General features: G+C 35.0%; 3 protein-coding genes across 3 annotated transcripts; 2 read left to right on the forward strand and 1 right to left on the reverse strand.

Moving 5' to 3' along the window:
• Positions 1-4212: 4212 nt before the first annotated feature.
• LOC100432300 (olfactory receptor 6C76-like) lies at positions 4213-5176 on the forward strand. Its single transcript, XM_002823367.2, is given in 2 exon segments — positions 4213-5136; positions 5138-5176. Coding segments are annotated over 2 exon segments (963 nt in total).
• A 28381-nt stretch (positions 5177-33557) lies between these two features.
• LOC100432670 (olfactory receptor 6C2) lies at positions 33558-34582 on the forward strand. The gene has a single exon (XM_002823368.4). It carries the CDS (start codon positions 33602-33604, stop codon positions 34580-34582), a length of 981 nt encoding a protein of 326 aa, XP_002823414.4. The 5' UTR covers positions 33558-33601.
• A 22718-nt stretch (positions 34583-57300) lies between these two features.
• On the reverse strand, positions 57301-58239 carry LOC100431931 (olfactory receptor 6C70). The gene has a single exon (XM_002823366.3). It carries the CDS (start codon positions 58237-58239, stop codon positions 57301-57303), a length of 939 nt encoding a protein of 312 aa, XP_002823412.3.
• Between the last annotated feature and the right edge of the window lie 13850 nt (positions 58240-72089).

Here is a 72089-nt window from a genome sequence, read left to right on the forward strand (position 1 = left end):
ACTTTTAAATCAGTGTTGAATTTCTCAAAAAATAGTGCCTTAATGTTTTATACTTATGTGTAAAATTTCTCTAGAATCAAGAAACAGGACATTCATTCTAAATCTTCTAGAAGATATTATGCTCTATCGTAAAATTAAAAACAGAATATATTTTGATCAAATATTTAAGATGGATAGCTTTTTTTTTTCTTTTTTGAGATGGAGTTTCACTCTTGTCACTGAGGCTGGAGTGCAATGGCACGATCTCGGCTCACTGCAACCTCTGCCTCCCGGGTTCAAGAAATTCTCCTGTCTCAGCCTCCCAAGCAGCTGGGACTACAAGCATCCACCACCATGCCCGGCTAATATTTGTAATTTTTAGTAGAGATGGGGTTTCACCATGTTGGCCAGGCTGGTCCTGAACTCCTGACCTCAGGTAATCCACCTGCCTCGGCCTCCCAAAGTACTGAGATTACAGGTGTGAGCTGCTGCGCCCGGCCCATCTTTTTTATATGTGTCTATTTGCATAACACAAATAAAAACCATCATACTTCCTTCTTAGAAACATATTTAACAATTTATAAAAAATGGAAAATTTACCAAGATATCAATAAATAATAGGGAAAAAGAGAAATAATTATACTACCAGGTATCAAATTGAAGGATAAACAACCACAATAAATATTCTGAAATCAGTAAGACATTATCAAAATAGAATCAATATCCCAGAAGCAGGCACATAATCCCTGTTTTATTCTCTATTACACTAGGAAGGATTAAAGGTTTTAATCTTTTATATGCTGAATTTATATTAAAATAATCATTTTTATAGAAATAGGTAAGGCAAACAAACAGTTCTCTAGGAAAACATGGAAATATTTATGAACATTTTAATTGTGCAAAGTTGTGGCTCAGTAACTCATTTGAGAAAACTTACAATCAAGAGATAATAGAACAATAATGCCAAGATGCATTTGTGTGTCTATGCATTCTAATATTATTTATAATAAGGGATATTTTCAAAGATTGGTACGTTCAGCAAAGAATAATTTTATTCATTATGACATATCCATACAATGAAACCATATTTAGTCATTAAAATGGATGTTGTAATTGTCTAAGCTAATATTAAATGGTTAACTATTGCTTAGAGACAAATGGAAGATTTTCTATTTAGGTATCAATGCTTAAAAATATATTACTAAGTGTCAAAGACAGGTGATATCATTTGGCTGTGTCCCCACCCAAATCTCATCTTGAATTGTAGTTCCCATAATCCCCATGGGTCATGGGAGGGACCTGGTGGGAGGTAACTGAATCATGGGGGCAGGTTTTTCCCATGCTGTTCTCATGATAGGGAATGAATCTCATCAGATCTGATGATTTTATAAAGGGCAGTTCTCCTGCACGCAATCTCTTGCCTGCCACCATGTAAGATATGCCTTTGCTCCTCCTTCGCCTTCTGCCATGATTGTGAGGCCTCCCCAGCCATGTGGAACTGTGAGTCTATTCAACCTCTTTTTCTTTATAAATTACCCAGTCTCAGGTATTTCTTCATAGCAGTATGAAAATGGACTGATAGAGCAGGTATCCACAATTAAAATGTATGTGAAGTAGTATACATCAAATTGGTAACAGTGGTTATCTCTGCACATAAACATTTGAATATATGTTAACATCACATGAAGGCATCTTCTTCAAATAAAAAGATTCATGTTGTGATTTTTTCTTAAATTATATTTGTCTCTACAGTTGTGATAAAGTCTATAATAAATCAATGACTGAGTTTTTATTACTGAAGTACCATTACTGTTTATGCAAATATAATTTAAATATCCTGGTTTCCACTTATATAACACGTTCAACAAGAAGATACTATTTTTTAAGCCAGGAACAATGGTGCACACCTGCAGCTCCAGCTACTCAGGAGCTTGATGCAGGAAGTTCATTTGAGGCCAGGAGTTCAAGGCTGCAATCCTGCCTATGAATAGCTACTGCACTTCAGCTTGGGCAACATAGTGAGACCTCCTCTCTTAAAAAACATGTAATTATTTTTTTTAAAAAAAAGAAGAAGATACCATTTTTAATCGTATTTTTCGCACTGTATTTAATCACTGCATTAAGAATGATCTCAATTTATTGTGCTCTTATGTAAAAATATATTTTGCATAAAGTATTAAAAGTATTTGTTGTTTTATATATATGTGGAAAATAATACAGAAATGTACAGATGAAATTTGAGTTGCTTCTAATTTTAGATAAATACTAGTCAGCTCAACTGATGAAGGGAGTTACACTCCCTATATAAGTTTCACCAGTGATAATGTGTGATAGTCTTCAGTGATTTCAACATTGTTTCAAATATTATAATACCAGATACTTTTTCTTTCATAGACCCGTGGCTTATTTTGCTTGTCATATTTTAAATTGCTTTTTCCCGTAGTCTTAAGGATGACACATGACAATGAACATTGCAGGTTGTTGGTTTATTCTTGCTAGACCTCACTCCTCCCCAGATACCTGGCTAACATCCTGCTGGATAATTTTCTCAGTCTTCTCCTGGGACACAGGTCCCAAAATCAATCAATTGAAATATGATTGCTGGAGTCAAACTTGTACATGTATTCACTAGTGCCCTATTATTGTTCATCCCAAATGTCATTAAGCATTTGTTTCCTTAAAGCATATTTCTGAAATTATGTAAAGGAAAACATATTAAATGTATTATTTACTTTTTTCCTAGGGAAAATTAATAGAAATGGCCCTCTGTGAAGTATCAGAATAGCCTATCATAAATAATTCTAGAATTTTTTTCATTTATGTCAGCAAAACTTTTAACTAAGGATTTATTGTTAAGATGGTTGGTAGAATATTTCAGGCTTCCAGATTTTGAGCAATGTTGGGTGGAAACATGAAGAGACTATTTCACTGGATGTTTTAAGATGAAACATCAAGATCTTTATAACAAAATCTGTAACTTTGTAGGAGGGGAGAAAAAAACAGTTATTTCTTCATGTAGAATTGACCCACTACATGACTTTTGATTTAAGAGAATTGAGCACATTATTTTCTGTTCAATATTTAACTCTAACCATCCAAATTTTCATAATAGGTACTTTAAATTTATTTTTTGTGATTTAGCTTCTATTCATTCTATTCTGTAGCATTGATTAATCTCATATGATATTTATTTCCCTCTCTGTCTCTTATGTATATGCATATTTAATAGTTCAGAAATTAATGGAGATTTAAAAATCTTTTAAATGGTAATTTCTAGCAATTAAATAGGTGGAACACAGCATATTTTTCTTAATATTTATACATTTACACTTAGAAAGAGCTGGTGCATATTACGGATGTGGGTGTCCAAGATAGTTAGTAGACAACATATATGAAGTATTTGTGCATTTTATATCTGATTTACATATATGCAGTAGTTGTGTACTTCATTAAAATATTTTCTGAACATGCTTTTGGGTGCCTGACTACATTTAAAACATTTTACTAGAAATTTTAAAATATTCAACTGAAAAACACTACATTAACTGGATTTTAATGAAAAGGCTCTCTTTAAAAAAAAATCAAGAATAAAGATAGGGGTTTTGGAGGCTCCTGTATTACCTGAAAATAGGATGTGTGATGGATTGAAAAAAATATTGGATACTATCTATTTAAAGCCATTGTTTAAATGTTCAAAACACATTAGAATGACTTACCCACTGAATTATTATTTTGTTTTACAAAGAAAGGGGTAAAAGATAAATTAACAGAGGTAGTAGTGTCTACATCCTAAAAAAGATATTTAGAATTTTCACCAAAAAATTGGGTTGATCACTAATTTACATCATCAGTCAGAATTTTTATTCCTATAAAAGATACAGTAAGCAAAGCATAATGCCCCCTACATTTTAGCTAAATAGTAAAGCGTTAGAAAATTTATGTTCTATTAATAAATTTCCCCAAAATAAATGTAAACTATGGAGACAGACTAAACATGTAGCAGAGACTGATATTAAATATAGAAGATATATCTTTAAAAGCAGAATTATGGAAAATGAGAAATATAAATGTATATACACACACTATTTTAAAAGTCCCAAGTTCTTCTTGTCACAATTCAATAGTATTTGAAAAAAAAATGTGCAAATATTTATACGTGTCTTTGGACTCATTGTTTTGTTGCTTTTGATGTTGATTTTATCAGTAATCTCTGACAGGAATCAATCATCAGAAATGAAAAATAGAACATCAGTGACAGATCTCATCCTTCTGGGTCTGACGGATAATCCGCAACTGCAGGTTGTGATTTTCTCCTTTCTATTTCTTACATATGTACTGAGTGTTACTGGAAATCTAACTATCATCTCCCTTACCCTGCTGGATTCCCACCTGAAGACCCCCATGTATTTCTTCCTCAGGAATTTCTCCTTCTTGGAAATTTCATTTACTTCTGTCTGTAATCCTAGATTTCTGATCAGCATTCTAACAAGGGACAAATCCATATCTTAAAATGCTTGTGCAGCTCAGCTATTTTTCTTTATCTTCCTTGGCTCAACGGAGTTTTTCCTCCTGGCCTCTATGTCCTATGATCACTATGTGGCTATATGTAAGCCTCTGCATTATACAACCATCGTGAGTGACAGTATCTGTTATCAGCTTATAATCAGCTCTTGGCTGGCTGGTTTCTTGGTAATTTTTCCACCACTGGCCATGGGCTTACAGCTGGATTTCTGTGACTCCAATGTCATTGACCACTTTACCTGTGACTCTGCTCCTTTACTGCAAATCTCTTGCACAGACACAAGTACTCTAGAGCTCATGAGCTTTATTTTAGCTCTGTTTACTCTTATATCCACTTTGACATTAGTAATTCTCTCCTATACTTACATCATCAGAACTATTCTGAGAATCCCCTCAGCACAGCAAAGAAAAAAAGCCTTTTCAACCTGCTCCTCACATATAATTGTTGTCTCTATCTCTTATGGAAGCTGCATCTTCATGTATGTGAAAACATCAGCAAAGAAAGGAGTTGCCTTGACAAAAAGAGTAGCTATATTCAATACCTCTGTCACTTCTATGCTGAATCCATTTATTTACACTCTAAGAAACCAGCAGGTGAAGCAAGCATTTAAGGATGTTCTGAGAAAGATTTTCCACAAAAAAAAAAAACATTGATTTGAATGCAATTTATAAATGAAACACACATACATTTTTTACCAAAGAACCAATAAAAATTTCAGCTTTAGTTCCTTTCTATCTTCTTATTTGTATGTCTTCTCAGGAAAACAATTGTTTCTACTATTTTATTTAATGTTAAATTAAATACTAATGTATTTAATGTTCTTACAAGTCCTTATATGAATTTATAGAGAAAAGTCATTATTAAATGATCTGATGCACATTCCTTGGTACAATTCAAAGAAGGAACTAAAGTCATTTCCTATATTAATTATAGTATTTATTAATACTTAAAATAATATAATTGTAATTATATTATCACCGCCAAACTTATTTCAACACAATGTGATAATGTATCATCTATGTTAAATCACATAGGAGACTATGTGAGTGCACATGCACATGTATGTAGTCAAATATATGTGTGTGTTTGTTTCTGTGTGTGTCAATGTTTGTGTATATATACATGTGTATATTCATATATTCATATATTTGCACGTATGAATATACACACATATGTACACATTGTATGTTCATACATTCACATATATGAATATGCACACATATATACATATATTCTAAAGCTATTATATTTATGTATAATCTGTATATATTATAAATATATTTATATATTACATATAAATATATTTATTTATAATACACATAATATATGTGTGTATATTCATATATGTGACTATATGAAGAGTGAATATATATTTTCACTCTTTCAGTTTTTTTTCTTTTTTTTTTTCTTTTATTATTATTATTATTATTGTACTTTAGGTTTTATGGTACATGTGCGCAATGTGCAGGTAAGTTACATATGTATACATGTGCCATGCTGGTGCGCTGCACCCACCAAATCGTCATCTAGCATTAGGTATATCTCCCAATGCTATCCCTCCCCCCTCCCCCCACCCCACAACAGTCCCCAGAGTGTGATGTTCCCCTTCCTGTGTCCATGTGTTCTCATTGTTCAATTCCCACCTATGAGTGAGAATATGCGGTGTTTGGTTTTTTGTTCTTGCGATAGTTTACTGAGAATGACGATTTCCAATTTCATCCATGTCCCTACAAAGGACGTGAACTCATCATTTTTTATGGCTGCATAGTATTCCATGGTGTATATGTGCCACATTTTCTTAATCCAGTCTATCATTGTTGGACATTTGGGTTGGTTCCAAGTCTTTGCTATTGTGAATAATGCGGCAATAAACATACGTGTGCATGTGTCTTTATAGCAGCATGATTTATAGTCCTTTGGGTATATACCCAGTAATGGGATGGCTGGGTGGAATGGAATTTCTAGTTCTAGATCCCTGAGGAATCGCCACACTGACTTCCACAAGGGTTGAACTAGTTTACAGTCCCACCAACAGTGTAAAAGTGTTCCTATTTCTCCACATCCTCTCCAGCACCTGTTGTTTCCTGGCTTTTTAATGATTGCCATTCTAACTGGTATGAGATGGTATCTCACTGTGGTTTTGATTTGCATTTCTCTGATAGCCAGTGATGGTGAGCATTTTTTCATGTGTTTTTTGGCTGCATAAATGTCTTCTTTTGAGAAGTGTCTGTTCATGTCCTTCGCCCACTTTTTGACGGGGTTGTTTGTTTTTTTCTTCTAAATTTGTTTTAGTTCATTGTAGATTCTGGATATCAGCCCTTTGTCAGATGAGTAGGTTGCGAAAATTTTCTCCCATTTTGTAGGTTGCCTGTTCACTCTGATGGTAGTTTCTTTTGCTGTGCAGAAGCTCTTTAGTTTAATTAGATCCCATTTGTCAATTTTGGCTTTTGTTGCCATTGCTTTTGGTGTTTTAGACATGAAGTCCTTGCCCATGCCTATGTCCTGAATGGTAATGCCTAGGTTTTCTTCTAGGGTTTTTATGGTTTTAGGTCTAATATTTAAGTCTTTAATCCATCTTGAATTGATTTTTGTATAAGGTGTAAGGAAGGGATTCAGTTTCAGGTTTCTACATATGGCTAGCCAGTTTTCCCAGCACCATTTATTAAATAGGGAATCCTTTCCCCATTCATTGGTTGTTTTTGTCAGGTTTGTCAAAGATCAGATAGTTATAGATATGTGGCATTATTTCTGACGGCTCTGTTCTGTTCCATTGATCTATATCTCTGTTTTGGTACCAGTACCATGCTGTTTTGGTTACTGTAGCCTTGTAGTATAGTTTGAAGTCAGGTAGTGTGATGCCTCCAGCTTTGTTCTTTTGGTTTAGGATTGACTTGGTGATGCGGGCTCTTTTTTGGTTCCATATGAACTTTAAAGTAGTTTTTTCCAGTTCTGTGAAGAAAGTCATTGGTAGCTTGATGGGGATGGCATTGAATCTGTAAATTACCTTGGGAAGGATGGCCATTTTCATGATATTGATTCTTCCTACCCATGAGCATGGAATGTTCTTCCATTTGTTTGTATCCTCTTTTATTTCCTTGAGCAGTGGTTTGTAGTTCTCCTTGAAGAGGTCTTTCACATCCCTTGTAAGTTGGATTCCTAGGTATTTTATTCTCTTTGAAGCAATTGTGAATGGGAGTTCACTCATGATTTGGCTCTCTGTTTGTCTGTTATTGATGTATAAGAATGCTTGTGATTTTTGCACATTGATTTTGTATCCTGAGATTTTGCTGAAGTTGCTTATCAGCTTAAGGAGATTTTGGGCTGAGACAATGGGGTTTTCTAGATATACTATCATGTCATCTGCAAACAGGGACAATTTGACTTCCTCTTTTCCTAATTGAATACCCTTGATTTCCTTCTCCTGCCTAATTGCCCTGGCCAGAACTTCCAACACTATGTTGAATAGAAGTGGTGAGAGAGGGCATCCCTGTCTTGTGCCAGTTTTCAAAGGGAATGCTTCCAGTTTTTGCCCATTCAGTATGATATTGGCTGTGGGTTTGTCATAAACAGCTCTTATTATTTTGAGATACGTCCCATCAATTCCTAATTTATTGAGAGTTTTTAGCATGAAGGGTTGTTGAATTTTGTCAAAGGCCTTTTCTGCATCTATTGAGATAATCATGTGGTTTTTGTCTTTCGTTCTGTTTATATGCTGGATTACATTTATTGATTTGCGTATATTGAACCAGCCTTGCATCCCAGGGATGAAGCCCACTTGATCATGGTGGATAAGCTTTTCAATGTGCTGCTGGATTCTGTTTGCCAGTATTTTATTGAGGATTTTTGCATCAATGTTCATCAAGGATATTGGTCTAAAATTCTCTTTTTTTGTTGTGTCTCTGCCAGGCTTTGGTATCAGGATGATGCTGGCCTCATAAAATGAGTTAGAGAGGATTCCCTCTTTTTCTATTGATTGGAATAGTTTCAGAAGGAATGGTACCAGCTCCTCCTTGTACCTCTGGTAGAATTCGGCTGTGAATCCATCTGGTCCTGGACTTTTTTTGGTTGGTAAGCTATTGATTATTGCCACAATTTCAGCTCCTGTTATTGGTCTATTCAGAGATTCAACTTCTTCCTGGTTTAGTCTTGGGAGGGTGTATGTGTTGAGGAATTTATCCATTTCTTCTAGATTTTCTAGTTTATTTGCATAGAGGTGTTTGTAATATTCTCTGATGGTAGTTTGTATTTCTGTGGGATCGGTGGTGATATCCCCTTTATCATTTTTTATTGCATCTATTTGATTCTTCTCTCTTTTTTTCTTTATTAATCTTGCTAGCGGTCTATCAATTTTGTTGATCCTTTCAAAAAACCAGCTCCGGGATTCATTTATTTTTTGAAGGGTTTTTTGTGTCTCTATTTCCTTCAGTTCTGCTCTGATTTTAGTTATTTCTTGCCTTCTGCTAGCTTTTGAATGTGTTTGCTCTTGCTTTTCTAGTTCTTTTAATTGTGATGTAAGGGTGTCAACTTTGGATCTTTCCTGCTTTCTCTTGTGGGCATTTAGTGCTATAAATTTCCCTCTACACACTGCTTTGAATGCATCCCAGAGATTCTGGTATGTTGTGTCTTGGTTCTCTTGGTTTCAAAGAACATCTTTATTTCTGCCTTCATTTCGTTATGTACCCAGTAGTCATTCAGGAGCAGGTTGTTCAGTTTCCACGTAGATGAGCGGTTTTGAGTGAGATTCTTAATCCTGAGTTCTAGCTTGATTGCACTGTGATCTGAGAGATAGTTTGTTACAATTTCTGTTCTTTTACATTTATTGAGGAGAGCTTTACTTCCAAGTATATGGTCAATTTTGGAATAGGTGTGGTGTGGTGCTGAAAAAAATGTATATTCTGTTGATTTGGGGTGGAGAGTTCTGTAGATGTCTATTAGGTCCGCTTGGTGCAGAGCTGAGTTCAATTCCTGGGTATCCTTGTTGACTTTCTGTCTCGTTGATCTGTCTAATGTTGATAGTGGGGTGTTAAAGTCTCCCATTATTAATGTGTGGGAGTCTAAGTCTCTTTGTAGGTCACTCAGGACTTGCTTTATGAATCTGGGTGCTCCTGTATTGGGTGCATATATATTTAGGATAGTTAGCTCTTCTTGTTGAATTAATCCCTTTACCATTATGTAATGGCCTTCTTTGTCTCTTTTGATCTTTGTTGGTTTAAAGTCTGTTTTATCAGAGACTAGGATTGCAACCCCTGCCTTTTTTTGTTTTCCATTTGCTTGGTAGATCTTCCTCCATCCTTTTATTTTGAGCCTATGTGTGTCTCTGCACGTGAGATGGGTTTCCTGAATACAGCACACTGATGGGTCTTGAGTCTTTATCCAGTTTGCCAGTCTGTGTCTTTTAATTGGAGCATTTAGTCCATTTACATTTAAAGTTAATATTGTTATGTGTGAATTTGATCCTGTCATTATGATGTTAGCTGGATATTTTGCTCGTTAGTTGATGCAGTCTCTTCCTAGTCTCGATGGTCTTTACATTTCGGTATGATTTTGCAGTGGCTGGTACCGGTTGTGCCTTTCCATGTTTACCACTTCCTTCAGGAGCTCTTTTAGGGCAGGCCTGGTGGTGACAAAATCTCTCAGCATTTGCTTGTCTGTAAAGTATTTTATTTCTCCTTCACTTATGAAGCTTAGTTTGGCAGGATATGAAATTCTGGGTTGAAAATTCTTTTCTTTCAGAATGTTGAATATTGGCCCCCACTCTCTTCTGGCTTGTAGGGTTTCTGCCGAGAGATCCGCTGTTAGTCTGATGGGCTTCCCTTTGATGGTCACCCGACCTTTCTCTCTGGCTGCCCTTAACATTTTTTCCTTCATTTCAACTTTGGTGAATCTGACAATTATGTGTCTTAGAGTTGCTCTTCTCGAGGAGTATCTTTGTGGCATTCTCTGTATTTCCTGAATCTGAATGTTGGCCTGCCTTGCTAGATTGGGGAAGTTCTCCTGGATAATATCCTGCAGAGTGTTTTCCAACTTGTTTCCATTCTCCCCGTCACTTTCAGGTACACCAATCAGACATAGATTTGGTCTTTTCACATAGTCCCACATTTCTTGGAGGCTTTGCTCGTTTCTTTTTATTCTTTTTTCTCTAAACTTCCCTTCTCACTTCATTTCATTCATTTCATCTTCCAGGGCTGATACCCTTTCTTCCATTTGATCGCATCGGCTCCTGAGGCTTCTGCATTCTTCACGTAGTTCTCGAGCCTTGGTTTTCAGCTCCATCAGCTCCTTTAAGCACTTCTCTGTATTGGTTATTCTAGTTATACCTTCTTCTAAATTTTTTTCAAAGTTTTCAACTTCTTTGCCTTTGGTTTGAATATCCTCCCGTAGCTCGGAGTAATTTGATCATCTGAAGCCTTCTTCTCTCAGCTCGTCAAAGTCATTCTCCGTCCAGCTTTGTTCCGTTGCTGGTGAGGAACTGCATTCCTTTGGAGGAGGAGAGGTACTCTGCTTTTTAGAGTTTCCAGTTTTTCTGCTCTTTTTTTTCCCCATCTTTGTGGTTTTATCTACTTTTGGTCTTTGATGATGGTGATGTACAGATGGGTTTTTGGTGTGGATGTCCTTTCTGTTAGTTTTCCTTCTAACAGACAGAACCCTCAGCTGCAGGTCTGTTGGAGTACCTGGCCAGCCGTGTGAGGTGTCAGTCTGCCCCTGCTGGGGGGTGCCTCCCAGTGAGGCTGCTTGGGGGTCAGGGGTCAGGGACCCACTTGAGGAGGCAGCCAGCCCGTTCTCAGCTCTCCAGCTGCGTGCTGGGAGAACCACTGCTCTCTTCACAGCTGTCAGACAGGGACATTTAAGTCTGCAGAGGTTACTGCTGTCTTTTTGTTTGTCTGTGCCCTGCCCCCAGAGGTGGAGCCTACAGAGGCAGGCAGGCCTCCTTGAGCTGTGGTGGGCTCCACCCAGTTCAAGCTTCCAGGCTGCTTTGTTTACCTAAGCGAGCCTGGGCAATGGCGGGCGCCCCTCCCCCAGCCTCGCTGCCGACTTGCTGTTTGATCTCAGACTGCTGTGCTAGCAATCAGCGAGACTCCGTGGGCGTAGGACCCTCTGAGCCAGGTACGGCTATACTCTCCTGGGGCCCTGTTTCCTAAGCCCGTCGGAAAAGCACAGTATTCGGGTGGGAGTGGCCCGATTTTCCAGGTGCCGTCTGTCACCCCTGGAAGGGGAACTCCCTGACCCCTTGCGCTTCCCGAGTGAGGCAATGCCTCGCCCCTGCTTTGGCTGGCGCACGGTGGGCTCACCCACTGACCTGCGCCCACTGTCTGGCACTCCCTAGTGAGATGAACACGGTACCTCAGATGGAAATACAGAAATCACCCGTCTTCTGCGTCGCTCGCGCTGGGAGCTGTAGACCGGAGCTGTTCCTATTCGGCCATCTTGGCTCCTCTCTCAGTTTTTTTTCTTTAAAATGAAACTTAAAGGAAACTATGGGATATAGTAATAACTGGTATATGAACAAACTCTAAGAATTTAATAATTTAAATAGGAGAATTAATTTTTATAGTGATAACATTTAATTTATGCTTAACTTATATCCTATATAAAATAGAAAAAAATTAAATTACATGTTTGTCATTATGACAGCAAATTATGAATTAGAATAACCTTTATTAGTTTTTCTTTTGTTTTTAGATCAATTTATTGTGAATGCTTAAATAACAAAATCAATTAATATAACAAACTGTGTCATTAAGAATAATTTCCTGAGTGTAGAAATTTTCTAATTATAGTTATTACTTAAGAAAAGGGTGATAACATTTAGCCACATTTCTGTAAAACATTTCTACAGAGAACTAGCAACATCTGGCTTGGGAATAATGCTCTCTGAGTACTTTTATCCAAGATTGTGATTTACGACTCAATAACCATGCAATATAGTAGCTTATGGTATTGTTTTCTGTCTTTCATCAGTTGTTTCAGACTAGTTTTGATAAAATTTGCCCACTGTATTATGTGTAATTATATTAGTTGCCAAATAAATATCAAAATAAAACATGTTTAAGCCAAAAAAAAAGATTTATTGGATTGATAATCTTAGGAAGACTTGAAAGTTCTGAATTACTCTGTTTAGCTCAGGAGTCAGAAAAAAGGATTCATATGTGCCATGACACAATCTTGCTCAGTCTCACTTTTGTGACACCTCTGTCTCTTCCTGTTTTTATATGTCATATCTTTACTGTTTAAGTTTATTTTCTTCTTCCTTACTACAGATACTCTTTTGTCGAATTATAAATAGACTTTGCACTCTCCCATTTATTCTTTTCAATTCATGAAACAATGAAAACAGACTCGCTGGGACCAACTCCAAAAGAAGTGTCAGTTGAGAAGAGTTGATTGACCCATCTTTGAGTAGGTGTTAGTAATTGACATTTCTTTGATCCAAGAGGATCAGTTACATGATTCTCAGCCAAAGTGTGCTGGTTAGTTTATGCATGGTAGAGTTAGGCTGTTTGCGTTTGTAAGTCTGACTCTGTGGTTTGCAAGCTTGAGACTTTGCCATCCTTAAAGTGCTTAGTAATGTTAACTATATTATTATTGTCATTGTTATTGTAGTTAATGTTATTTACATGGCCTACCTGGGTCACATTGTTCTTTAAGAGGTGCAGTTGGGGGCTGGTAGCTATTCCTGCTTGAAAGTAAGAGCAAAATAATTCTTGAGTAAAGAAAATGCCATTCAAACCCAAATCAGTCAAATCTATTTGGCCAATCTGGCTGTGTGGAAAGTATGGCTATCTGCAGATACACACACAAGGTAAAGGGCAAATGATAATGCATTCAAAACTCTTCAAAAACTGGCATCTCCTGAGTAAATTTGTGATAGTAAAGGATTGACCTTATGCCTTGTCCAAGTGTCATATTTTATCTTGGATTCCTACCAATTATAGTCAAAAGAGAGTTAAATATATAAAGCATAATGTTTATTTCCATTATGCTTTATACATAACTAAACATTATAACTTAAAAATGGTTACTAGTTGCTGGAATTTTCGTGTTCCCTATGTAGGAAGCCACATTCTTGGCATCTGCATACTAGAGCAGCTGAGATTCTTTGGACAGTAGGATGATGTAGGAAACAATTATCATCGTTCATTTTTCATCGTGTTTGTTTAATTTTTTTAACTAGATGTGAAAATACATGACAAATCATTCCTTTCCACGAAAGCACCTGCGATAAGTCCACACAACCCAAACCAAATGTTTTTCTTACTGGATTGTACTTTAAAACTGCTAAATTCTGATTTGAGGGATTTTATTTTGTATTAATGAAGTAGCTAACTCTCCTTAATTGATGTGCAGCAAGTTTAACCTCTCAGTTACTTGGCTTTATTAACTGTCAAATCGGGTTAATACTCCATAACTCATAGAATTTTTAAAATTCATTGAGAGTAAATTAAGTCATTTAAACTGTTTGTTTCAGGAACTCAATAGATATTTGTTGTTATTTTATTATATAATCTCCCGGTTTTTTTGCACTCTTCCACCCTGGATTTAAAACACTGCACGTCTTCTCCTTTTGTTTAGGACATGCTTTCCCAAGTTTACCCATTACATATTTTTCTTCTGTAACTAAGCCATTGACAATATTTTTATGCTGTCATTCTGTATACACCCTGCCTTTTAAAATTGTATCTCAGAGTTTAATACTATATTCTGAGACAACGGCTTTTAAATTTATGTCTAACCTACTTTTATCATGTGCCCAAGGCCTAACTATCTGATTTTCTAATTTTCACCATGAAGAGGTGGCTTGGGTAGTGGGTATCATAACCAAAGTATTTTTTTTTTCTTTTGGATCTTAACCCCAAAATAACCTCAAATAAGCCTACTCTCTAAAACAACAACAACAAAAAACCCATCCTTGCTAAACAATATCACATAAAATAACATTATCTTAGTCATAATATCATTTATGGATATTGCCCGACAAGCTGTCCTTTCTACAGCTTATAGGGCAATCTCCATAAATGATATTATGGCATATCTAGAACTGCCAAAGCAAATATTCCATGGACTTTTATTTTATTTTATTCTTCTTTTATTTGTATAAGTTTATAGGGTATAAGTATAATTTTGTAACGTGTAGATTGTGTAGTGGTGAAGTCAGGGCTCTTAGGGTATCACCCAAATAACATACATTGTGCCCATTAAGTGACTTCTCATCATCCACTCCTCCCACCTCATCAGCCTTCCAAGTCACCATTGTCTATTATTCCACACTCTACATCCATGTATGCACATTATTTGGTTCCTACTTATAAGTGAGAACATGCAGTACTTGTCTTTTTCTGTCTGACTTGTTCCACTTAAGATAATGGCCTCCAGTTCCATCCATCATGTTTAATTTTACACTTCTGCTTTTGTGAATAGCACTGTGATGAGCTTATGAGTACAGGTACATATCTTTTTATTTAATTATTTATTTAAATTATTTAATTAAATCATTGATTTAAATAATTTAAATCATTAATGATTTAATTATTAACGATTTTAATGATTAAATTATTAGTGACCTCTTTTCCTTCTTTCCTTTTCAATGATTTCTTTTCTTTCTTTCCTCTTCACTAGTAGGGTATTGCTGGATCAAAGGGTAGTTTATTTTTGTTCTTTGAGAACCCTTCACAGGATTTTCCATAGAGGCTGTACTAATTTACATTCCCATCAATCTTTGTAAGAGTTCCCTTTTCTCCACATCCTTGCCAACATATGTTATTTTTTATCATCTTAGTAATAGCCATTCTGACTGGTATAAGATGATATCTCATTGTAGTTTTAATTCACATTTCTCTGATGATTAGTAACGTTAAGCATTTTTTCATATACCCCTTGGGCATTCGTATGGCTTCTTTTGAAAAACGCCTACTCATGTCCTCTTCCACTTTTAATGGAATTACCTGTATTGTTGTTGTTATCATCGAGTTGTTTTGAGTTTCTTATAAAATCTGGATATTTGTCCTTTGTCAGATGCATAGTTTGCAAATATTTTCTCCCATTCTGCAGGTTGTCTTTTCACTCTGTTATTTCTTTGCTGTGCAGAATTTTTTTTTTTTGGTTGAATTAAGTTCCATTTGCCTATTTTTGTTTTTTTGCCTGTACCCCAGCTACATTTCTCTGTGGATATCTGACTGCTCATAAAAATCAAGCTTCAAAAACTGAAAGATTTGTCTTTTTCCTCCTGTCAAACTTGCTTTCCATATGATCATTTATTTGCTGAGTTACCTAATTTGCCAAACCATAAGCCCAGGGTTCATCTCTTACTGCTTCTTTTCCTCTTCTTACCTCAAATTTTCATTAAATTTCATTTGTTCTACCTTCACATGTTTCTCACGTCATGTTACTGATCTCCGTACCAATGAGATTGTGTTATAAAGACAGAAAATACCCAAGATCAATGATCATGGGTATCTTCAGCAATGAGGCTCACAATTTTCGGGGTGCCCAGAAGCCACTGGTCGAATCGCATATTGACTCACTGTTGACTCTTACTTGCTGCCAGAAATTGCTGCCAAATAACACTGGCTTCTCCTTTTTTTAATAGCCCAAATCCAATGAGAATATTTCTAAGGTCAAAACTTACCTGCTGGAAAGGCAGAATCTTCAAAAATTTTCTAGGCTTAATAAATGAAATTAGCAATTTTGTAAGACAGAAAGTTAATTTATAAAACGAAAAGTGTATATTTATAGTATTAATAAGTAGTTGAAATCCAAAATAAACAGTACCATTTACTGTCCTCAAAAATGAAATACTTAGGTATAAATCTAAGAAAATTTGTATGGCATGCATAGGCTTAAAAATACAACCATTGATGAACAAAATCATATGGCCTTTGAAAAATGAATAGATATACTATGTTTCTGAATAGAAGACAATTTTAATATGCCAATTGTTCCTATCTTAATCTATAGATTCTTGTAATCCCAACCAAAATCTTAGTATATTTGTAGATATTAACAGCTTAAACCTAAATTTGATGTCCAAAGGCAACAGACTCAAACCCTGTTTTCCAATTCATTATTGTTGAATGAATCATTTTTTTGTCGTTGCTGAGTAATATGTCAATATATGTATGTACCACAGTTTGTTTATCCATTCCTCAGTTGAGGAACATATATATTGTTTCCATTTTTCCTGATTATAAATAAACAATTTTGAAAAAGAATAAAATATGAGTACTCACAATACATTTCATAATCTGCTATAAAGCTACAATAATCAAGATAGTGCAGTACTAGTAAAAAAAATAAAGGCATATATCAATTTAAAAAGAATAGACATACATGAAATGATGTCTAACAAAGGTACAAAGGCAGTTTAATCAGGAAGGATTTTTTTAATGAATAGTTCTATAACAATTGTATCTCCATATGTAAAGAAATAAATCTCAACATTTACCCCAAGCCTTATATAAAATGTGACCCCTTAGTAAAATATAGAGCCAAAGGTAAAATGTAAAACTATAAAACTCTAGAAGAAAACATAAGAAACAATCTGAATGACCTTGGTTTTTCAAGAAGTTTTTGTGCTTGACCAAAGTCATAATCCACAAGAAGAAAGTGTGGTAAGTTGAAATTCGTTTTATTCATTGTTTTAAAGTTCTTAAAACAACACTGTTAAGAATGAAATTATTAACTAAAGACTGGGAGTAAATGTTTTCAAATCACACTCCTGAGAGCACACTTGTCTCTAGAATATGTAAAGAATACTCTAACCTTAGAATAAAAAAACGAGCAACACAATAAAACCTGTGCATAATATTTGCATAGAGACTTCACCATAGAAGATTTATAGATTGCAAATATGTATATGAAAAGATGCTCTATGTCATGAATTATTAGGGAAATGCAATTAAAACCTGCATATCTATTTGAATATTCACAACAAAAATACTGGCAATATCAAATGTTTGCAAAGATATAGAGCTACTGGGAGTCTCATACTTTTCTAGTGAGAATATAAAATGGTACAACCACTTGGGAAACCATTTGGAAGACTCACAGAAAGTTAAATTCACACATATCATATGAACTAGCAATTCTGCTCCTATCCAAAAGAAATGAAAAATTATGTTAATTCTCAGGAGTCTAGCTCTTGATCTTGATACTGTTCAAAAAAACAATGTGTGATTTATCAGCCTCTACTATAGGAAATTACAAAGGCTTTCCCTAGCAGGGTTCACAGGAGCAAGCTGCCCTTCCCATATCAAATGATACACTGTTATGCATTATAGTCTCTGAAGGAAATAACAGTAAAGGACTCAGATCATCTGGCCAAATATGCTGTCAAATTTATCCTTAATTCCAGACCAGGTGCCTCCACTTGCAGGCCTCCTTCTTGGGAAAACTTGAAGACACATTTCTCCACTCGGATTGAGTACTCAGCACTTTTGCATTCCTAGCCCTGCCACTCTCTCCTTCCCATGGCCCCTTGCCTCAACAACTGCAAGAGATTTTTGTTGGGTGATCCCATGGTAGTAAAGACAGCCCTGTGTCTGTGTTGTTCTACTTGACACTCAATGCTGTGTCATTTCATGGTAGAAAATGGAACAGGCAGGAGTCCACACTTTCTCTGATTTTAGCCTTTCCTATACTATTTGCAGTAATTGATTTCAAACTTGACTGTTACTTTCCATTTAGGCTGTTTGCTTTTACCAACCACTCTGATATCTGGCAGCTCAACTCTCTCTTCAGCTCAGCAGGGCTCTTGATACCCTCAGAAACACGTATGTGAATCTTTATGGCAGCTTTATTTATAATCAGCAAAAATGGAAACAATATATATGTTCCTCAACTGAGGAATGGATAAACAAACTGTGGTACATACATATATTGACATATCACTCAGCAACAACAAAAAAATGATTTATTCAACAATAATGAATCAGAAAACAGGGTTTGAGTGGATTTCTTTTTCACAAAAATAACTGTAAACAATGTAGTTTGTAGACTTGTAACATGGGTTAAGAATTATGAAACTAATTGTTGTACAAGATTTAAATAAATATTTAGATATATTGTCATAGTAGAAATCAGTATTTCTATGTTGAAGAAAGAAGTTACAATTAAAGAAAGATAATAATTACAATAAATTCTGTGATTGTAGTCAGAGGTATCATGATGGACTCTTGATTTGTTTCACTTGTTTTAATTTATAATCAGTAAATATAGGAATAAATATAGATATGTCTTTATGCATGAATTAGCACACAATCATGTGCCACACAATGATGGTACAGTCAACAATGGACCACATATATGACAGTGGTCCCATATAATTTTAATGGAGCAGAAAAATTTCTATCCCCTGTTGACATCATAACTGTCATAATGTCATAGCACAACACATTACTCATTTGTTTGTGGTGTTGCTGGTGTAAACAAACCTATTATGCTGCCAGTCTTATAAAAGTATAGCACATACAATTATCTGCAGTACATTATATTTTAATATAATAATAATTGGCTATGTTACTGGTTTATGCATTTGCTATATTATAATTTTATTATTATTTTTAGAATATACTCCATTTATTAAAAAAGTTAATAATAAAGCAGCCTCAGGCAGATCCTTTAGTAGGTATTCCAGAAGAAGGCATTGTTACCCTAAGAGATGACAACTCCTAGGCATGTTATTGCTCCTGAAAACCTCCCGCTGGGACAAGATATGGAGTTGGAAAACAGTGAAACTGATCATTCTGATCCTGTGTACACCTAGGCTAAGGTGTGTGTTTGTGTCTGAGTTTTTAACAAAAAAGTTTAAAAAGTAAAAAAAAGAAAAATTTTAAAAGTAGAAAAAAGCTTATAGAATAATGATATAGAGACAATGTTTTTGTACATCTATACAATGTGTATGTATTTTAAGCTAAGTGTTATTACAAGAAGTCAAAAAGTTTTAAAAAATGAAAAGGTTATATGGTTAAAAAGTTATAGTAAGCTAAGCTTAATTGATTATTGAAGAAAGAAAAAAATTAAAATAAATGTAGTGTGCCCTAAGTGGAGGCATTTATAAAGTCTACAGTAGCATGCAGTAATGTCCTAAGCCTTCACATTCACTCACCACCCACAAGCTGACTCACCCAGGGTGACTTCCAATCCTGCAAGCTCCATTCACGGTAAATGCCCTATATAGGTGTACCATATTTATCTTTTATACTGTATTTTCACTATACTTTTTCTATGTTTAGATACACAAACACCACTGTGTTGTAATTGCCATACAGTAACATGCTGCACAGGTTTGTAGCCTAGGAGCAATAGGCTATGCCATATAGCCTAGCTGTGAAGTAGGCTATACCATCTAAATTTGTATAAGTATACCCCATGATGTGTGCACAATGGCAAAATCACCTCATGAAGCATTTCTCAGAGTGTATCTCCTTTGTTAAGCAGTGCATGACTATTTATATTGATTATATATATATATATATATATATATATATATATATATATATATCTCCTATCTCTAACTACCTTGAAGGGGAAAAAGAAGTGACCCCTCAGTGGCAGTGGACACACCTAGCACTCAGGCATTGGGTTTTCAATATCCTTCTCTAATAAATGGAATTACTTCTCCTTGTAAAACTGGTATATTTTAGGAATGAGGTATAGAGAATTCAAGGTAAGTCTGAAGCAACTTTTTGTTTCAGAAAATAAGGATGGTCTAAAAATTCCAAAAGATGACAGCATATTGAAAGGTCACAGCACTCCACCTAAAAATGCTCCCAATAGCCAGTTAAACATCTTGATTGGATTGGATTATAATCCCCAGAATAAAATGAATATTGATGAGTCTATGTTGACATAAGCAAGTAAGTAAATAATCAATTAGGAAGAAGTGGCAGGCTCTTCCTCACAGAATTTCAATTAATAAATGTAGAAGGAATGAGGAAAGTGATAAATCACCATTAGCACGCCACCATAATCATTGCTCCAAGTAAGATTTACAGATGAATGTTAAAGTGAATGGGTGAAAGTTTACATAGCATACTCACAGAGTATCAAAAAAATTATCCCAAATATTTTGTAATTAAAATGATCATTGTAGCATTATTCACAACAGTCAAAATATAGAATCAACTTAAGTGTCTATAAACAAATGATTAGATAAAGAAAACATGATATATATATAAATATATATACACACACACACAGTGAAATACTAATTATCCTTGAAAAAGAAGAAAATGCTGTCATTTGTAACAGTCTAGGTAAACCTGGAGGACATTAGGCAAAGTGAAATAACTCAGGCATAGAAAGATAAATACGGCATAATTTTACCAATATGTGGAATATTTAAAAAGTTGAGCTGATGGAAATAGAGAGTACAATGGCATTTACTAGGGACTTGGAAAATATGAGGAGTTTGAAGAGATGTTGGTTAAAGGATATAAAATTTAAGTTAGATAGGAGAAATAAGTTCAATAGATTTATTGAAAAAAATAAAAGACAAGTAAAGTTAAATGAAGCACTTCAGATCAGCAAAATCCAAGAGAATTCTTTACCAACTGAACCACAAAAAAAGACATAAGAATTAAAAGATGAATGAAGAACTGAGGAATTGAATAAATAAGGATTCATATGTTGGTAAATCAAAATGAATATTGATCATCAGGTTAAGTATAATATCTGGAGAAGTGTAAAAATATTTAAAATTAAAATGAATTTTAAAAATTATTAAAAGCTTATTTACACTTATTTTACATGTTGATTGTACTCTTCTCCACATATTTTTCTTCCTAGGGCCCAGGGGTAAAAGGAACCCTTATCTTGGACATGCCCTTTTCATCACAGAGTGGAGAGAGTATGGGTAAAACCACCTGGTGATTCTTGGGTAAAATTAACTCACATTACAGAAGCTAATGACAATGATTTGAGAAAACTGAATTCTCACAGGGAAGAAGAGTGAATATTTAAGAATGATGAGACATTCTACCACGTTTAACCCTGTTGGTCACAAATATTCACTTCCCTCTTTGCTGCATACAAAACATATTTATCTCTCTCTCAGGGAGACAGTCCAAAGGTCACATCAAGTCAGCCATTGTGCTCAGCTTCCAGGATCTAATGGCAATTTCTATACTTTAGAGCCACAACTGCCTTCTCTAAATTCAGACAGTTGATCTGTCTAATGCACACACCTTACAATTACTAGAGGAACAGGGAAAAAACAATCTAAGAAACACTATCATTCAGAGAGGATAGGAATTGGGAATACACAGCAAACACTGTCAATACCAAGTCTAAAATAGAACTTGATAGGCGATGCAGAGGCTCTTACTCTGTAGCTGTGGGAAGCCTCTTGACTGGTTCCCAGTTATGTTCCTTGAGAATAGGACCCAGCCACTTTTATTTCATGGCTCTTGAGTCACAATCTGAGAGGTGTCTGCTTTTCTTTTTTTACTTTGCCATATCCAAAAATGTTCTAAAGAAATTTTAAAGAACATTTATCGGGGGAACCGCCCCTCCAATAATTCAACGTTATCTCACGTAGGTTCTTTTCTATTTCCCTAAGTGTCGGCCAGTCTGAGAAATAAAGGGAAAGAGTATAAAAGAGAGAAATTTTAAAGCTGGGCATCCGGGGGAGACATCACATGTAGGCAGGTTCTGTGATGCCCCCTGAGTCGGAAAACCAGCAAGTTTTTATTAGTGATTTTCAAAGGGGAGGGAGTGCATGGTTAGGGTGTGGGTCACAGAGATCACATGCTTCACAAGGTAATAAAATATCACAAGGCAAATGGAGGCAGGGTGAGATCACAGGACCAGGGTGAAATTAAAATTGCTAATGAAGTTTTGGGCTTGCATTGCCATTGATAACATCTTATCAGGAGACAGAGTTTGAGAGCAGACAACCAGTCTGACTAAAAATTTACTAGGTGGGAATTTCCTTGTCCTAATAGGCCTGTGAGCACTACTGGAGACCGGGGATTATTTCATCCCTTATCTTCAACCATAAAAGACAGATTTTCCCAGAGCGGCCATTTTAGAGACCTGCCCCTGGGAATGCATTCTCTTTCTCAGGGCTGCTCCTTGCTGAGAAAAGCAATTCAGTGATATTTCTCCTATTTGCTTTTGAAAGAAGAGAAATATGGATCTGTTCCACCTGGCTCTCAAGCAGCCAGACCTAATGGTTATCTCCCTTGTTCCCTGAACATCACTGTTATCCTGTTCTTTTTTCAAGGTGCCCAAATTTCATATTGTTTAAACACACATGCTTACGAACAATTTTGCAGTTAACGCAATGATCACAGGGTCCTGAGGCAACATACATCCTCAGCTTATGAAGATGATGGGATTAAGAGATTAAAGACAGGCATAGGAAATCACAAGAATATTGATTGGGGAAGTGATAAATGTCCATGAAATCTTCACAATTGATGTCCAGAGATTGCAGTAAAGACAGGCTTAAGAAATTATAAAAGTTTTAATTTGGGGAACTAACAAATGTCCATGAAATCTTCACAATCTATGTTCTTCTGCCATGGCTTCAGCCGGTCCCTCCACTTGAGGTCCCTGACTTCCCACAACAAACATTAAAGAAAAATAAAACTTCCTTGGGACTAAGTTTATTTCTCAGCCTTCTTTTTTCTTTTTATTTTTGTCTATAGACTGTGGGAGCAGAAAATTGATTTACATTCAATCTCTCCTACCCAGGCTAACCACTCAAAAACATGATCCTCTTTTAACATGCTGGATTCTTACTTGTATATATCAATAGTCTCACTCATTATTATTTTTAAGTGCCTATTTACACTTAATTACAGATACTTTAAACTTAAGAGATTTTTAAGGCAGAACTATGTCCTTCTGAAAAAGTCCCACACCCAACAGAAATTACATGTTTAATGTTAAGATATTGAGTTAATAGATTCAGAGGTTGAAACAAATAATGTGGTAGCAACATCACTGGCATGTTCTTGCTGTGAAATGGTTTTAATATACCTCAAAGGATGACTAAATTTTATTTTTAACTTAGGGGAGGTGAGATATGGTTGCATCTTCAACTCTAATTCCCAGTGGTTTCTGGATTTTCTCTATTACCATTCATACCAAGCACCAAATAGGCCAATTCTTTTATCAGTTTCTTTATAGCAAACAGGTTAATTCCAAATTCCCATTCATAAAGGCACAGATGCTTTTGGTATATATCTACCTTTCAGATTATCTCAGGTGACAACTTTACTAAAATTTTCACTACTGCAGCATAACCTAGGCTGTTGCTGCTACATTTTCACTTCAAAGGAAGTCTACAGGTCAAGAAATAAATTTCTTTTAAATGGAGGGGCCCTGAATAATCTCTAAAAAATCTACCAAGTGTACGTAAAAACATTCAACATATTCTATAGACAATTTTAATTGTATAACTAAGTTTAACAATGTTGATGGAGCAATGGTAATCTGCAAAATTAAATGAATTTCTAATATCATTATATCAAAAATATGCTATGTATAAATAATATGTAAATATTATATACCTATATATTATATATAATTGAAAATAACATAGAACTACACAAATACTTGACAATGAGTCTAATGATGGATGCATAACATACACAAAAGAAACAATAAAATCTTATTGATAAAAATTTACATGAAGGCTATGACTTTCATATCTCTTTGTTATTTAACCTCAAGCAATATTTCTGGCCAGCCCTCCAAACCTAATTTTGTGCATTTTTAAAGCATTCACAGTCAGTTTGAGACGTTACTTTTAAATACACTTATTTAAAAATCCCAGAAACAAACATTACAAAGCCGGAATGCATTGAAACAGTGGTTCTTAATGGTGTGGGCTGTTTTTGAAGGTCATCCATGTAATGATGGTCTTACAAGACATTGTCTGTAGACAGAATAAATAATATATCTGACCTATGTAATTTCTTCTGTTTTTCAAATGTAAATAAGTTATCCTATGATTAACACAATATGAACTGATTTCACAATATCTCTGTATACATAGCCACTTTCACCCATACTGATTTTCATATATGGTAGATACTTCACCAAATTATATTATGGGGGATTAGATTAAGCAAAATGTTTTGATTATTAAAAAACAGACATACTCATATCCTTAGAAAGTGTATTGGGAAATGGAATCAGACTTGTGCATTATTTTTTTCATTAGCATGGGCACCAGGCCTCTATCTGATGCTATTGTTCTGCATTACTGTCTCAAAGGAAGGTGTCTCTGTTGCTGCCTATTTTAGTTGCTTTGCCAAAGTTAAATACACAGAAGCTTCACTAGTGATGTTTGAATCTGGCCACTAAGGATCCTTTATTTATTCATATGATCCCAGTGAACTTCCAAGAGATAGAGCAGAAAAAAATAAATATTTTGGGAATAGAAAAGCTAACTCTCTGCTCTTCTGAAATCAGAAGAAACTCTATTGCTTTCCTGCCTTACATCAAATTTTCTTACCATTATGACAGAGTCCAAGGAAAATATTTCCAAAGTGTAAAATAAGAAAGTTTCTAAAAAGAGTGTTTATTGTAATGTGAAAATGCAAAACTAGGAGACCTCAAGATCCTTCAGGAGATACCTGAAGGTTAATGATCAAGTTAAACCAGTACAAAGTTACATCTTCCTTAACACAACACAGTTCAACCCATTAGGGAGCTGCCACCTGAAATCATGAAAAATTATCAAAACAGTAAGTATTTTAACATAGGTATGACAATTACTTTCTCATTTGAGAGATAAGAGAAAGAAATTTTTTTTATATAGTAGTGGTATTGCTATTCTTTTTTTATTTTTATTTATTTATTTATTTTTAATTATTATTATACTTTAGGTTTTATGGTACATGTGCACAATGTGCAGGTTAGTTACATATGTATACATGTGCCATGCTGGTGCGCTGCACCCACTAACTCATCATCTAGCATTAGGTATATCTCCCAGTGCTATCCCTCCTCCCTCCCCCCACCCCACAACAGTCCCCAAAGTGTGATGTTCCCCTTCCTGTGTCCATGTGTTCTCATTGTTCAATTCCCACCGATGAGTGAGAATATGCGGTGTTTGGTTTTTTGTTCTTGCGATAGTTTACTGAGAATGATGACTTCCAGTTTCATCTATGTCCCTACAAAGGACATGAACTCATCATTTTTTATGGCTGCATAATATTCTCTGGTGTATATGTGCCACATTTTCTTAATCCAGTCTATCATTGTTGGATATTTGTGTTGGTTCCAAGTCTTTGCTATTGTGAATAATGCGGCAATAAACATACGTGTGCATGTGTCTTTATAGCAGCATGATTTATAGTGCTTTGGGTATATACCCAGTAATGGAATTTTTGTTGGAGGACTCTTCTGTAATTTTGTTAGTTTAAGCTTGTTTCAAATTTTTAATATGGAAAACTGTAGCGAACATGTCTTTAAACTATTAACAGATCTTTGACAAGACTAAACATCATAGCTAGGACATATTTATGCATTCCTATGTAGTCACACATGCAGTAGTTTGTGGTCACCCACAAAATATAAAGGACACACAGAAATATGCCTTCCAAATCCTTGGAATATATACAAAAAAGCATATTACATTGCTTATAATGTTAGCTTTTTTCTAACTTGTAAATATTATCTTATGGTTAAATGTCTGGCCAGAAATAATTCAATCCCTCATATTTATTAGTTCAACAAAAATGCTCCCTTAATGCCTAAGTGACACTAAGTCTGAGAGGCCTTTGTGTTGTTGCTCATGATGCACTGCACTGCACAAGATGATCAAGGCATAGAAGACCCTTTCACTAAGATAGCTTTTGTCTAGTGTGTGTTCAAAGGGAGAGGCATGAAAACGAAGATGACAGAAAGGATGTCAATTCTCAGTTACTTCATAGTTTATGCTGCTTATTGCACTTTTCATGACCCTGAAGTAGGTGGGAGAAAATTAGTTCTTAAACCAAAATCAAAGAAAAAGGCATAGTAAATTATTAGTACACTACTTTGCTTGTATAAAAGCAAAACTTAGAATACATTGACTTTATCTAACAAAGTCAAAAATGGAATTTGCATGAAAGAAAGAGGATTGGGGCAACATGAAAAACCTCAGAATATTTGAAAACAAGGAACTCTGTTTTTCTTTTCTGGAATAAGATGATGAATAGTGTGAGAGGCTTGCAAAGAGACGAGTTTTGGGGGCAGTAAGGTAATCAAAGGCAACAATTTTAGTTTCATGGATTTCTTGAAAAACCTTGAGAGTTTCACTAAGAAGTAAGCATATGTGACAAGCTGACTGTGTCTTACTGGCCAGTATGCTCTGTCAGCATCTTCATTCTCAATATACCAGATTCTTACCATCTCTCTTAACAGATTTGTATTAGGTTTTCTGCATAAGTGTGTATTTTCCTGTAATGGTACCTTTAAAGCAAGATGGGCCTTGCCATATGTACCTCATGGGATTTTATAAAGCACATGTCCATAAGAGTAAGGAATTCATTTTCCCAGACCCAGAAGATGCATGGTATTTGCAGTAATTTTTATATGCAAAGCAGGTGAAAAAGCATTCATATAACAAACTAATTGTTATCTTCTAAGGAGATACAATTTCATTGAGTGATGGAGAAATAGCAAGAACCCTAGAAACTGTGTTGTCAGATAAGACATATGTTTGTAGCTACCATTATAAATAATTAATGCAGGCTAGGGACTGGGAGCAGTTATTGCTCCATGAGCAGAAAGAAAGTCATTTCCTCTTGCTAAAGAATGTCATAATGGTCAGAGATGACATCAAAAAAATAAGACCCATAATGCAAATTAAAGAAGCCAGTTAGTATTGTAGTCATCCTTCATTTGTGTCTGAAATTATAAATATATAAATTAGGTGATTACTGATGACATAAGGGACAACACTGATAGATGTCTTTGATATTTCTAATTCAGAGAATTATACACACTAAATAACCTAGTCAAATGCAAGTATTTCTGGAAGAATAAAGTAAAGCATTGGATAAATACTACAGTGGTAATTTCCTTCCTTCCTTCCTTTTTCTTTCTTTCTTTCTCTCTCTCTTTCTTTCTTTCTTGAGACAGAGTTTTGCTCTTGTTGCCCAGGCTGGAGTGCAATGGCAAGATCTTGGCTCATCGCAAACTCCACCTCTCTGGTTCAAGCAATTCTCCTGCCTCAGCCTCCCGAGTAGCTGAGATTACAGGCATGCGCCACCACACCCGGCTAATTTTGTATTTTTAGTAGAGATGGGCCTTCTCCATGTTGGTCAGGCTGGTCTTGAATGCCCGCCTTGGCCTCCCAAATTGCTGGGATTACCGTCATGAACCACCGCGCCCAGCCGGTGGTAATTTTAGTATAAATTAAATGAGTTTCAAAATACAGAGCCTCTCCTTGTGTGTGGCTTGCATCATATTTTCCAACAGCTAGGTGGAAGCATGTCCTAACACAGAATTTAGTGGATGTGCTCTGACAGGAGAGCAAAGAGAGAGAAGGATCCAGAGCTGCTTAATTCCTTGAGAAGAGTGGAGAACTCCATGCAATAAATGCACACAGCCAGTATACCTCAGGGAATAAGGCAAAAAGAGGTTGGTAATTTAGAAAGTTGAGTGTGGAGAACAAAAGCTGTGGAGGCAAAATACACTTGTCACAACTTGTCTTCTAAAAAAAGAGGAAGATATATTTACTCTTAGTCAATACAATATAAAGACTGAAAAAAAATTAAAAGTGCCATTGCATTTCTGAAGAGAAAAAGAGAGGCTGGTTAAACTCAAAGTTTAGGTAAAGGACTGTGTGAGAAGGTGAAAAGTAGAAAAGGGCAAACCATAGGTCCAATAATTAAATAGGTAAATTTTGTCTTTAAGACCGTCAGAATAAGTATTCTATTTCCTCTCCAAACCGTGTTGTTGAACTTACACCTGTAGATGCGATTCACCGATAGCCTAGCCTATTCACAAGAAACTTAGACCAGTGAGTCTAAGGCTGAATGCTATTTTGCAGAATGTGCTGCAGCCTGTTAATACTTACAGAAGTTACGATTGATTTAGATAGTCTCATGGTCCTCACTATATACGTTTTAACAGTTTTACTGAGGTATAATCTATACTAAAAACTGCACTTGCACACAACCATGAAACCATCACCACAATCAAGGTGATAAACATATCCGTCACTCCTCCAAAGTTTCTGTGAGTCTTAACTTAGCTTTCTTGGATTCTTTTTTAGTTTTTTGGGTTTGTTTTTTTTTTTACATAAACCCTTAACATGATATCTATTCTCTTAAACCTTTCCAGTGCACAATAAGGTTTGCTAACTATAGGCGCCATGTTGTTCAGCAGATCTCTAGAACTTACTGATCCTGCATAACTGAAACTTTATAACTATTGAACAACAACTCCCCATTTTCCCATAACTTCAACCCCTGGCAACCAACATTCTAACTCTCCGCTTCTGTGAATTTGACTATTTTACATGCCTCATATAAGTATAATCATGCAGTATTTGTCCTTCCGTAACTGGATCATTTCACTTAGTATAACCTCTTGTAGGTTCATCTATGCGGTCACAAATCACAGGATTTTCTTCTTTTTAAAGCTGAACAACATTCCATTATTGTATTATATATTCCACATTTTCTTCATCCATTAACCTGTTGATGGACATTTGGGTTGTTTCCATATCTTGGTTATTGTGAATAATGCTCAATATTTAAGAGTAAAGTTAGTTCTTTAAACTCCTTATTTCTATAATTTTGCATATATACCAACAGGTGGGATTACTGGATCATATACTAGTTATATTTTAAATTTTTTGAGGAAAGTTTCATACTATTTTCTATGGTGGCTACACCATTTTACATTTCTAACCAGAGTGTACAAGGGTTTCTATTTCTCTATGTACTTGCCCAAAGCTTCCTTTTGTTTTGTTTTTATTTGTTTTTTAACAGACATCCTTATGTGTGTGAGGTGATATCTCGTTGTAGTTTTGATATGCATTTCCCTGATAATTGATGATATTAAGCATCTTTTTATATACCTTTTGGCCACTTATAGGTCTTCTTTGGAAAAATTTCTATTCAACTCTTTTGCCCATTTTTAAATTGCATTGTCTTTTTTATGCTATTGAATTGTAGGAACTTTTTACGTATTTTGGAGATTAAGCCCTTATCAGATATATGGTCTGTAAATATTTTCTCCCATTTCATAAGTTGTGTTCTAAATTCCCCAGCATTCTCCAAATTACTACCATTTATCTGTTTATTTTGAAAATATGAGGATGAGTGAATTTTTATAACATTAATTAGAAATTAATTAATTTAATTATAGAAAAAATTTAAAAACTGTTAGCTGAGTAGTCACAGTTATTTTTTCACTATACCTGGTTCCAAAGTCCTGAGAATTCCAACATAGCAAAGAAACTTAATCATGATTACCCCTCCTGAGGGGTAATAGAATCACCAAAAAAGACAGGATTAAAAAAAAAAAAAAAAGACCTAAAACTAAACTTTTCCTACCCACATATCTTTTACTTTATCCTGTATCTGGCTTCCATTCACTGCACAAAAAAAAGAAAAAAAAAAAGAAATATACTGCTATTGTAGGGTTGTTTTCCTTAACCCAAAAGTGTTGAGTCATAAGAAATTTAGAATGCTGTGGTATTTTAGGTGGACTGATGTACTGGAAAAAAGCGGAGGGGTTCTGACTAGGCAAAGAAAAGCTGAATAATACAGTGTTTTAAACTCCATGATTATTCCAGGCTATAGAAATATAATGACATTATTTTTCTATTACAAGAAGTAGGTTTGTTCATATCTCTTTATGCTAAGTATTTTTGTTTCTCTAAAAACACTCTTCACTGAGGTTGGTTCTATTATAGCATAGAAAATTGGGCAACTAAATGAACCTTCTAATATGTGTAGAAAGAGATGGGTGGAACTAGAATTATGAAAATAAAAAGATATTTCACTAATATGTTCAGGTTATATTAATTAGCAAATGTACTAGGAGTGTTGGTATGAAAGAAACAGACTTTAGGATATAAATAAGAAAGTAAATTATTTAAACAAAGAAGAAAATTCTACCTAGTAATAATCATAAGTACAGCAGCAATTCTAATCTTCTTGACATTGCAGTATGAGCCTTTTAGCTTAATATTGTCTAAATTTTAAAATACTTTTTTAAAATGGGTTTTTCAAAAAAACTTTTAAAACTGCTTTTTAAGAGATAAAAATACAGATACAGTTGTATAAAAGGTACATTAACTCATTGAAAAATTGTTGAACACATGCTATGTGTCAGGCAGAGTCTCCACAGCAGTAAAAGATATAACAGAGAAAGAACAAAGCTCCTATTCATAGTGTTTACATTTGAGTGACCCTAAAGATTCACTGATTCTAAGAGTATTAGGATATCTTTGAACTTCTTGGATATATCCATGCATATAATCTATATGAATTCCACCTGATTTTTCTGTAAGAGAATCCAAAGTCTCTCTTAGAAAAGAAATGAATCTTTAGACACATAGTAGGTGGTTTCAGCCTTGAAAAAGAAAGGAAAACAGAGTAAAACAATTGTAGTCTCTAGAAAACAATATATGACAATCAAATTCTGGAAAAAAAGGAAAAAAAATCCTAAGTTCCTATGAAGGAAGAGGTCAGGAGAGAGATTACTAGAAACAACCAAGCAAATAACAATAGCATATAAGGAATTATAATACCAAGGTAAAGTAAGAAGTAGTTCAGAGAGCAAAGAAAAACTCTGGAAAATGTACTAGCAAAATAGCATTTGCAGAACTTTGAATTGAAAACAGTCTGGCCTTTTGTTTAAGAATGTACTAAAAATGACAGTGCAGTTTGAAACAGGTATGAAAATAAGAACTTTGAACCAACTGACAGGAATAAGCATTAAAAATATAGCTTACTGTCACTATGTAGACAAATCTGTTTTATTTCTTCACTGAATTTACTAAGAACCCTACATAGGCCAGATATAAGAGAAAATAAGGGTATATAAAATATTGTCTCTAAAGAAGTTTATAGAAACATACAGGAGAAATACAAGTATGGTGAAGAGTATAATACAATGTGATATAATCCAAGACCAAGTACATAAGTACTTGGAAAAAACACAGGAGCATAATTTCACATTCGGTGTGTGGGTAAATGAACATTTCCTTGAAGAATCAATACCTAAGTAGACTCCTAAAGACTGATTTGCATGAGTCAGTCAAAAGATTAGCCTGTGCAGACAAGAGCATGTAGAAAATTGAAGAATTGCAAGTAGTCAATGCTAAGGCAACTTGAGCCATGAAGAAGAAAGGTAAGAAAATGGTAAGTGATGAGATGGGAAAATTAAGGAAGGTCTTGCCTATGAAGAGCCTGGCAGTCCACACGAAAGTGATTAACCTGTAACAAGCAATAGGTAGCACCAGTAGAACAGAAGTCTCAAAGAGGGAGCATGACTTGACTTAGAGCATGTGATATGTGAGGTGTCTGTGGAACACCCAACTTGTGATGTATACTTAACAATGCTTTTTACCTGATCTTTGGCTACATCACATACATGATCATCAAATCAACTGGACTGGGCAAAATCACCCAGAAGAAGAATAACAAACAGAAAACAAGAAGCAGGAGGTCTGAAGATTTGAGAATACCAGTATTTCACATATGAAGAGAGAAAGAGGAGACTAAAAAGAGAAACCCTAAAAAGACAGATATAGAAAGAATATCAGAATTAGACATGAAGCCCATTTAAAGAATTATTGAACTTTAAAACAAAAATACTATAGCAATTCCAGGCAAGATTAAAAACCTAAATGTGCCCTTAGCTTCAACAGTAATGAAGTCTTTGCAGATTCTTCAGGGGGTGGAGGTGAAAGTGAGGACACAGAGGGTTAAAGCATTAATTGAGTAAGGGTGAGATGAGGAGACATTAATATCTTTTTAAATTTTTTTTTAATTTTATGGGTATATAGCAAATGCATATATTTATAGGCTACATGAAATATTTAGATACAGGGAGGTAATATTAAATAAGACATCATGGAGAATGAGTTATCCATCCCCTCAAGCATTTATCCTTTGAGTTACAAATAATTCAGTTATATCATTTAAGTTATTTTAAAATATACAATTAAATTATTATTGACTATAGTCACCCTATTGTGCTATCAAACAGTAATTCTTATTTATCCTTTCTATTTTTTGTACCCATTAACCATTCCCACCTACCCCCAAACCCCCCACTATAATTCCCAGCCTCTGGTAAACATCCTTCTACTCTCTATCTCTATGAGTGCAACTGATTTGATTTTCAGATGTCACCAATAAGTGAGAACACATGATGTCTTTTCAAAGGACCTAAAGATATATTGAAAAAGACACAGCCTAGAAGATTATATTTGGTGGTGTTAAATGTAGATTTGCTTCTGGAGCTTTGAGAGGAAATGAATCACAATTAACTGAACATCAAATGAAAGCATATGAGAATATTCATTTTGTAAAAACCTTGAACACAACTTTTTCTCACATTATAGATAAAATAATTGTACATCAACCCATCTACAGGTGCTAGAGGGTTGAGAATAAGGAATGCCAGCAGAGAAGACTAAAAAGACCAGGGAAAGGCTCAGGGACAATGGTTGTATTCTGTTGTCATTGTTGTTTGTTTGTTTTTCAGGAGAAATGCAATTTAATCTTAATACAATCCTCAGATGATAACAACTGAAGAGAATTAATGTTATCAATTACCTGGATATATCCTATATTCAGAGTTTGTCCTGGACAAAAAATATTTAAGTACCTATAAAATGACATCATTTCTTTCTAACCCATTTGTAAATCCATTCCATGCAACAAACTACAATCAACTGCATTTGTAAATTCTGATGGATAAGGAATGATCAAGGAAAAAGTTGGATTGTTTTACAAAACTTGATTTCTTAAGGAAATATCCACTGCTCATATATGTGAAATTTAGGAAGGTTATTGGAACAGTGGCAACATTGATTATTCTATAAAGGGAGAAAATAAATGTAGGCTGGTCAGCTTGGCTTCTAGATGCATATCCTTTTGCTATAGAATTCAAATATCTACCCCCTCATAAACCATGATTTTTAAAGGAGGATTGGGTAGATATCAAAGAACAGTGATGAAAAACTGCACAGTAATAAGAACTTTTATCCTGCTGGGACTGACAGATGACCCACACCTGCAAGTTCTGCTTTTTATCTTTCTATTTCTCACCTACATGTTGAGTGTAACAGGAAACCTGACTGTTATCACCCTCACACTGGTGGACCACCACCTTAAAACTCCTATGTACTTCTTTCTCAGAAATCTTTCCTTCTTAGAAGTTTCATTTACTACAGTCTGTATTCCTAGATTCTTGTACAGTATATCAATGGGGTACAATACCATTACCTACAATGCTTGTGCCAGTCAAATATTCTTTGTTATTCTCTTTGGAGCAACAGAATTTTTTCTCTTGGCAGCCATGTCCTATGACTGCTATGTGGCCATATGTAAACCCCTTCATTATGTGGTCATCATGAACAACAGGGTGTGTACCTTATTAGTTCTCTGCTGTTGGGTGGCTGGCTTGATGATCATTGTTCCACCACTTAGCTTAGGCCTCCAGCTCAAATTCTGTGACTCCAATGCCATTGATCATTTTAGCTGTGATGCAGGTCCTCTCCTAAAGATCTCATGCTCAGATACATGGGTAATAGAACAGATGGTTATACTTATGGCTGTATTTGCACTCATTATCACCCTAGTTTGTGTGATTCTGTCCTACTCATACATAGTTAGAACAATTCTGAGGTTCCCTTCTGTTCAGCAAAGGAAAAAGGCCTTTTCTACCTGTTCATCCCACATGATTGTGGTTTCCATTGCCTATGGAAGCTGCATCTTCATCTATATCAAGCCCTCTGCAAAAGATGAAGTGGCCATAAATAAAGGAGTTTCAGTTCTTACTACTTCTATCGCACCCTTGTTGAAACCCTTCATTTATACCTTGAGGAACAAGCAAGTGAAACAAGCTTTCAGTGACTCTATAAAGAGGATTGCATTTCTCTCAAAGAAGTAGAAGTTGTGATGAATTAGCATAAAGTGAACATAGAATGTTCCCTAAATGTCATCCTGCAGCTTTTAACTTATTTCATTGCTTCCTGACTACAGTTTAGTCATGTGAACCTTCTCAATGACATTTAATTCCATCCTAATCCCATCTTTATCAAAATCCTTATTATTTCAAACCAAGGTCATACATTGTATTTTCCCTCATTGTGAAACTAAAAATTACATTTCCAAAAATCAAGGTTTTCTTTACTTCTGATGTAGTCTTTTCTTCATTCCTCTAGGAAAGAAAAAAATAAGAATACTTATCAGTGTATACATTATCTATAAGTTAATTTACATAGTAATAAAAAATTCTTTCTCTAATACAAAATTCTCAAAATTAATGTTGTAAATCCAAGAATCAAAATAAAAAATAGAAAAAAACAAGAGTCATATATTAAAAATAAATTAAATCAAATAAGGTATTCCAGGCCTATTACGATAACTGGGAAAGAAGACATCAACAGGAGTTAAAATTAATCTGATTTGAGGAAATGGAAACACCTTCAAAATCTCTGGTAAGACGTATTAGCTATTGCCTTATATTACATGAGAGGAAACTCATGCAAAAGGTATACATTTAATTTAAAACAAATGTATACATAAAATCACTTCTTATGGATTACAAAATCAGAATGAATGCATAAGGGCAAATTGAAACACCGAAATTTAAGTGCTTATTAAATAAGATAACTAATTACCACAACATAAAGGTAATTAAAGGGTTAAGAAGATATGGAGGAATCCAGCCAATATTCTTTTTTGTATGGAAAAAAAGAAGAAACTAAAAATGTAAAAGAATATTAGAATTATGATCAAGTGGAAAATAGAGGAAATATTCAAAAGTTAAAAAAAGGTTAGAGCTGAAAGAAATAATTATTTCCACAGGCTGAAAAGCATGAAGATGAAATTATTACAAAAAAGCTGAAAAAAAAACCTCATATTGAATTACAAACTCAGGGATTATTTGTTTTAAATATCAAAAGTGGGCTTTGACATAGCAATAAAACATTTCTTCAAATTATTTCTATTGACATAATTTTGAAAATAACGGCCACTTTTGAATCACCAATGGTATGTCAAACTCTTTGTAAATGTCACAATTAATGTCTTTACCCATCCTGTAAACATGTTTTCAGTGCATCAAAATGTAGAAATAAAAAGATTGGGTATACTGGCCAATATATCGTAGGTAGGAAATGATGGAGCCTGATTTCTGATTCAAAATAATGTTCAATCCACTATATGACTTTTCCTTTAAGGTGGGAGCAGAATGAGAAAAGATGCTCTAACTGGAAGCATATGAGTTTACACAGCTCTCTTTCTCTCTCTTGCTTTCCTTCTTTATATAAAATTACAATGTTAGTTTAGCTATGTGTCTGCTTCTATTTGTTAAAAGGCTTTATTGACTTTGAAGAAAAAAATTGTAATTTTACAATTTATGGAACAGATTTTATATACCATCATCTGTCCTATTCTAGTTTAAGTAGATTTTATGTTTTGATAGGGAGAAAGCAGATGGCATAAAATTGAAGCAATCACCTCCCTGCCAATATTGAAGCATATTTATTATCAACATGACTTCGGGAAGCATTCACTTCAGAGCTCTCATGTACTGAAATCACATAACAAATATCTAAATTAGAGGGAGGAGCCAAGATGGCCGAATAAGAACAGCTCCGGTCTACAGCTCCCAGCGTGAGCAACACAGAAGACGGTTGATTTCTGCATTTCCCTCTGAGGTACCGTGTTCATCTCACTAGGGAGTGCCAGACAGTGGGCGCAGGTCACTGGGTGAGTGCACCGTGCGACACCCAAAGCAGGGGCGAGGCATTGCCTCACTCGGGAAGTGCAAGGGGTCAGGGAGTTCCCTTTCCAGGGGTGACAGATGGCACCTGGAAAATCGGGCCACTCCCACCCGAATACTGCACTTTTCCGACGGGCTTAGGAAACGGTGCCCCAGGAGATTATAGCCCACACCTGGCTCAGAGGGTCCTACACCCATGGAGTCACGCTGATTGCTAGCACAGCAGTCTGAGATCAAACAGCAAGTTGGCAGCGAGGCTGGGGGAGGGGTGCCCGCCATTGCCCAGGCTCGCTTAGGTAAACAAAGCAGCCAGGAAGCTTGAACTGGGTGGAGCCCACCACAGCTCAAGGAGGCCTCCCTGCCTCTGTAAGCTCCACCTCTGGGGGCAGGGCACAGACAAACAAAAAGACAGCAGTAAACTCTGCAGACTTAAATGTCCCTGTCTGACAGCTTTGAAGAGAGCAGTGGTTCTCCCAGCATGCAGCTGGCAATCTGAGAACGGGCAGACTGCCTCCTCAAGTGGGTCCCTGATCCCTGACCCCTGAGCAGCCTAACTGGGAGGCACACCCCAGCAGGGGCAGACTGACACCTCACATGGCCAGGTATTCCAACAGACCTGCAGCTGAGGGTCCTGTCTGTTAGAAGGAAAACTAACAAACAGAAAGGACATCCACACAAAAAACCCATCTCTACATCACCATCATCAAAGACCAAAGGTAGATAAAACCACAAAGATGGGGAAAAAACAGAGCAGAAAAACTGGAAACTCTAAAAAGCAGAGTACCTCTCCTCCTCCAAAGGAACGCAGTTCCTCACCAGCAATGGAACAAAGCGGGACGGAGAATGACTTTGACGAGCTGAGAGAAGAAGGCTTCAGATGATCAAATTACTCCGAGTTACGGGAGGATATTCAAACCAAAGGCAAAGAAGTTGAAAACTTTGAAAAATATTTAGAAGAATGTATAACTAGAATAACCAATACAGAGAAGTGCTAAAAGGAGCTGATGCAGCTGAAAACCAAGGCTCGAGAACTACGTGAAGAATGCATAAGCCTCAGGAGCTGATGCGATCAAAGGGAAGAAAGGGTGTCAGCCCTGGAAGATGAAATGAATGAAATGAAGCGAGAAGGGAAGTTTAGAGAAAAAAGAATAAAAAGAAATGAGCAAAGCCTCCAAGAAATGTGGGACTATGTGAAAAGACCAAATCTACGTCTGATTGGTGTACCTGAAAGTGACGGGGAGAATGGAAACAAGTTGGAAAACACTCTGCAGGATATTATCCAGGAGAACTTCCCCAATCTAGCAAGGCAGGCCAACATTCAGATTCAGGAAAAACAGAGAACGCCACAAAGATACTCCTCGAGAAGAGCAACTCCAAGACACATAATTGTCAGATTCACCAAAGTTGAAATGAAGGAAAAAATGTTAAGGGCAGCCAGAGAGAAAGGTTGGGTTACCATCAAAGGGAAGCCCATCAGACTAACAACAGATCTGTTGGCAGAAACCCTATAAGCCAGAAGAGAGTGGGGGCCAATATTCAACAATCTTAAAGAAAAGAATTTTCAACCCAGAATTTCATATCCAGCCAAACTAAGCTTCATAAGTGAAGAAGAAATAAAATACTTTACAGACAAGCAAATGCTGAGAGATTTTGTCACCACCAGGCCTGCCCTAAAAGAGCTCCTGAAGGAAGCGCTAAACATGGAAAGGCACAACCGGTACCAGCCACTGCAAAATCATGCCAAAATGTAAAGACCATTGAGACTAGGAAGAGACTGCATCAACTAACGAGCAAAATAACCAGCTAACATCATAATGACAGGATCAAATTCACACATAACAATATTAACTTTAAATGTAAATGGACTAAATGCTCCAATTAAAAGACACAGACTGGCAAATTGGATAAAGACTCAAGACCCATCAGTGGGCTGTATTCAGGAAACCCATCTCACATGCAGAGACACACATAGGCTCAAAGTAAAAGGATGGAGGAAGATCTACCAAGCAAATGGAAAACAAAAAAAGGCAGGGGTTGCAATCCTAGTCTCTGATAAAACGGACTTTAAACCAACAAAGATCAAAAGAGACAAAGAAGGCCATTACACAATGGTAAAGGGATCAATTCAACAAGAAGAGCTAACTATCCTAAATATATATGCACCCAATACAGGAGCACCCAGATTCATAAAGCAAGTCCTGAGTGACCTACAAAGAGACTTAGACTCCCACACATTAATAATGGGAGACTTTAACACCCCACTGTCAACATTAGATGGATCAATGAGACAGAAAGTCAACAAGGATATCCAGGAATTGAACTCAGCTCTGCACCAAGCAGACCTAATAGACATCTACAGAACTCTCCACCCCAAATCAAAAGAATATACATTTTTTTCAGCACCACACCACACTTATTCCAAAATTGACCATATCCTTGGAAGTAAAGCTATCCTCAATAAATGTAAAAGAACAGAAATTGTAACAAACTATCTCTCAGATCAAAGTGCAATCAAGCTAGAACTCAGGATTAAGAATCTCACTCAAAACCGCTCAACTACATGGAAACTGAACAACCTGCTCCTGAATGACTACTGGGTACATAACAAAATGAAGGCAGAAATAAAGATGTTCTTTGAAACCAAGGAGAACAAAGACACAACATACCAGAATCCCTGGGATGTATTCAAAGCAGTGTGTAGAGGGAAATTTATAGTACTAAATGGCCACAAGAGAAAGCAGGAAAGATCCAAAATTGACACCCTAACATCACAATTAAAAGAACTAGAAAAGCAAGAGCAAACACATTCAAAAGCTAGCAGAAGGCAAGAAATAACTAAAATCAGAGCAGAACTGAAGGAAATAGAGACACAAAAAACCCTTCAAAAAATCAATGAATCCAGGAGCTGGTTTTTTGAAAGGATCAACAAAATTGATAGACCACTAGCAAGATTAATAAAAAAAGAGAGAAGAATCAAATAGATGCAATAAAAAAATGATAAAGGGGATATCACCACCGATCCCACAGAAATACAAACTACCATCAGAGAATATTACAAACACCTCTATGCAAACAAACTAGAAAATCTAGAAGAAATGGATAAATTCCTCAACACATACACCCTCCCAAGACTAAACCAGGAAGCAGTTGAATCTCTGAATAGACCAATAACAGGAGCTGAAATTGTGGCAATAATCAATAGCTTACCAACCAAAAAACATCCAGGACCAGATGGGTTCACAGCCGAATTCTACCAGGGGTACAAAGAGGAGCTGGTACCATTCCTTCTGAAACTATTCCAATCAATAGAAAAAGAGGGAATCCTCCCTAACTCATTTTATGAGGCCAGCATCATCCTGATACCAAAGCCTGGCAGAGACACAACCAAAAAAGAGAATTTTAGACCAATATACTTGATGAACATTGATGGAAAAATCCTCAATAAAATACTGGCAAACAGAATCCAGCAGCACATCAAAAAGCTTATCCACCATGATCAAGCGGGCTTCATCCCTGGGATGCAAGGCTGGTTCAATATACACAAATCAATAAATGCAATCCAGCATATAAATAGAACCAAAGACAAAAACCACATGATTATCTCAATAGATGAAGAAAAGGCCTTTGACAAAATTCAATAATGCTTCATGCTAAAAACTCTCAATAAATTAGGTATTGATGGGACGTATCTCAAAATAATAAGAGCTATCTATGACAAACCCACAGCCAATATCATACTGAATGGGCAAAAACTGGAAGCATTCCCTTTGAAAATGGACACAAGACAGGGATGCCCTCTCTCACCACTTCTATTCAAAATAGTGTTGGAAGTTCTGGCCAGAGCAATTAGGCAGGAGAAGGAAATCAAGGGTATTCAATTAGGAAAAGAGGAAGTCAAATTGTCCCTGTTTGCAGATGACATGATTGTATATCTAGAAAACCCCATTGTCTCAGCCCAAAATCTCCTTAAGCTGATAAGCAACTTCAGCAAAGTCTCAGGATACAAAATCAATGTACAAAAATCACAAGCATTCTTATACACCAATAACAGACAAACAGAGAGCCAAATCATGAGTGAACTCCCATTCACAATTGCTTCAAAGAGAATAAAATACCTAGGAATCCAACTTACAAGGGATGTGAAGGACCTCTTCAAGGAGAACTACAAACCACTACTCAAGGAAATAAAAGAGGATACAAACAAATGGAAGAACAGTCTATGCTCATGGGTAGGAAGAATCAATATCGTGAAAATGGCCATCCTTCCCAAGGTAATTTATAGATTCAATGCCATCCCCATCAAGCTACCAATGACTTTCTTCACAGATTTGGAGAAAACTACTTTAAAGTTCATATGGAACCAAAAAAGAGCCCACATCACCAAGTCAATCCTAAGCCAAAAGAACAAAGCTGGAGGCATCACACTACCTGACTTCAAACTCTACTACAAGGCTACAGTAACCAAAACAGCATGGTATTGGTACCAAAACAGAGATATAGATCAATGGAACAGAACAGAGCCCTCAGAAATAATGCCACGTATCTACAACTATCTGATCTTTGACAAACCTGAGGAAAACAAGCAATGGGGAAAGGATTCCCTATTTAATAAATGGTGCTGGGAAAACTGGCTAGCCATATGTAGAAAGCTGAAACTGGATCCCTTCCTTACACCTTATACAAAAATCAATTCCAGATGGATTAAAGACTTAAATGTTAGACCTAAAACCATAAAAACCCTAGAAGAAAACCTAGGCATTACCATTCAGGACATAGGCATGGGCAAGGACTTCATGCTAAAACACCAAAAGCAATGGCAGCAAAAGCCAAAATTGACAAATGGGATCTAATTAAACTAAAGAGCTTCTGCACAGCAAAGGAAACTACCATCAGAGTGAACAGGCAACCTACAAAATGCGAGAAAATTTTTGCAACCTACTCATCTGACAAAGGGCTAATATCCAGAATCTACAATGAACTCCAACAAATTTACAAGAAAAAAACAAACAACCCCATCAAAAAGTGGGTGAAGGACATGAACAGACACTTCTCAAAAGAAGACATTTATGCAGCCAAAAAACACATGAAAAAATGCTCACCATCACTGGCCATCAGAGAAATGCAAATCAAAACCACAATGAGATACCATCTCACACCAGTTAGAATGGCAATCATTGAAAAGTCAGGAAACAACAGGTGCTGGAGAGGATGTGGAGAAATAGGAACACTTTTACACTGTTGGTGGGACTGTAAACTAGTTCAACCCTTGTGGAAGTCGGTGTGGCAATTCCTCGGGGATCTAGAACTAGAAATTCCATTCGACCCAGCCATCTCATTACTGGGTATATACCCAAAGGACTATAAATCATGCTGCTATAAAGACACATGCACACATATGTTTATTGCGGCATTATTCACAATAGCAAAGACTTAGAACCAACCCAAATGTCCAACAATGATAGACTGGATTAAGAAAATGTGGCACATATACACCATGGAATACTATGCAGCCATAAAAAATGATAAGTTCACGTCCTTTGTAGGGACATGGATGAAATTGGAAATCATCATTCTCAGTAAACTATCGCAAGAACAAAAAACCAAACACTGCATATTCTCACTCATAGGTGGGAATTGAACAATGAGAACACATGGACACAGGAAGGGGAACATCACACTTCGGGGACTGTTGTGGGGTAGCGGGAGGGGGGAGGGATAGCATTGGGAGATATACCTAATGCTAGATGACGAGTTAGTGGGTGCAGCGCACCAGCATGGCACATGTATACATATGTAATTTACCTGCACATTGCGCACATGTACCATAAAACCTAAAGTATAATAATAATAATAATAAATAAATAAATTTTTAAAAAAAGATGTCAATTTCCCCCAAATTAAAAAGTCTTTAAATGTAATCCCAAACACAACTTCAGTTTACTTTTGTAGAGAACTTGAAAAGTTTACTCTAAAATTATATGAAAAAAGACGATGCATGACTAGCTCAATCAACCATGAAAAAGTGAAAATAAAAAGAACTCACTGGCTTTACCAAAAAAAAAAAAAAAAAGAAATATCTAAATTAGGAAACCTGCACAAAAGACTCTCTAAAATATTCATAATCTAAACCAAAGTGAATGTAACTATCATATATTATATGTTTGCAAAGCAGGACTAAATTTTTAAAATTAACTCAAGTTGGATAATGTATTATAAAATATATTAGTTAAAAACAATTCAAGACACCAATATGCAAATTGAAACAGATAGAGGAGTAGAAGCAAAGAAACTAAGCCAGGTGGCACTGTTCCCATCTTCTTTAGATGTTAGTCCTAAGTGTTAATCTTCACTAAGGAAAAACAATGATATTTAGTAATTCACATCAGAAGCTTTGAAATTTTACTCAGAGTGAAAAATAGTATTCTTTTGCCTTGTAGGTATAAGGTGAGGAATATAATAGTTTAAAAGAAAAGAATGAAAGTCACCAATACTGAGCAGCTGCTTCAAATAGAATTAAAATATGCTTATTTTAACAGACCAACATATACCATAGCACTTATTTAAGCAGCTCTCATGCCTATGTTCTGACATTCTGGCTCTTAAAATAAATTCTCAGAATTGTGAGCATGGCTTTGAAATTATTTATATGTTCTGATTCTTTGCATCCTATTAAACCCATGTGTCTGTAATTTTTTTAAAAAAATCTGATTTCAAGAACTTTTAACCAAGGCTTCCAATCAAATCACTGCTTGATCTTAACATGTGTGTTCCAGGTAAAATGGATTTTAGATAGAACATCACCATGCTGTAGATCGATATTCTAGCTCAGTTCAAAGCTCTGTCCTGAGCTTTAGTAAAACAAGATCACCACTCCAGATATCTGTTTGGTGCTCCCTAAAAGTCTAAGCAGAAGATAGAGGAAACTTGGTGCACACAGAAATCCAAATACAGGCCAAGTGTAGTGGCTCATACCTATAATCCCAACACTTTGGGAGAGTGAGGTGGGAGGATCATTTGAGCCCAGGAGTTGGAGACCAGCCTTGGACAACATAGTGAGACCCTGTCTCTAGAAAAATTTTAAAAATTAGCCAGACACAATAGCACATGCCTGTAGACCCAGCTACTTTTGAGGCTGAAGCAGGAGGATCACTTGAGCCCAGGAGTTAAAGACTGCAGTGAGCTATGATTGTGCCACTGCATTCCAGCCGAGTGAGAGAATGACACTCTGTATCATAAATAAATAAATAAATTATTTTAAAAGGAAATGCAAATACACCTAGATGAAGCCAGTGAAATTCTTAGCCTGGAGTATTAAACTGTGAGGTACAGAGAACCTCTGAGGTGCATGAACCTAATCACTTCACCTAGGTTAAGAGTGATGTCATATAGAAAGCAGTCTTGGATAGTGAGGAAGCCATTGACTATGCTATCATCATTTTGCCCAAGCATGCAAAAGGGTCTAAGGAGCTGGCCCTATGGTAAAGGAACTGTGACAAAAGTAGTTAAATTTTTAGAACCCCAGCTCACATCTCCCTAACCATAGCAATAATTCCCCAGTTCTCTGTTAAACATACTTAATTAGACCAGTCTCCCCTATTTAGACTGACCATTTGAAAACAGTTCTTCTTTTATCCTAATACATCCACATAGTATTGGGCTGCCTTGTATTTTTAAACTTTCTGTAAACCTTCAGATGTTTACATTCAACTATAAAATTATAACATAATTTTCTTTAAAGAAAGTTTTTTTGTTTTTATTTTTTTCAGCCCAGGCTGGAGTGCAGTGGTACAACCTCAGCTTACTGCAACCTCTGCCTCTAAGATTCAAGGGATTCTCATGCCCCAGTCTCCCTAGTACCTGGCATTACAGATGTGTGCCACCACACCCAGCTAACTTCTTTGTATTTTTAGTAGAGATGGGTTTTGCCATGTTGACCAGGCCGGTCTCAAACTTCTGGCCTTAAGAAATCTGCCCACCTCAGCCTCCTAAAGTGCTGGGATTACAGGCGTGAGCCACCACATGTGGCCTAAAGAAAGCATTAAGATAAATGTTTTTCAAGGCCATATTATCCTGGAAAAAAACATTGGTACAGTTATCTAAAATTGAGGGAAAATGAAATTGTGATGAAGTTTCTTAATGCATTTCTTTGCACTGATGAAAACTGTGAATTATCAACTAAAAAATAAATAGAACAAACAATGGTTTCCTGTGGCCAGGGGATAGTCAGAAAGCTTAAAATCCATATGGCCACTAATGTGTCCTTTTTTATGGGGCACTGTGTTTATTCGGATAGATTTATTAATTAAGATACTTCATTTATTCCCATACTAGATACAAAATGAAAAGATGGTGGATCTATCCACTTTTAGTCTTCTCCCTGAACTAAAAGTGCAGATACTTTACAATCGATATACTATTTTGTACCTTGTTATTGGCTGCCCTACAGTTTCAATATTCATTTAATCTAAAAACAACACTCTGGTGGGGAGGAGCCAAGATGGCCGAATAGGAACAGCTCCGGTCTACAGCTCCCAGCGTCAGTGATGCAGAAGACCGGTGATTTCTGCATTTCCAACTGAGGAATGCAGCTCCTCACCAGCAATGGAACAAAGCTGGATGGAGAATGACTTTGACGAGTTCAGAGAAGAAGGCTTCAGACAATCAAACCACTCCAAGCTACAGGAGGAAATTTGAACCAACGGCAAACAAGTTAAAGGCTCTGAAACAAAATGAGATGCATGGATAACTAGAATAACCAATGCAGAGAAGTCCTTAAAGGACCTGATGGAGCTGAAAACCAAGGCTCGAGAGTTACGTGATGAATGCAGAAGCCTCAGTAGCCAATGCGATCAACTGGAAGAAAGGGTATCAGTGATGGAAGATGAAATGAATGAAATGAAGCGAGAAGAGAAATTCAGAGAAAAAAGAATAAAAAGAAATGAACAAAGCCTCCGAGAAATGTGGGACTATGTGAAAAGACCAAATCTACATCTGATTGGTGTACCTGAAAGTGATGGGGAGAATGGAACCAAGTTGGAAAACATTCTGCAGGGTATCCTCCAGGAGAACTTCCCCAATCTAGCAAGGCAGGCCAGCATTCAAATTCAGGAAATACAGAGAACACCAAAAAGATATTCCTCAAGAAGAGCAACTCCAAGACACATAATTGTCAGATTTACCAATGTTGAAATGAAGGAAAAAATGTTAAGGGCAGCCAGAGAGAAAGCTCAGGTTACCCACAAAGGGAAGCCCATCAGACTAACAACTGATCTCTCAGCAGAAACTCTAAAAGCCAGAAGAGAGTGGGGACCAATATTCAACACTTTTGAGAAAAGAATTTTCTACCCAGAATTTCATATCCAGCCAAACTAAGCTTCATAAGTGAAGGAGAAATAAAATACTTTACATGCAGGCAAATGCTGAGGATTTTGTAAGCACCAGGCCTGCCCTAAAAGAGCTCCTGAAGGAAGCAATAAACATGGAAAGGAACAACTGGTACCAGCCACTGAAGAAACATGCCAAATTGTAAAGACCATCAAGGCTAGGAAGAAACTGCATCAACTAATGAGCAAAATAACCAGGAACATCATAATGACAGGATAAAATTCACACATAACAATATTAACTTTAAATGTAAATGGGCTAAATGCTCCAATTAAAAGACACAGACTGGCAAATTGGATAAAGACTCAAGACCCATCAGTGTGCTGTATTCGGGAAACTCATCTCACGTGCAGAGACAACATAGGCTCAAAATAAAGGGATGGAGGAAGACCTACCCGGCAAATGGAAAACAAAAAAAGGCAGGGGTTGCAATCCTAGTCTCTGATGAAACAGACTTTAAACCAACAAAGATCAAAAGAGACAAAGAAGGCCATTACATAATGGTAAAGGGATCAATTCAACAAGAAGAGCTAACTATCCTAAATATATATGCACCCAATACAGGAGCATCCAGATTCATAAAGCAAGTCCTGAGTGACCTACAAAGAGACTTAGACTCCCACACAATAATAATGGGAGACTTTAACACCCCACTGTCAACATTAGACAGATCAATGAGACAGAAAGTCAACAAGGATATCCAGGAATTGAACTCAGCTCTGCACCAAGCAGACCTAATAGACATCTACAGAACTCTCCACCCCAAATCAACAGAATATACATTCTTTTCTGCACCACACAACACCTACTCCAAAATTGACCACATAGTTGGAAGTAAAGCTCTCCTCAGCAAATGTAAAAGAACAGAAATTATCACAAACTGTCTCTCAGACCACAGTGCAATCAAACTGGAACTCAGGATTAAGAAACTCACTCAAAACCACTCAACTACATGGAAACTGAACAACCTGCTCCTGAATGACTATTGGGTACATAACGAAATGAAGGCAGAAATAAAGATGTTCTTTGAAACCAAGGAGAACAAAGACACAACATACCAGAATCTCTGGGACACATTCAAAGCAGTGTGTAGAGGGAAATTTATAGCACTAAATGCCCACAAAAGAAAGCAGGAAAGATCCAAAATTGACACCCTAACATCACAATTAAAAGAACTAGAAAAGCAAGAGCAAACACATTCAAAAGCTAGCAGAAGGCAAGAAACAACTAAAATCAGAGCAGAACTGAAGGAAATAGAGACACAAAAAAACCCTTCAAAAAATTAATGAATCCAGGAGCTGGTTTTTTGAAAGGATCAACAAAATTGATAGACCACTAGCAAGACTAATAAAGAAAAAAGAGAGAAGAATCAAATAGATGCAATAAAAAATGATAAAGGGGATATCACCACCGATCCCACAGAAATACAAACTACCATCAGAGAATACTACAAACACCTCTATGCAAATAAACTAGAAAATCTAGAAGAAATGGATAAATTCCTCAACACATACACCCTCCCAAGACTAAACCAGGAAGCAGTTGAATCTCTGAATAGACCAATAACAGGATCTGAAATTGTGGCAATAATCAATAGCTTACCAACAAAAAAGAGTCCAGGACCAGATGGATTCACAGCCGAATTCTACCAGAGGTACAAAGAGGAGCTGGTACCATTCCTTCTGAAACTATTCCAATCAATAGAAAAAGAGGGAATCCTCCCTAACTCATTTTATGAGGCCAGCATCATCCTGATACCAAAGCCAGGCAGAGACACAACCAAAAAAGAGAATTTTAGACCAATATCCTTGATGAACATCAATGGAAAAATCCTCAATAAAATACTGGCAAACCGAATCCAGCAGCACATCAAAAAGCTTATCCATGATGATCAAGTGGGCTTCATCCCTGGTATGCAAGTCTGGTTCAACATATGAAAATCAATAAACATAATCCAGCATATAAACAGAACCAAAGACAAAAACCACATGATTATCTCAATAGATGCAGAAAAGGCCTTTGACAAAATTCAACAACCTTCATGCTAAAAACTCTCAAGAAACTAGGTATTGATGGGACGTATCTCAAAATAATAAGTGCTATCTATGACAAACCCACAGCCAATATCATACTGAATGGGCAAAAACTGGAAGCATTCCCTTTGAAAATGGACACAAGACAGTGATGCCCTCTCTCACCCCCCTATTCAACATAGTGTTGGAAGTTCTGGCCAGGGCAATCAGGCAAGAGAAGGAAATAAAGAGTATTCAATTAGGAAAAGAGGAAGTCAAACTCTCCCTGTTTGCAGTTGACATGATTGTATATCTAGAAAACCCCATTGTCTCAGCCCAAAATCTCCTTAAGCTGATAAACAACTTCAGCAAAGTCTAAGGATACAAAATCAATATACAAAAATCACAAGCATTCTTATACACCAATAACAGACAAACAGAGAGCCAAATCATGAGTGAACTCCCATTCATAATTGCTTCAAAGAGAATAAAATACTTAGGAATCCAACTTACAAGAGATGTGAAGGACCTCTTCAAGGACAACCACAAACCACTGCTCAATGAAATAAAAGAGGATACAAACAAATGGAAGAACATTCCATGCTCATGGGTAGGAAGAATCAATATTGTGAAAATGGCCATACTGCCCAAGGTAATTTGTAGATTCAATGCCATCCCCATCAAGCTACCAATGACTTTCTTCACAGAATTGGAAAAAACTACTTTAAAGTTCATATAGAATCAAAAAAGAGCCCACATCACCAAGTCAATCCTAAGCCAAAAGAACAAAGCTGGAGGCATCATGCTACCTGACTTCAAACTATGCTACAAGGCTACAGTAACCAAAACAGCATGGTACTGGTACCAAAACAGAGACATAGAACAATGGAACAGAACAGAGCACTCACAAATAACACTACACATCTACAACCATCTGATCTTTGAAAAACCTGACAAAAACAAGAAATGGGGAAAGAATTCCCTATTTAATAAATGGTGCTAGGAAAACTGGCTAGCCATATGTAGAAAGCTGAAACTGGATCCCTTCCTTACACCTTATACAAAAATCAATTCAAGATGGACTAAAGACTTACATGTTAGACCTAAAACAATAAAAACCCTAGAAGAAAACCTAGGCAATACCATTCAGGACATAGGCATGGGCAAGGACTTCATGTCTAAAACACCAAAAGCAATAGCAACAAAAGCCAAAATTGACAAATGGGATCTAATTAAACTAAAGAGCTTCTGCACAGCAAAAGAAACCACCATCAGAGTGAACAGGCAACCTACAAAATGGGAGAAAATTTTTGCAACCTACTCATCTGACAAAGGGCTAATATCCAGAATCTACAATCAACTCAAACAAATTTACAAGAAAAAAAACAAACAACCCCATCAAAAAGTGGGCGAAGGTTATGAACAGACACTTCTCAAAAGAAGACATTTATGCAGCCAAAAAACATATGAAAAAATGCTCATCATCACTGGCCATCAGAGAAATGCCAATCAAAATCACAATGAGATACCATCTCACAACAGTTAGAATGGCAATCATTAAAAAGTCAGGAAACAACAGGTGCTAGAGAGGATGTGGAGAAATAGGAACACTTTGACACTGTTGGTGGGACTGTAAACTAGTTCAACCATTGTGGAAGTCAGTGTGGCGATTCCTCAGGGATCTAGAACTAGAAATACCATTTGACCCAGCCATCCCATTACTGGGTATATACCCAAAGGATTATAAATCATGCTGCTATAAAGACACATGAACACATATGTTTCTTGCGGCACTATTCACAATAGCAAAGACTTGAAACCAACCCAAATGTCCAACAATGATAGACTGGATTAAGAAAATGTGGCACATATACACCATGGAATACTATGCAGCCATAAAAAATGATGAGTTCATGTCCTTCGTAGGGACATGGATGAAACTGGAAACCATCATTCTCAGCAAACTATCACAAGGACAAAAAACCAAACACCACATGTTCTCACTCATGGGTGGGAACTGAACAATGAGAACACATGGACACCAGAAGGGGAATATCACACCCCAGGGACTGTTGTGGGGTGGGGGGAGGGGGGAGGGATAGCATTAGGAGATACACCTAATGTTAAATGACGAGTTAATGGGTGCAGCACACCAACATGGCACGTGTATACATATGTAACAAACCTGCACGTTGTGCAAATGTACCCTAAAACTTAAAGTTTAATAATAATAAAATTTAAAAAAGACAACACTCTGAGTAAACAATGAGAAAATATCATTAATGCACGAGAGTTCTGAAATGTAACCATTATAGATTATTACATTTTAACCACAATGTCTGCCATCTAATAAAACATTAAAAGAAATGATTAAAGAAGTGACCATAAGTTGGGGACAAAAACAAGGAAAACAGTCCTCAGGTAACTCAGATGTTGGAGCCTGTTGGTAAACACTTTAAAATAACTATTATAAATATTTGAAAGATGTAGGAAGAGGGTAAACAAAATAGAGAAAACATGAACAATTGGAAATGAGCCTGAAATCTACATGTAGAAATCAAATGAAAATTCTAAAAGTACCAGTTTTCAAAGGGAATGCTTCCAGTTTTTGCCCATTCAGTATGATATTGGCTGTGGGTTTGTCATAGATAGCTCTTATTATTTTGAGATACGTCCATAATCATGTGGTTTTTGTCTTTGGTTCTATTTATATGCTGGATTACATTTATTGATTTGCATATATTGAACCAGCCTTGCATCCCAGGGATGAAGCCCACTTGATCATGGTGGATAAGCTTTTTGATGTGCTGCTGGATTCGGTTTGCCAGTATTTTATTGAGGATTTTTGCATCAATGTTCATCAAGGATATTGGTCTAAAATTCTCTTTCTTTGTTGTGTCTCTGCCTGGCTTTGGTATCAGGATGATGCTGGCCTCATAAAATGAGTTAGGGAGGATTCCCTCTTTTTCTATTGATTGGAATAGTTTCAGAAGGAACGGTACCAGTTCCTCCTTGTACCTCTGGCAGAATTCAGCTGTGAATCCATCTGGTCCTGGACTCTTTTTTGTTGGTAAGCTATTGATTATTGCCACAATTTCAGATCCTGTTATTGGTCTATTCAGGGATTCAACTTCTTCCTGGTTTAGTCTTGGGAGAGTGTATGTGTCGAGGAATTTATCCATTTCTTCTAGATTTTCTAGTTTATTTGCATAGAGGTGTTTGTAGTATTCTCTGATGGTAGTTTGTATTTCTGTGGGATCGGTGGTGATATCCCCTTTATCATTTTTTATTGCATCTATTTGATTCTTCTCTCTTTTTTTCTTTATTAGTCTTGCTAGCGGTCTATCAATTTTGTTGATCCTTTCAAAAAACCAGTTCCTGGATTCATTAATTTTTTGAAGGGTTTTTTTGTGTCTCTATTTCCTTCAGTTCTGCTCTGATTTTAGTTGTTTCTTGCCTTCTGCTAGCTTTTGAATGTGTTTGCTCTTGCTTTTCTAGTTCTTTTAATTGTGAAGTTCGGGTGTCAATTTTGGATCTTTCCTGCTTTCTCTTGTGGGCATTTAGTGCTATAAATTTCCCTCTACACACTGCTTTGAATGTGTCTCAGAGATTCTGGTATGTTGTGTCTTTGTTCTCATTGGTTTCAAAGAACATCTTTATTTCTGCCTTCATTTCGTTATGTACCCAGTAGTCATTCAGGAGCAGGTTGTTCAGTTTCCATGTAGTTGAGCGGTTTTGAGTGAGTTTCTTAATCCTGAGTTCCAGTTTGATTGCACTGTGGTCTGAGAGACAGTTTGTGATAATTTCTGTTCTTTTACATTTGCTGAGGAGAGCTTTACTTCCAACTATGTGGTCAATTTTGGAGTAGGTGTGGTGTGGTGCAGAAAAGAATGTATATTCTGTTGATTTGGGGTGGAGAGTTCTGTAGATGTCTATTAGGTCTGCTTGGTGCAGAGCTGAGTTCAATTCCTGGATATCCTTGTTAACTTTCTGTCTCATTGATCTGTCTAATGTTGACAGTGGGGTGTTAAAGTCTCCCATTATTATTGTGTGGGAGTCTAAGTCTCTTTGTAGGTCACTCAGGACTTGCTTTATGAATCTGGGTGCTCCTGTATTGGGTGCATATATATTTAGGATAGTTAGCTCTTCTTGTTGAATTGATCCCTTTACCATTATGTAATGGCCTTCTTTGTCTCTTTTGATCTTTGTTGGTTTATGCTCATCATCACTGGCCATCAGAGAAATGCAAATCAAAACCACAATGAGATACCATCTCACACCAGTTAGAATGGCAATCATTAAAAAGTCAGGAAACAACAGTTGCTGGAGAGGATGGGGAGAAATAGGAACACTTTTACACTGTTGGTGGGACTGTAAACTAGTTCAACCATTGTGGGGTAACCAAAACAGCATGGTACTGGTACCAAAACAGAGATATAGACCAATGGAACAGAACAGAGCCCTCAGAAATTATACCACATATCTACAACCATCTGATCTTTGACAACCCTGACAAAAACAGGAAATGGGGGAAGGATTCCCTATTTAATAAATGGTGCTGGGAAAACTAGCTAGCCATATGTAGAAAGCTGAAACTGGATCTCTTCCTTATACCTTATACAAAAATTAATTCCAGATGGACTAGAGACTTAAATGTTAGACCAAAAACCATAAAAACCCTAAAAGAAAACCTAGTCAATGCCATTCAGTACATAGGCATGGGCAAGTACTTCATGACTAAAACACCAAAAGCAATGGCAACAAAAGCCAAAATAGACAAATGGGATCTAATTAAACTAAAGAGCTTCTGCATGGCAAAAGAAACTCCCATCAGAGTGAGCAGGCAACCTACAGAATGGGAGAAAATTTTTGCAATCTACCCATCTGACAAAGGGCTAATATCCAGAATCTACAAAGAACTTAAACAAATTTACAAGAAAAAAACAAACAACCTCATCAAAAAATGGTCAAAGCATATAAGTAGACGCTTATCAAAAGAAGACATTTATGCAGCCAACAGACACATGAAAAAATGCTCATCATCACTGGTCATCAGAGAAATGCAAATCAAACCACAGTGGGATACCATCTCACACCAGTGAGAATGGCGATCATTAAAAAGTCAGAAAACAACAGATGCTGAAGAGGATGTGGAGAAATAGGAATGCTTTTACACCTTTGGTGGGAGTATAAATTAGTTCAACCATTGTGGAAGACAGTGTGGCAATTCCACAAGGATCTAGAACTAGAAATACCAGGTGACCCAGCAATCCCATTACTGGGTATATAGCCAAAGGATTATAAATCATGTTACTATACAGACACATGCACACATATGTTTATTGCAGCACTATTCACAATAGCAAAGTCTTGGTACCAATGCAAATGTCCATCAATGATAGACTGGATTAAGAAAACGTGGTACATATACACATGGAATACTAGGCAGCCATAAAAAAGGATGAGTTCATGTCCTTTGCAAGGACATGGCTGAAGCTGGAAACCATCATTCTACACAAACTATCACAAGGTCAGAAAACCAAACACTGCATGTTCTCACTCATAGGTGGGAATTGAACAATGAGAACGCTTGGATACAGGGCGGGGAACATTGCACACTGGGGCCTGTTGTGGGGTGGGGGGCTGGGGTAGGGATAACATTAGGAGAAATATCTAGTGTAAATGACGAGTTGATGGGTGCAGCAAACCTACATGGCACATGTATACCCATGTAACAAACCTGCATGTTGTGCACATGTACCCTAGAACTTAAAGTATAATAAAATATATATATATATAAATGTTACTAGACTAAACATTATAATGAAAAGATAAGCATTATCAGAACAAAGTTTAAACTTTTATTATCACAAGAGAAAATTTTAAATGCAAGAACACAGAGCAATTGAAAGTGAGAGGCTGGAATTAAAAGGTATTCAGGGTAAAACTAAAATAAAAATTTAAAAAGCAAACAAAGTGGTGTGGCCATATTAATATCAAACCAATGAAATTTTAAGGCAAGAAATATTGATGAAAATGAAAAGTAAAATTTCATAATGATGAAAGGGTCAATTAAACTTTGACAAACAAATCTTATGCACGTATATTCCTAATGATAACACCAACAGATACTAGGCAAAGATCAACAGGGAAAAGAAGAAAGACATGCAAATCCATAACCCTAGCTGGGGATTTTAATGAAATGAAAAATGTTACATTTTTCAGTAAATCAGTTCTTTCAAAACCGGACTTTTGAGAGAGAATTAAATTCCATAGAAAAGTATGCCGAGAGAAAATGAAGAGTAAATTATTACCAAAATTACTCTTTCAAGTGACTCTGCTGGAGAGTACAGTAGACTGACTGCATGTAGGAGGGACAAAAAATTAATTTGTGCAGGCTTTCCTTTTCTATCCTTTTAAAAACCTTGAACCCACTTGTGTCTTTGTACCTAAGGTATGTTTTTGTTAACCAGCATGTAAATAAGCTATTTTTCCCTTCTAACCTGAAAATCTTTAATTGGGTATTAAGTCTATTGGTATTGTATTTACTGTGGTTTACTTTATGTCTTTTCTCCTACCATCATTTATATTTATCCCACATCTTTTATTTTCCATTGTTTTCCTTTCTTGACTAATTTAGTTTTAATTAAATATATTCTTGTTTTGTTTCTATTGACTTATTTAACTAAATATTCTGTCATTATTTTAGTGCTAAGGCTAATTTTGATTACTTCATTCAGGAGGTATCTGTCAGGTCTTGCCACTGTAAAATTACTCTTTTCCTTTATAGTTAAGTAATAATTTGAGAATATGTATATATACTTTTCTCATTAAACTTTCACTATCTTGACATCTTTTGACATTTTATAACCCAATTTTTTTCTATACTTTTTACTTGCCATTTGACTATATGAAAGAGCTTTCTTTTTTCTTTATTTTATATAAGTACATATAGTATAGGTTTTAATTTTATTCTATGAGTTATAATGTGTTGCTCTCTTTATTATATGACTCTAAATTTCTTCCAGATTTGTTTAGCTGGAGTCCCTTTAGTTGACATCATGTCCTTTTTAAAATTACTTAATATACCCAAGATGTTTAATGTTGAATTCTATGCCAAGTTCTCGATAGTGTTTCCACATGCAATGCAGTTCCATGAGTGGATCTAGATTTTGAACAAAGCAACAAAAATGAATTTTGTGAGAAAGTGAAGCAAATTGATGTCATTTGTGGAAACATTTGCAAGCATGCAAATAAGAAGAAGGTCATTACAATTTCTTGGTAAGTTGTAATCTTATGAGAAAAACAAAGTGCATGGTTCAGTTTAAGACATTGATTTTCATATATTAAGAGTGTTACTTTTTTTGAGCTGCTATTCCTCCAGTCATGATAATAAGCAGAAAATGTTCCAGTCTACCATATGAGGAAGAGCTGAAATCACCTTCACTCACACGTTTGGTACTTGGCATCTGGCTGTCAGTTTGAGGCCTCAGTTATTTTTTATATGCCCCTCTCTGTGTTGTCTCTCCTTAGAGCCAGTTTGAGCTTTTTCACAGCATGGTGGTTGAATTCCAAAGGTAAGTGTCCCAAAACATAGGGATCTAGACAGCAGCTATAACATCTTTATCACCTAATTTTGAAATCACAAGGCATCTTTTCTTCCATACACTACTAGGTGGAGCAGTCACTTATTTTCACCCAAATTCAAAGAAAGGAAACTTAGACTCCACTTCTTGGAAGGAGTGTCAAAATTGTATTGTAAGAGCACGTTGGAAGAGAGATACAGTTGCTTTACATTTCCTTAAGATAACACAGTCTGCCAAAGAGGTGAAAGTGGTAAACAGAACATGTCACTTTATTTCTCATTCGATGAGCTTATACAGATAATGAAACATTATGAGAAGTTTCTGCAGCACACTGCCATATGCATTTAGCTTTTCCAGTTTTTCTGGACAAAGTGACAGCAGCAATCATTGTCTTGATATTTGAGGAAAAAAATCTGTCTTTTTGACTTTGCATACATCTTTGTAAATAAACTTATCTTCTTGTAATTTATTGTGAAGATGAGTCCACCAGGAATCTTGTAATAAATTTTGTCTCTTTATGTTTACTTTTCTCATTGCCATTAAAATTAACTGTCAAATATTTTCAGAAATACTGACTAGGTAAATTCATGGTAACTATAGATATACATAGAAACAAATACCAGTGCCACATTTCAAGATAAAGTAGCTTAATCACCCTCATGGTATAATTCAATTGGTATAATGGCATATCCACATATTTATCAGAAAAATATAGAGTGTGATATCTAAGTGCTCTAGCAACTGACACACGTGAGTGAAAAAGAAAAGCACATAGTTTCATATCCCTGGTTTGGAGGAAATGAAACATAAGCTTATTTTTAAAACACTCAAATTTTAAGACACTGATATTCAATATAATTTACTGTGGGAAACTTGGGCAAAAGTTAAACTAATAATCACGTGACAGGTAATACAATTCATTATATATTCCCATTTACTTAACACATTAATTGACATGTTCAAAAGATTAAACTTGCTTATATGCTCTTGAAAAAGATTGTGTGTGAAATCAACTGCTTGTGATTAAAGCCACATTTTATTCTCTACCGCAATTTCTAAAATCTGTCCAACATAAATAATAAATATCACATACATTAAATGTATGATTCCCTTCAAAGGAAATTATGCTTTTCTGTGTTGACAATTGATATTTCAAAAAGTTCACTTTACAAAATAATTTTCTACATTATTTTTAAGGAGTAAGTTTTCTTGAAACATTTTAAATATATTTTTTAACAATGACAATATTTGATTTAGCTAAGACTTTTAAAGAACATGGCATTTAACTAAAACAAGGTACATTTCTTTAAATTACTTAGCATAAGACCTACTATTTAATAGCACAATAGGGAGACTACAGTCGATAATAACTAAATTGTATATTTTTAAATAACTTTAAAAATGTAATAGGATTGCTTGTAACTCAAAGGATAAATGCTTGAGGGGATGGATACACCATTCTCCATAATGTATTTATTTCATATTGAATGCCTGTATCAAAACATCTCATATACCCCATAAATGTATACACCTACTATGTACCCACAAATTTTCTTAAATAGTTTTTTAATTTTTATAAATTATTTAGCAGATCAAACTCTTGAAGAACTTATATTCTATAATACAGTGAAAACTACTCATTTATTTTATTCTAACATGCTTTTAGAGAAAATCAATTTTGCAATTGTTTTCTTTCTAATACAGATAGGTTTGAATACGGAAAAAGAGAAAATTAAAGTCAGAATGGATAGAATGAAAAAAGTTCTGATTGGTGGACAAGCTAAAGTCACACAAATAATTGAATATTGGATATCAATTCTTAAACTAGAAGAGTCAAATCAGTGTTTTGTTCAAAGATCCTTTTATGTTTTCATGTTAATTATTTCAACAAGTTGTATTACTTGTCTGAAGCAGAAAATATCTTTCTAAATACAGCTTTGAAGGCTTGTTTAACTTGCTGATTCCTCAGAGTATAAATAAATGGGTTTAACAATGGGGCAACTGAAGTATTGAGCACAGTTACTCCTTTGCTTAAAGCAATTCTTTCATTCGCTGACAGCTTTATGTAGATAAACATACAACTACCATAAGTGATGGAGACAACAATCATGTGAGAAGAGCAGGTGGAAAAAGCTTTCTTCTTTTGCTGAGCTGAAGGGAATTTCAGAATTGTCTTGATGATGTAAGAGTAAGAAAGGATTACTAAAAACAATGTGACAATAAGTGTCATCACAGCTAATAAAAAGGCAATCCGTTCCAGTAAATATGTGTCTGAGCAAGAAAGTTGTAGGATAGGAGAAATGTCACAAATGAAATGATCAATGATATTTGAAGCACAGAAATCCAAGTTAAGACCTAAAATCAGTGGAGGGAAAATGATCAGGAATCCAGTTACCCAAGAACTGAATACAAGCTGGTAGCAAACTTTGTTACTCATGATGGACATATAATGCAAAGGTTTGCAGATGGCAACATAGCGATCATAGGACAGAGCAGCTAGAAGGAAAAATTCCGTAACCCCAAAGAATATGTAAAAAAACAACTGAGATATACAACCATTATAGGAAATGGTCTTTTCCCTGGTAACAATGGTGATTAGGAATCTGGGAATGCAAGCAGTTGTGAATGAAATTTCCAGAAAAGAGAAATTACAGAGGAAGAAATACATTGGAGTCTTGAGCTGGGAATCCAGCAGAGTGAGGGCAATGATAGTGAAGTTCCCTATCATGCTCAACACATAATTTAGAAGTAGAAATAAGAAAATTACAATCTGTAACTGAGAATTATCCGTCAGTCCCAGAAGAATAAATTCTATCTGCCTTGTATGATTCTTCATTTCTCTGTTGTAATGTCAATCAAATTCTAGGAATAAAAAGGTGCATGAGTTGAGCTAGGTCCAGGAAAAGATACAGCAAAGTTTCCATATTTACAAACATATACATTTAAGCGGTAGTACTCCATGGATGTTGAAGATATCATATAGAACTATGCAACAGAAATTGTAAACTAGGAGTTTAAAAGTACAACAAACATCATCTCAGTTTTGAAAATTGATTTGCAAAGCCCTTAATAGTTGATTTTTAAGCTAGTTTTTTTTTCATGCTTCCACTTCAAGATTCCACTTAATTGTAACTAATTCCAAGTTTTTCAAGTCATTAAATAAATTAGATAAAGATCTTGGTTCAGAATTCAAAAATAGTTCATTCATTTTAAAATTACTAATTTCACCTAAAGAAAATGATGTCAGTGTAATGAATTAAGACCTAAGTTAAGGGAAGGCACAGTGACTCATGCCTGTAATCCCAGCACTTGGGAGGCCAAACTGGGGATCACTTGGGGCCAGGAGTTGAAGACCAGCATGAGCAACATAGGGAGACGCCAGCTTGGGTGACAGAGAGAGATCCTGTCTTTTTTGTTAAGAATTAAAAGATCTACAGTTAAATTTTGAAACTTTAGATTATATTATATTAAAGTGACATTTGTTTAAAGCCCTGCTATACAGCCTTTTTCAACTTCTCTATGAACTACATATGAAGATATGGAAAAATGCCCCTAAAAAGTATGAGCTGATACCACAACAAAATAAATACTAGTTGAATCTAGTACATTGAAACTAGTATATCTAGTTGAACATTTTTGGTTCAACTTCATACAACAAGCTATAACATTGCCAATACTAAGAAAAATAATACGTGTTGCATCGAGTAAGTTTTATTTTCAACTTAAATGATACATTGACAGTCCAAAATTAGTAATTATCTGTTTTAATGTTACCCAACTAACAGTATAAAGGAGGAAAGCAGTATTTTCGAGATGTCACGTTATACTCTGCCATCAAATGTAGATTCCTAAATTAAAGCCAAATTAAGCTTTCCTAGGATAGCAAGACTAAGTGAATGGGCATTACTAATTGACCAATTAAATCCTAAGAGTTATTTTTTAATGAAATCAAAACTAAGCAAAGATACTGACCATCATCGCTATTATTCAGCACTATTCTGAACTCTGTAACCAAATTAAGCATATAAAGGCAAATTATACATGATGAAATTCAATTAAATACTTGATTGGTAGATAAAATAGATTTACTTTCTATTGATCTTGACTGAGTCCCTAGAATATGACAGATAATAGGCTGAAACTATTACAATAATAAAATAATTCAGTAATGAGAGCAGATAAAGCAAATTTCTGAAAAGGAAAACATTTTTAGAATATATAGTGTAAAATGTAACTTTCGAAAAAACAAGTAATTGAATTCTCATATTATATATCAACTAAATGTCATGGTAGAGTTTAAGAGTGAAAAATAACTTAATATTTAAAAATAAGCAAATCTAAATAATTTATTCATTCAGATAATTTTTTGTGGGGGGGACATGGTCTCACTCTGTCGGCCAGGCTGGACTGCAGTATCAGGATCATAGCTCACTGCTACCTCCAACTCTGGGCTCCAGCAATCCTCTTGCCTCAGCCTCCTTTGTACCTGGGATTACAGGTGCCAGCCCCTGCACTTGGCCCTGATAATAACATATTTGGATGTGAGAATATTGATAAATATATATTCTCATAAAAATATTCAAAGTATACATTAGATACAAAATTCCAAAGAAGTTTGTGTAAATTGATTTTATTTTTTAATAATGTCTACATTTGCTGCATATAGCTATGACTTTTGCAAATGTGTACAAACCAGTCATGATGAAAAATAAAATTCTCATAGTAAGATTAAATTATGATATATTTATATTTTTAATAAAATTCAGTTAATAGTATTTTATCAAAGGAAATGATTAAATCAATTTTTTATCTTCTCTTTTTTTAATAAGAGTGAAAACAACTATTAATGAATTCAGAAATTGATTATATATTTTAGAGTCATATTTTCAACTAAGAAAATGGTGATGCATTTCATTTATTTTTTCAGGGATAGGGTCTCACTCTATTGCCCAGGCTGGGTTGCAGTGGCCCAATCGTAGCTCACTGTAACTTCAAACCCTAGCTCCTGGACTCAGGTGATCCGCCTACAGAAGTAGCTAGAACTACAGATGCACATCACCAGACCTGGCTAATTGTTCTGAATTTTTTTTGTAGAGATTGTTGGGGCAGGTGGAGGGGGTGTCTCATTATGTTGCATAGGCTGGTCTCAAATCCCTGGTCTCAAGCAATCCTTCCACCTCAGCCTCCCAAAGCACTGGGATCCTTCCAAAGCACTGGGATTATTGGTATGAGCCACCACACCCAGATTTGTTTTACTCTTGAGCAAACCTTTGTTGTTAATTTGTAAAGCAGCTAAACTATTTCCCAATAAACTTAAAACATAAGAACTGAAAGAGAAAAAAGTAAACTATATTATGTAATATACAATATTTTTCTTCTCTTAAAACATTTAATTAAATTTCTTCTGAATTAAATTTTGTCAATCAATATTTTTGCCTGTTCTGAAGTGTTATTTTTATTGTTGAATATGTAATGTTTTTCTTCTACATGACTTAGCATATTATCCCAATATAAATTCAAGAGCCCCCACATTCATCTGTCAATGTTAATCCTTTGGCAAATTTTTTCTCTATCATCCTTCTTAGTATATTTCTTCTCTTGTAGTAATTTTTCAGTCAATTATTTCCAGGCTTTTATTGGAAATGGTAGATGTTAGAGAACCACAGAGAACCCGCTTCCTTGATCTCATCTTATTTTGCTACCTTTCATTTTGCCAATGAGTCTGTGTTCTAACATATATATTTTCTGTAAAATACATTAAGCATTTCTGTAAATTCAATGTGATTATCAGAGTATATAAAGCAGACTTTTATTCTTCAACCAGAGCAAATATGACAATCAATGATAAGTTGTCATTGCTCATACATATTGATCAGAATAAGCAGTTCCAAAAGAAATATTTTTTTCTATTTTTAAAAATGCATGAACACAATGAAGTCAATTCTCCATGAAAAATACCTTTAACCTTGTTATGTGTGATTGACTTCTAAAATCGTTCAGGTTTTCTTTATCTAGATGGAAGTAGAACAAACTTCATTCCTTCCAAAATTCTACAGTGCAGTGTTGATTTAAATTACTAAAGCATTAGAAATGCAGGTGCAAGTCAGTGCATAAATGAAACTTCACATTCTTGCATTTAGGGATTCATAACGTGAAAAATGAGGAATTATTAATGTTTTATTAAAAGAGGAATAATAAAGTATAATCTCTGAGTCACTGTTATTCATTTGTAACATACATTGTATTCATAATTATTCTTCTATTTGTGAAAAAAGTAACACCACTATTTTACTTACCATTAGCAGTATATAATGATATTCCTTTCTTTTCCTCTAGAATACATAAACAACTGTAATAAAAGGCAAATGCATTCATTGTGAGACAATATTTAATTTGTCACCAGGAAAATTAACATAAAATAATCTCTCAGGTTAATTCAAAGCAGAAAGCTGAGATGTAAATGTAATTATTCTTCAATACCACACATATCTGAACACATGGAAGTATCTATGTTTTCTATAATAAAGATTGCTAATAAATTCCTGTTTTTAATACCAGATAAATTATAAGATAACATGTATGTCCAAATAATTCCACTACACAAACCTTCGCAAAGATTATTATAACTGAGAAGATCTGCTTTAAACTTGTGAAATATTTACTAGTTTCCAATTAATTAAAAGGAGTGACTGTTTCTCTGTGGAAAATCTAAGGGGATGGTGTCCCTAAGGAAAAACAGAGAAGATTAAATATATCCAAAACAGCCTATAAACACCAGTTGACTTATGTCTTTATCATTTAAATAAAAGTAGATTTATTGTTTCAAACATAATGATATAAAGCACCACTAGGTTTGTCACATTAAAAATAACCATTTCAAGATGATCATGGAGACACTGCAAATTAGCAGGTTGTTTTGGATCATAGATAACACATGTGCCCTGTTGCCAAGATAATTCCTTTTGATGACATTTTTCTCCAATATATGAATCTATCTATCACCAGGAAAACAGCATATGAGTACCTAACACAAACATTATTTCTACTTATATTTTTAAGAGGCAATTGTGTTTAAGATTAAGAAAAAAGCAAAACTTCTGCATAATATTAAATTTGAGAATAAACTTTTGAATATTTTCTGCAGTGATTTGAGAATTGACACCTAAATTCAACCATTTTAGTATTACAAATGATTATACCTGTCATGTATTAAGTATTCACTATGCATAAAGCATATGCTTACTGTTGTGCATACATTATTCTATTTAACAATAGAATAATAAAATTCATCATAATAAGCAAGGGAGGAATAATTATGAACTTTTTGCTGTTTAAAAACAAAATTAAGCAAATAATCATGCTTGTTCACACTCATGGCAGAGTTTAGAAATTTTGGAGAAATGATTGCAATCAGATCTTTGATTCAAAGCATAATTTGTTAACCCTTATGACATACTTCCAATAAAACAAATGAATGGATAGATGAATGGATGGATAGACAGACAGACAGACAGATAGATAGATAGATAGAGGGAGGAAGATATTTAACTTAGAAAATAGTCTATAATCTGATACCTGATATGGTAAATGGGATAAGAATGTTGAGCAATATTTTTAATTAAATAAGTATACAATTTAAGGAGTGACATTTTATACCATAACATGCAAGTTTGTTTCAATAAATATAATTAATTCATAAAGCTTTTCTGAGTTTACATTTTATACAGACTGTTGATTTTTAACAAAATTACTAAGTTTTAAAGTACTATGTTATATATAAGGACAGGAAAAAAACTACAGTTGAATATAAATGAAAACAGATGAAATAACAGTATTTCACATTGAATGAGTAACCACAAAGGAAAACAAACAAAAGGTTATATATTTTTTATATGTTATGCTCTGTTCATTCACTTTGCATTTTAAAGAGTAAAAGGAAAGCAAAAAATTCTTCAACTTAATTTAGCTTGGTATGTTATTATTGGTGGTGCTGCAAGGGTAATTCTGATCTTATTTTATGTGAATATTAGTATTGAGCAAATTGAAAAAATATATTGATGTTGGGAATTAGGAATCTCACTTAGGGGTAAAAAAAGGAAAATCAAATAAAAATGGAAGAAGAATTCATTGGTGTTGAAATAAGAGACATCAGTGTAAACTAATGATTTATTGAGCTTTTCCTCAGCTTTGTTTTTCAAAAGATCCTATACAGCATTTTGATGGCATTAGCATGCTGAAAACTGATGGGTAGATTCCACATTTGGCTGTTGTGAATAGTGCTGCAATAAACATGGGAGTGCAGATATCTCTTTGAAATATTAATTAATTCCATGATGTGATTATTACACACTACATGCCTTTACCAAAACACCTAATGCACCCCAAAAATGTAGGTACCATGTACCTACAAAAATTAAAAATTAAAAAAACTTTTTATAAAGGAAAAACAATCCTTTATTTATTGAATCACAAAAGATCCAGAATATCCAGAGCGATCCCGGGCAAACAGAACAAAACTGAAGGCATCACATTACCCAACTTCAAAATACACCACAAAGCTGTAGTAACAAAATCAGCATAGTACTAGCATTAAAACTGACACATAGCCCAGTGAAACAGATTAGAGAACCCAGATATAAATCTACACATTTACAGCCAACTCATTTTAACAAAGGAGCCAACCACATAAAATGGAGAAAGGACAGTCTTCAATAAATGGTGCTGGGAAAATGATATCCGTAGGCAGAAGAATATAACTAGATTTCTATCTCTCACTGTATCCAAAAATTAAATCAAATGGATTAAAGAGTTAAATCTAAGACCTGAAACTATGAAACTATTAGAAGAAAACATTGGGTAAACTCTCCAGGACATTGGTCTGGTCAAATATTTTTTGTGTAAGACCGCAAAAGCACAGTCAACAAATGCAAAAATAGATAAATAGGATTACATTAAGCTCAAAAGCTTCAGCACAGCAAATAAAACAATCTAAAAAAGTAAAGAGACAACTCACAGTATGGGACAAAATATTTACAAACTGTCAATCTGACTAGGGATTTAAACCAGAATATATTTCTTAAAACTCAAACTAGTCAGTAACAAAAAACCAAAAATCTGATTTTAGGAATGGGCAAGAGATCTGAATAAACATTTCTTGAAAGAAGACAAATGACCGATAGGTATACAAAAAAATGCTAAGCGTCACTAATATCAGAGAAACGCAAATCAAAACTACAATGAGATATCTCATCCTAGTTAAAATGTTTTTTATCAAAAAGACAGGGAATAATGAATGCTGGCAAGGATGTGGAGAAGGAGGAACCCTCGTATGCTGTAGGAATGTAAATTAGCACAGCCTCTATGGAAGATAGTATAGAGCTTCCTCAAAAACCTAAAAACAAAACTACCGTATGATGCTGAAAGTCCACTACTGAGTATATTTCCAAAAGAAAACAAATTAATATATCAAAGCGATATCTGCCTGTTTATTGAAGCACTAGTCACCATATCCAAAGTATAGACTCAACCTGCATGCCCATCAATAGATGAATAGGTAAAGATAATGTATATGTAAACAATACAAGGTTTTAAGCCATAAAAAAATGAAATTCTATTATTTGCAGCAACATGGATAGAATTTGACATCATTACATTAAGTGAAATATAATATAGCCATGCACAGAAAGACAAATATTGCATGTTCTCACTCATATGTAGGAGCTAAAAAAGGGGGCGAATTTCATAAAGATAGAGAGTATATTGGTAACTACCAGAGGCCACAAGGTTAGCAGGGAGTAAGGATAAAGGGAGGTTGATTAATGAACATAAATATACAGTTAAATAAAAGAAATAAGACCTATAGTTTGAGAGGTCCGTAGGGTGACTAGAGTGAACAATAATCTATTGTACATTTCAACACAGCTAGAAGAGAATAATTTGAGTGTTCCAAACATAAGGAGAAGATAAATATTTAAGGTGATTAATATCTCAGTTACCCTGATTTGATCTTTATACTTTGTATAAATGTATCAAAAAAATCACACATACCCCAAAAATATGTGTACCTATTATTTATCAATGAAAATATTTTAAGCGGCAAAAACTTATTATCAACTAAGGATATTAAGGATACACAAATTTCTTAGAAAAGATAAGGAATTGGTGAACACTTTTATTCAAAAACAGCCAATGGGCAGTAATATTCTATTTATTCAGTATAAATTACCAAAAAACATTGGAGAAATTGCTATATCATTTGCAATCAATGAAATGTGAATGAAAATGCACAGAAGAACAAATTATTATTTGGGTCATTATTTTGGCAAAGATAATGCATCTACACTGATAATGCATCTTAATCTTGGTGTCATTAATGCATTTTCCATTCTCCAAGGACACTGTCCCAATTCCTGGGTGCATTAGCTTTTGTTTTGTTTTGGTTTTCAATAATATTAATTACATTTTACTTTCATTAGTTACTTTGAAGCAGCGTCACCAAGGACACTTGTATTTTTTAACTTAGCTGATCCTACCTGTTATAGGTTGACCATATAAATTATTCCCAATCATATTTGTGGTGAAACTTTTAAGGTCTCCATTCTGTATTAAGATGGTTGGGTCAGATCCTCGATTTTTCAAAAATCCATGAGAATTTCTGGGTCATCGCTGCCCATTTATTAGTCATTTCTTCTATTTAGTCACTCTGATTATGCAGAAATAGTCCCTCTTAAAATTTAAATTCATTTAAGGATTCATGATAAATCTTAGACACAGTAATATAAAATTTGAGATAATCTGCGTGTATTTCCACTGCTACTTTTGAGTGCAAGTTTAACAAGAAAGCATCACTAGATTATATCCATATCACTACGAATATATTCTCATTTAGTTGTGAATTGCACTAAGGATCTGTGTCTATAAAACAAAAACTAATGCCTCAATAACAGACTAAAACATAAGTATTTTCATATTTCTTAAGCCAGTTATGTTTTTCTTTTGTAAAATGTGGTAAAATAAAATATTTCCCATCACCTTTCTAAGCTTTTGTATGTTTGTGGGTGAGTGTGTGTATTTTTAATTTGAATAGTTCACAAAGATCTAAGATATTAATTTTGTTTCTTGAATGTCATTGTTTTCCAAGAATACTAATTACAGAAGCAAATGAAAAAGTTTCCAAGCCTGTTTTATGGTAAAGTATGTGGGCAATAAAATAGTCAAAATCAGTGGGCATAGAAATGTGAATTTAATGTCCTCACTGCCAACACAGACAGACTCATACAGTACACATTTGTACATACAATCTCAAATATATATGCCCCCAACATAATGAAATTTTGTTTGACATTTCACCAATAAAATATCCTGTATTTTAAAAAACAAATAATTGTTAAGCATATTAAACAGAAATCAATCAGTTACACTTGCTTTAGAATTAACTTGAGAGAATGTTTCTGAGACAGTATTCTGAGGTAGGTAACTAGAATGGCAAAAAGGTTGTTTTGCATCCTTGGATAATGCACAAAATCACCAGGGACTTTTGCTAGCGGTTACAATAGAGAATGAAGAGAAGATAGCTGCAATAAGGGAGGAAGGTAGGCACTGGGGAACAACAATCTTGTGTTTCTCAATTTTAGCTTCTGCAGATATTTCAAGTGTGGATCTGCAGAACAGTACCAGCATTTAGAAAAAAAAAAACAATGTGTCCTTGAGCCTGTGTCAATGTTTATCCCCTCTGATAGCATATAGAAACTGAACATTGTCTCTTGTTACATAGATTCCCTCTGAGATCATTTTCTCAAAGAAAGAACCAAAGAGCAAGCTTTGATTGGAACAAACTGTCTAAAAGAGTATTCTCTCAAAATTATGGGAATTTCTAGCAAAATGTTCAGGTAAATACAACACCTTAGAAAATGTATCATTAGCTACTATCCACAACTTTTTAAAGACCTCATTACCTTACACTTATTTTTTATTATTTCTTTCACATGGTCTATATTAGAAAAAATTAAATGAAATCCTGTGGAGTTGTGAGCAGCAGGGCGGATGAAATGCCTGGTGTGAGTGGCGTATCATACTGCTCCAAATGTATTGAAGGGTCAGGGAAGCCTGACACAGATTCTCTTTATTATTATTATTATTGAGATTAATACTTTTATAACGTTTCTGAAACATACATATATTTTGTGAAACATACATTTATTTTTTTCTTTTTTCTTTTTTTATTATACTTTAATATAATAAAAAAATGCAAAACAACCTTTTCGCCATTCTAGTTACCTACCTCAGAATACTGTCTCAGAAACATTCTCTCAAATTAATTATAAAGCAAGTATAACTGATTGATTTCTGTTTAATATGTTTAACTATTATTTGTTTTTAAAAATACAGGATATTTTATTGGTGAAATGTCAAACAAAATTTCATTATGTTGGGGAGCATATATATTTGAGATGAACTAAATGAACTATATATATATAGTTCATATTTCTATTGGATGAATATCTAGATTAAAAGTTTCCAGTTTCATAGATTTAGACATCTGGACATTCCACTTAAAAATATTCAAAATGTTTCTATAACATACATAGGAACATATGTGCTTAATTTTAAGATATTAATGTTTGCTGACTCCATGTTCTCAAAAATACCTGGCATGGTTTATCTATTTAATGTCAGTTACTCTGATGGTTGTTTAATAGCCACAAATTTAATTTCTTTTTTCCTTGTTACTAGAAAGATCACATTTTCATGTCTTCACTGATCCTTAGATACAATTATTTGGGAAGGAATTTTTCCATTATTCATTAAATTGGGTTTTGTCTTCTTACAGATATGTATTAGAATTGTCTACACGCTGGTTACAATTCCTTGGAAGTTATTGAAATGTCTTCTCCCAATTTATGGCTTATCTTGCTTAAATCAACTGAATTAAAGTATAATTTACACATTATGAATGCATTTGTTTTATGTACAGAATTCCAATTGATATTTCAAGTGTATACAAGTATATATACTTATAACCACTACTGAAATCAAGATATATAAATTTCTTTCACTCCAGAATATTAGATTATGCTCTTTCCAAATTAATTCCTGGGGAAAACACTATCTCTCCTAATAGATTGATTTTTTTTCCTAGAGTTGCATATAAATGAAATCCTATAGTATGTTCTCTTTAATGCCCACATATTATCTCCTAACATATCATTTTTGATATTTATCTGAGTTATTATATATGCATATCAATTCTTTATTCCTTTTATTACTATGTAGTGTTCCATGTACAATTATACCACAATTTGTTCATTAATTCATCTCTTAAGATTAATCGTCATCATCTTCTATCACATTCAACTTTGGGGTATTATAAATAAATCTGCAAATAACAAGTTTTTCTGTGAGCATATCTTTGTGTTTCTCTTGGGTAATTTTTTTTTTTTTTTTTTTGAGACGGAATCTCACTCTGCCGCCCAGGCTGGAGTGCCGTGATGCAATCTCAGCTCACTGCAACCTCCGCCTCCTGGGTTCAAGTGATTCTCCTGCCTCAGCCTCCAGAGTAGCTGGGATTACAGGTGCCTGCCACCACGCTCGGCTAATTTTTGTATTTTTAGTAGAGAGGGGGTTTCACCATGTTGGACAGGCTGGTCTTGAACTCCTGACCTCAGGTGATCCACCCACCTTGGCTTCCCAAAGTACTGGGATTACAGGCGTAAGCCACCGTGCCCACCCTCTCTTGGGTAAATTTTTAAGGGTGTATTTGCTGGTAATATAATAGATATATTTCTAATTTTATAAGAACCAGCAAAACTGTACTGCAAAGTATTTTTCCTATTTCATAATCGCACAATCAATATAAGAAAATTCTAATTAACTCATTTTTACCACACTTGCTATTGCAATAATTTAAATTTTTACTATTCCAATAAATGTTTAGTAGCAACTTATCATTTTAGTTTTTATTTTCTTGATGACTAATGATGTTGAGAATCTGTTCATGCATTTTCCTTTGTGAAGTGTCTGTTCAAATTTTGACCTTTTTTAAACTTCTATTTAGGTTCAGAGGTAAATGTTCAGGCTTGTTATTTAGGTAAATTGAGTGACACGGGGACTTGGTGTATAGATTATATCATCACCCAGGTAATAAGCATAGTACCCCATAGGTACTACAGTTTTTTGGCCCTCACCCTCCTCCTTCCCCTCACCCTCAAGTGGGCCCCAGTGTCTACTGTTCCCTTCCTCGTGTCCATAGGGATGCTCAACTTTTAGCTCTCACTTATAAGTGAGAACATGCAGTATTTTGTTTTCTGTTCCCTTGTTTATTCACTTAGGATAATGACCTCCAGCTCCATCCACGTTGTTGCACAGGACATGATCTCATTATTTTTTGTGGCTGCATAGTATTCCCTGGTATATATGTACCACATTTTCTTTTCCAGTCTATTATTGACAGGCATTTAGGTTAATACCATGTCTTTTCTATAGTGAATAGTGCTACAATAAACATGTGTGTACATGTGTCTTTATGGCAGAACGATTTATATTCCTTTGGCTATATACCCAATAATTAGATTGGTAGGTCGAATAATAATGCTGCTTTGAATTCTTTGAGAAATCACCAAACTGCTTTCCACATTGGCTGAACTAATTTACATTTTCACTAGCAGTGTATAAGTGTTTCCTTTTCTTCACAACTTTGCCAGCATCTGTTTTTTTGTTTGTTTGTTTGTTTTGTTATTTTACTTTTTAATAATAGCCATTCTGACTGGTGTGAGATGGTATCTCATTGTGGTTTTGATGTGCATTTTTCTAATAATTAGTGATGTTAGGTATTTTTTCATACACTTGGCCATGTGTTTAACTTCTTTTGAAAAGTGTCTGTTCATGTCTTTGCCCACTTTTTAATGAGGTTGCTTCTTTTTTGTTTGTTAGTTTGTTTAAGTTCCTTATAGATTCTAGATATTAGACCTTGGTCTGATGCATAGTTTGCAAATATTTTCTCCCATTCTGTAGGTTGTCTGTTTACTCAGTTGATAGTTTCTTTTGTAACGCAGAAGGTCTTTAGTTCAATTAAGTCTATTTGCCAATTTTTGTTTTTGTTGCAATTGTTTTTGGTGTCTTTGTCATGAAATCTTTGCCAGGGCCTTTGTATAGAATGTCATTTTATCTTCCAAGGTTTTTACAGTTGTATGTTTTATATTTAAGTCTTTATTTTGAATTGATTTTGGTACACAGTATAAGGATGGGATCCAGTTTCAATCTGTTTGTCCTTTTGTTTTTAAAAAGTGTGCATGTTTGTGTGTGTGTGTGTGTGTGTGTGTATACATACATATATAGTATCTTGTATCTGTCTCTCTATCATCTATCTAAAACTTTTGTCAAATAATGCTATTTTTGACATTTACCTAAAGAACATTTATATTTGATGATTTTTTTGTTTTGCTTATTTTTTTAGCAAATTTATTTTAATGTTATTTCTGAATGACAAAATGTAATTGTATACATTCTTGGGGTACAAATTGGTGTTTTGATTTATGTATATAATAAGGACTGAATGATCACTTCTTGGCCTTTTGGCTAAGATCAAGTGCAATATGGACTGAGTGAATTAAGCTAATTAACATATCTATTGCTCACCCATCATTTTTTGAGTTAAGCCATTTGAAATGTACTCAGTTATTCTGAAATCAGTATTAGTATAGACTATGTTCATCCTGCTGTGCAATAGATCTTAAAACCTATTCCTCCTGTATATCTGCAACTTTGTACCCTTTGATCAACAACTCCCCATGTTCTCCATCCCTTCTTTTCCCCTAGTCTCTGGTAACCATCCTTTTACTCTCTGCTTCTATAAGATTAACTTTAGATTCCACACATATGTAAGATCATGCAGTCTTTGTATTTCTGTGCCTGGTTTTATTTCACTTAGTATAATGTCCTCTAGATTCATTCATGTCATCACAAAGTATCTCCCTTTTTAAGGCTTAATAGTATTCGTGTGTGTGTATGTGTGTGTGTGTGTACACATTTTTTAAAATTCATTCATCCTCTAATGGACATTTAGGTTGATTCCATACCTTAATTATTTAAAATAATGCTGCAATGAACATAGGAGTAATGATATTCCTTTGACATATTGATTTTAGTACCCTAGGCTATATAAGTAATCCCCAGAAGTGGAATTACTGAATCATATGATAGGTTTTTTGAGAATCTTTAGTTTTTTGAGGAAATTCCATACCTTTTTCTATAAAGTCTGTACTAATTTACATTACCAACAACAGTATATAAGAATTATTGTTTTTCCACATGTTCTCCAATACTTATTTTTCATCTTTTTGATAAAAAACATGCTAGCAGGTGTGAGAGGATATCTCATTATGGTTTTAATTTGCATTTTCCTAATGCTTAGCGATGTTGAACAATTTTTCCGTGCACCCGGGGGCCATTTATCTGTCTTCTTTTGAAAAATGCATGTTCAAGTCCTTCGCTTAGTTTTTAATCAGTTTGTTTTCTTACTATTGAGTTGTTTGAATTCCTCATATATGTTTGTATATCAACTTGTTTTCAAATGTATGGTTTGCAACTATTTTCTCCAGTTATGTAGGTTGTCTCTTCACTTTGTCACTTGATCTTTTCTGTGAAGATTTTTAGTTTGATGTAATATCATTTGTCTATTTTTTTTTTTGG

Source organism: Pongo abelii, chromosome 10, assembly GCF_028885655.2.
Source record: "Pongo abelii isolate AG06213 chromosome 10, NHGRI_mPonAbe1-v2.0_pri, whole genome shotgun sequence".
NCBI lineage: Eukaryota > Metazoa > Chordata > Mammalia > Primates > Hominidae > Pongo > Pongo abelii.

What these genes read in the sequence shown, in the direction of transcription:
- LOC100432670 (XM_002823368.4), top strand. Translation starts at nt 33,602, where the DNA reads ATGATTTTTAAAGGAGGATTGGGTAGATATCAAAGAACAGTGATGAAA.
- LOC100431931 (XM_002823366.3), bottom strand. Translation starts at nt 58,239, where the DNA reads ATGAAGAATCATACAAGGCAGATAGAATTTATTCTTCTGGGACTGACG.